The sequence below is a fragment of the Macaca nemestrina genome, assembly GCF_043159975.1.
Source record: "Macaca nemestrina isolate mMacNem1 chromosome 11 unlocalized genomic scaffold, mMacNem.hap1 SUPER_11_unloc_4, whole genome shotgun sequence".
NCBI classification, from domain to species: Eukaryota; Metazoa; Chordata; class Mammalia; order Primates; family Cercopithecidae; genus Macaca; species Macaca nemestrina.
Genome location: NW_027257575.1, coordinates 3725 through 75306, shown reverse-complemented (window position 1 = coordinate 75306; position 71582 = coordinate 3725). Strand labels below are relative to the sequence as shown.

General features: G+C 50.2%; 1 pseudogene; it reads left to right on the top strand.

The window, feature by feature from the left end:
• Positions 1-40249: 40249 nt before the first annotated feature.
• Positions 40250-66328, top strand: LOC139361160 (SH3 domain and tetratricopeptide repeat-containing protein 1-like; annotated as a pseudogene).
• The last annotated feature ends 5254 nt before the right edge of the window (positions 66329-71582 follow it).

The window sequence follows — 71582 nt, the reverse complement described above, 5'->3', positions numbered from 1 at the left end:
CTACAATTAGAGGTTTTCTTTTTTTTTTTTTTAAATCTTTGGCCTTAGCAATGAATCTTCTAATTCAACTGGAAGATATTGTCATGCTCGTCCCTGCGAAGAGACCACCAAAGAGGTTTTGTGTGAGCAACATGGCTGTTTATTTCACCTGGGTGCACGTGGGCTGAGTCCCAAAAGAGAGTCAGCAAAGGGAGATAAGGGTGGGACCGTTTTATAGGATTTGGGTAAGTAAAGGAAAATTACAGTCAAAGGGGAGTTGTTCTCTGGCGGGCAGGAGTGGGGGTCACAAGGTGCTCAGTGGGGGAGTTTTTGAGCCAGGATGAGCCAGGAAAGGGAATTTCACAAGATAATATCATCGCTTAAGGCAAGGACCGGCCATTTTCACCTCTTTTGTGGTGGAATGTCATCGGTTAAGGCGAGGCAGGCCATTTGCACTTCTTTTGTGATTCTTCAGTTACTTCAGGCCATCTGGGCGTATACCTGCAAGTCACAGGGGATGCGATGGCTTGGCTTGGGCTCAGAGGCCTGACAGATACTACATGCCCTGCTGACCGTACAGCTTCCACCCAGTAGGACCTGAGGTGTGTGTTTGTTCTTCATTGTCCCTTGACAGGTTACTCCAAACTGTGGCCCACACCAGCACACAGTTATACCCCAGGAATGATTACTCCTTGGGCCGGGAGTTCAGGCTTCACTGGGCCCTCTGCCCCAGGGGCTCTCCGTGGCTGCAGCAGGTGTCTGCCCAGGGCTGCTGTGTCTTCTGAAGGCTCAGGCTCATCAGGGGAGGAGCTGCTTCCACGCTCGCTTCTGTGTTGCTGGCAGGATTCTTTTGCTTGCAGGCTGTTGGACTGAAGGCCCCTGACTCTCCGTGGCATCAGCTTAAGGCCTCCCTCTGCCCTGGGCAGGTGACTGGCTATGCCAGAACTAGCACCTATGAAGACCCAGGGGGAGAGTACCAGTGGATGGAAGCTGCAGCCCTCCCAATCCAATCTCAGGAGAGACCGCCATCTCTTTTGCCTGCTTCTATTCATTAGAAGTGAGCCGCTGAGTCCAGCCCTCTTCGAGGGTCTGGCTGTGAACACTAGGGGCAGGGGCCAAGGTGAGCCACTTGGGAGGGGAGGTGCTGCCTGGGACCTGCCTAGGACCAAGTCCCGCTTCCCCTCTGTGGTGAGCGCAGGAGATGCCGATGTGCTCTGAAAGAGTTGTGGCATCCCAGGAGGGAAGCAGCTCCCAGCCATGAGGGCACCATGACCCAGTGCCCCAGCATGTCGGGCTGCACGTTCCAGGGCTACCTGAGCTGCAGCCTCTTCCCCTTCCCTGCCGTCTCTGCCTGTGCATGGAGTGGGCATCTCAAATCTGCAGGGGCCAAACTGAGCTCAGGCCTCTGCACCCCCGCACAACCCCCCACCGCTCAGTCTTCCTCACCTCAGCTCGTGGTGACTCCATCCTCCCAGGGGCTCAGGCTGAAGCCTTGCAGTGCTCCTCCGCCCCGGCATCTAAGTCCCTCAGGAAAGTCCCTCTTGGCTCTTCATTGAATCTGGAGCCACTGGGGCCAAGTCACTTCCACTGACCTGGACCGGAACAGGCTCCTTCCCCATCCCCTGCTCTGCCCCCACATCCACCCCACCTCCATGCCTCGGGTATGCTCAACTTCAAAGTCAGGGTGCACCTATCAGGAGGTAATTCAGGCATCTTCTCTGCTGACTTGGAGTCACAGGCCCCACACGTGGTACACTGGCCTGTCCTCTGGTCCCTTCAGATCCTGGTGTTGCCCAGAGGCCGATGCAGGCACCCGACAACCTCAGGCCCAGCCTGCTCTTTCCTCAGCCCAGGCCCTCCTCTCCCTACCCACTCTGCCCACCTTCCTCAAGTCTGTCCTGCAAGGTCTTCTGCAGTGGTGAGGTGTCCCCAGATCACCCTCTTAGAAATTCTGGGCTCCATGCACACTCCTGTTCCCTCCCTGCTTCTCTTTTTTTTTTTTTTTTTTTTTTTTTTTTTTTTTTGAGACGGAGTCTCGCTGTGTCGCCCAGGCTGGAGTGCAGTGGCCGGATCTCAGCTCACTGCAAGCTCTGCCTCCCGGGTTTTTACGCCATTCTCCTGCCTCAGCTTCCCGAGTAGCCGGGACTACAGGCGCCCGCCACCTCGCCCGGCTAGTTTTTTGTATTTTTTAGTAGAGACGGGGTTTCACCGTGTTAGCCAGGATGGTCTCGATCTCCTGACCTTGTGATCCGCCCGTCTCGGCCTCCCAAAGTGCTGGGATTACAGGCTTGAGCCACCGCGCCCGGCCTGCTTCTCTTAAAACATCCTCATCAGTGTCACACATGGGGCATTTCACCTATCTACTGGGCTTCTCCAGAGGTCCCCCTGCTGAACTCTGAATGCCATGGATTCAGAGATCTTTGACTATTCCCTGCTGCAGGCCCAGGGCAACAGCAGAGCCCACGACAGAGTGAACCTGTCATGGATGCTGCTGAATGAATGAATGAAGGAGTGAGTGAGTGAGTGAAGGAGTAAATGAGTGAGTACATGAGTGAATGGGTGAGTGAGTGATCCAGTCAGTGAAGGAGCGAGTGAGTGGATGAGGGAAGGAGTAAATGAGTGAGTGAGTGGGTAAATGAGTGAATGAGTGAACGTGAGTGAGTGAGTGAATTGCTAAGTGAGTGAATGAGTGAAAGAGTGAGTGAGTGAATGGGTGAGTGAATAAGTAAGTGAATGAATGAGCGACTTAGTGAATGAGTGAGTGAATGAGTGAGTGACTGAGGGAATGAGTGATGAGCGAGTGAGTGAGTGAATGAATGAGTGAGTGAGTGAATGAATGAGTGAGTGACTGGGTGAGTGGGCGAATGAGTGAGTGAACAAACGAGTGGGTGAGTGAGTGAATGGGTGAGGGAAAGAGTGAGTGAATGAGTCAGTGAGTGAACAAGTGAATGAGTGAGTGAAGAAGTGAGTGAGTGAATGAACGAATGAGTGAGTGAATGAGTCAATAAATGAGTGAGTCTGTGAGTAAAGGGTGAGTGAATGAGTGAGTGAGTGAGTGAATGAATGAAGAGGTGAATGAGTGAGTGAATGATTGAGTGAATGAATGAGGAAATGAGTGAGCAAGTGAATGAGTGAGCGAATGAGTGAATGGCTGAGTGAGTGGATGAGGGAATGAATGAGTGAGTGAATGGGTGAGTGAATGAGTGAGTGAATGGCTTAGTGAATGAGTGAATGAGTGAGTGAATGGGTTAGTAAATAAGTGAATGAGTGAGTGAATGGGTTAGTTAATGAGCGAGTGAATGGGTGAGTGAGTGAATGGGTGAGTGAGTGAATGGGTGAGTGAGTGAATGGGTGAGTGAGTGAATGGGTGAGTGAGTAAGTGAATGGGTGATTGAATGAGTAAATGAATGAGCGAGGAGTAAAACGGTGAGTGAATGAATAAAGGACTGAGTGAGTGAATGAGTGAGTGAGCGAGTGAAGCAGTGAATGAGTGAGTGAGTGAGTGAATGAGTTAACGAGTGAGTGAATGAGTGAGTGGGTCGCTCAGCGGAGATGAGGACCGGAGCTGCCCTCTGACTGCTACAGTAGACAGGAGCTGAGGGAGGAGTCTGAATGGTGGGATGTGCCCACTCAGTACATATACCCTGCTCCACACATCCCCAAGAAACCCAATCTCACCAGAGTGGTCTCTTGAGAATTATTAGTAATAACCTTTTTTCCCAATGTTTCATATATGCAGGATGACTTCTTACTGTCCTTTAAAATGCCAATCGCTTTTTGGACTTGGAATTCTCCACTGGTGGTCCATGCCACTGTATTCTCCCAGAGGGGCATCCCCCGAGTTGGAGAAAGCGTCATTCCCAGGAATGGATAAAAGCCAGAAGAGCATCATCAGATGGGGCACCTTCTCCTATCATCCTCTCCTTCCTGCTTGGGTAACCCTGAGTGACTTGGTTTGGAGGTCTACAAAATGCGGACATACCAAATTCGGATAAAAGCCTAAGCAGTTTAAGAGGTTGCAATGCTAGCAGGAAGGTCTTTGGCTCCCGGCACCCTCCTCCCGTCCAGTCTCTGCTGGACCCAGGACTCTGTCTCTACCTTCGGGCTTGGGAATTTCCTTCCTTCCTTCCCAGCCACTGAGCCGCCTTGGGCTAATCTGCAACCTCAGAGGCGCAGCCCTCCTCCTTTCCTCCCGCCTCTTCCACCCTTCTCAGTTGCCTTCTGCTTCTTTCGGGACTTTGGAAAGTCCAAGAATAAGCAAAACCGTAGACCAAAAAACGCTGCCTTCAGCCCATTCCCCTCCCACAAGCTTCCCTTCAGATTCCTTGATCTTTACACGTTATTTTGCTTTGTATCCAGATGCTAAACTTTATACAGAAAACAGGTGGAGCTGATTTCTTGGCCAGGTACAGTGGCTCACATCTATAATCCCACCGATTTGGAGGCCAAGGCGGAAGGATTGCTTGAGGTCACATGTTTGAGACTAGCCTGGGCAACACAGGGAGACCTCGTCTCTACAAAATTCAAAAAAAAAAAAAAAAAAAAAATTAGCCTGGAGCGATGGCACATCTGTAGTCCCAGCTTCTTGGGAGGCTGAGGCAGGAGGATCACTTTAACTCAGGAGTTTGAGATTACAGTGAGCTATGATTATATCACTGCACTCCAGCTTGAGTAAGAGAGTGAGACACTATCTCCTAAGAAAATAAAAATAAAAAGTGCTGGAGTTCATATCCAAGCCCACAGTCAATTGCGACATGTGGATCTTTTATTTTTATAATCCGCCTCTCTTGTCTAAGTGCCAAATGACACTCACATCGTGTGTAACTACTTCCACCTTTGTCTGGCTTCTATTTCCTTATGTATTAAGAATCAGGTCGCATAGTTCTGAGAAAATAAATAAATAAATCAGCTGTGTGCCGTGGCTCATGTCTATAGTCTCAGCGCATTAGGAGGCTGACATAAGTATTGTTTGAGACCAGGAGTTTGAGACCGGCTTTGGCCACATAACGAGATCCTGACTCTACACAAAATAAAACAATAACAATAAAACATTAGCAGGACATGGTGGCACACCTGCAGTCCCAGCTGCTCAGGTGGTGGAGGCCTGAGGATTGGCTTGAGCCTGGGAGGTTGAGACTGCAGTTAGCTGTGATCACACCACTACACTTTGGCCTGGGTGACACAGTGAGACTCTATTTCTAAATAAATAAATAAAATAAAATAAAATAAAATAAAATAAAATAAAACAAAAACAGGTGGAAGCTTCCCAAGACTTTGATGCAGAAACAGGTTGCCCTGAACCAATTAATATTAATATCTAAAAACTGGAAAGAAACGAAAGAAGAAAGTTGCATTATTTCTGTAAAGTATGAGGCCATTACAAGTTTTACTTTCTCTAGGACATTTTCTCAGTAGTGTTAACTGAAGTCCACTTCACGGAATGACTTCATCTCCTGAGCACCTTGGAGAACGATGGTTAAAGAGACTTCCTGGCACTCCTGATACTTTTAGTGTCACATGGAAGCAGCAAGAGTCATATGTGTGAAATGGGTGGTATTACAGCGGAAGACATTGGTTTGTTCTTTCACGAACATCATCGGAACATTTCCCTAATGACTAGCGTTATGTCAGAAAATGGGGGAGAGAGATGGTTCTTTATTGGCAAATCAGTTACATAAATTTCCCAGTTAGAAAAACAATCATGATTTTAGCCATGTCAGATGAGGTCAGATATGCCCTATGCTTCAGTTACGGAATGCTACCTCTGAATATTGATTGACAGGCATCTTCCACAGACCTGTGACCTGTCGCTGTGTACAAGCTTGAATTCGTAACTACCAGTCCTTGACGCTCCCTTGCTGCCCACGCTGAACTGAAGTGGCTCCCGACAGAGGCATTCAAGGGAGAACTCACTGAAATATTGGAAACCACCGCCATGAACAAGAATGCTCTTCCTGTGTGCCAGGATGTACACCCACAGTGTTATCTTGTTAGCTGTATATGCCAGCATCCCGCAGGAGCTTTTACCTTTTTTTGGGTGTCAGCATTGAGATTCTCAAGTAAGCCCCAGACCTCTTCCTCTGCCTGCAAGCACGCCCACCCACAACCACGTGTTGCCTGGGTTAGAGAACTCCTGAGCCTGTGGCCGCGGCCGCCTACAGGAGGAGGAGTGAAGCCCAGACCAGGGACAGCGTCAGAGCTGCGGTCACTCATCCAGGAATGGACAGCTCTGCATTCTTGGGAGGACCCAGATACCTCTTCTGTTGGAAGGCCAAGCCCAGAGCCTAGGTGATCTTTGAACCCAAATAGACTTTGTGGTCTAGGGAATGGGAGCCCCACTCACCAGATGAAGAAATTGGGGATCTTGGTCCTCAGTTTGTGGGGCAGACTTTTGCCATTTTCCACCCCCTTTCCCTGCCATGCCCTATTTGAAAAGAAGTCACTTCCATTTCAGTGAGCCAAGATCAAGCCGCTGCAGTCCAACCTGGGCAACAGAGTGAGACTCTGTCTCAAGAAAAAAAAAGAGGTCACTTCAAAACTTCCCTGTTCAAACAGTTGACCCTTGAACAACAGGGTTTAAACCGCGTGGGTCACTTACTTACACTTGGACTTTCTTTCACTTCTGTCACCCCTTAGACAGCAAGACCAATCCTTCCTCCTCTCCTCCCACCTCCTCCTCCTCAGCCTACTCAATGCAAAAATGAGGAGAAGAAACTCTATGATGAGCCACTTAATGAATAGTAAACACATTTTTCCTATGATTTCTTCTAGCTTACTTTACTCTAAGAATACACTATACAATACATACAACACACAAAATGTGCATTAACCGACTCTCTGCGTGATCACTGAGGCTTCCACCCACGAATAGGCTATTAGTAAATTCCTTTTGGTATAGTCAAAAGTTATTGTAGAAATTTCAACTGTGTGGCGGCTTGGTGCCCGAATCTCTGCATTGCTCACGGGTCAATTGTATTGCCTAAGAGGTGGTCATTGGAACACTCCTTAGGGGCTATTTTTTTTTTTTTTTTTTTGAGACAGAGTCTCGCTTTGTCGCCCAGGCTGGAGTGCAGTGGCCGGATCTCAGCTCACTGCAAGCTCCGCTCCTGGGTTTACACCATTCTCCTGCCTCAGCCTCCCGAGTAGCAGGGACTACAGGCGCCTGACACCTCGCCCGGCTAGTTTTTTGTATTTTTTTAGTAGAGACGGGGTTTCACCGTGTTAGCCAGGATGGTCTCGATCTCCTGACCTCGTGATCTGCCCGTCTCGGCCTCCCAAAGTGCTGGGATTACAGGCCTGAGCCACCGCGCATGGCCCAAGGGGCTATTTTTTTTGTTAAAAAAGTTTTTGCCACAATGAGCCACTCATTTAAGGCCCTAGGACTCCTCACTTCTGAGCTCCTGCTGCCATAGACCAAGTGCTGGTCATTTTTGTTGCTCAACATACTTGTCACTTCCATCCATCACAGGACCCACTCTGACCTTCCAGGAGCTGCTCCTTCCACTGCCTGTGATCCTGAGGGTCAGCACGTCCAGCCAGGCCAAGTAGCGAGATCAGTCCTCTCCTCTGCCCCAGGTCATGGATGGGTACAGGATGCGGGTGGTGGGGGTGGTCCACCCGGTTCCTGCTAATACTACTGGATCATCAGGTGGGGAAAGTCAGCTTGCATAGTGAAACCAAAGAGAGCTGCGAGATGGAGAGTGAGAGTGAGAAACCAAGAGAGTGAGACACACACACACGCAGAGAAAGAAAGAAAGAAAGAAAGAAAGAAAGAAAGAAAGAAAGAAAGAAAGAAAGAAAGAAAGAAAGAAAGAAAGAAAGAAAGAAAGAAGGAGAGTGAGAGAGACAGAGAGAGAGACAGAAAAAGTCAGAGAAGCAGAGACACAGAGAGACATGGAAAGATGGAGAAAGAAATGAGGGGAAGAGAGAGACAGAGACACACACAGAGTCTTGAAAAGAGACAAAGAGAGACAGAGCAACCAGGAAAGAGGCACAGAGAGGGAGAAACAGAGACAGACAAAGTGAGAGGCAGAGAGAGATGGAAAGAGAGATGGGGAGAGGGACAGAAAGAGGGAAGCAAAAGCACAACATTCCTTGAATTGCTTCTCCCTGAAGTCACCATTCTATTTCTGCACTTCCAGTTGCCACCAAGAATCTTTCTAAGTCACCTGTCCTCCTTCCTTCCCCATCTTCCTCACGCACTCTTACTAAAGCCTCCTGAAATCTGCCTTCCCAATCACAACTCCTCCTTGAAATGTCACCACTGACTTCCAAACAACCAACAAATAAAAAAGGTTTTTAAAACAATTACTTCCACCAGTTTCTCAGTTTAACTAAAGTTGTGGTGCTGTTTCTTAAATCCTCTCTCAAAAATCCTTCTCTTTGTTTTTTATTTCTTTGCATAAAGTAACATGAAGATAGAGCACAACATATTATAGTGAATATAGACTATAAATGATGTTTTGTGCATACCTTATTATTAGTGATAAACACTGTCTAAGTAATTTATTTTTGCCATTTCTTTCTTACTATGGCTTGAAAGTGTCCCCCAAATTTCAAGTGTTGGAAACTGCATCCCCCATGCAGTAGTGCTGAGCGGAGGGATCTTAAAGGGGTGATCAGGTCATGAGGGTTTCGCCCTGGTGAGTGGACTAATGTTGTTATTGGGGGAGCGGGTTCCTTATCACAAGAATTGGTCTGTTACAAAAGTGAGTTTGACCCCTCTTACTCCTTCATGCTCTCTTGCCCTTCCACCTACCTGTGGGATGACACAGCACAAAGGTCCTTGCCAGATGCCCATCACCCCTTAACCCTGTACTTCCCACTTCCAGGACTGTGAGAAGTGAATCTCTGTTTTTGTAAATTACCCAGTCTCAGGCAGTCTGCTAAGAGAAGCAGAAAACAGGCTAAGACAAAATGTTGTAGGATTCTCTTCCCTCACAGTTGCAGTGAGAAGTTTATAGCTTTGTTTTGCTTTGTGCAAGATAAAATGCTAAATAATAGGCATAATTTTGAAGGTTTCTCCTTCCATCCAAATATTTTATTCATTTTAAAATTTCTATTACACTGAGTTGTTGACCCTTGCTTCTGATGCCTCAGAGATGTCTGGAAGAAAACCGCGGAGGAAACCTTGAGTGCCATGTAATCCGTCTTAGCTAAGTGCCCTCTGGATTTCAAGAAGGCTCTTTCTGTGAAGCAGAGAGCTAACAATGTAGCCCAGCTCAAGACAGTTTCCTTGAAAAGCTTTCAGAACACAGCCATTCCTGGGGAGCATCACAGCTTTTAGACTTCACAACAGGCACCAGAGAGCAATCAGAAGACTATGGAATATTTTGCCTGAATTCCTTCCAGCATTTTGTTCCAGGAACCTTGAAACTCCCTCCCCCTGCACTTGGGTCTTAGGTTTCTCTTTCCCAACCCAAACAGACTAGTGTTTAAACAATCCCCAAGAAGACGACGTCTCAGCGTTACCTATAATTGAATTGTAAATCTTCTAAATTCAGAAAGAAAAAGTATGGAAATAATTCAGAAGCCCTTGAGTTTTTAGCAAGAAGAATCTGCAGCGAGGGGGAGACTCTTTTTATCCTCCGAATTCCCAGCGTGCTTCTTCCACACACGATCCTTGCTTGTGTCTCTCTCCAAGCCTGTCTGTGAATAACCCACTCATCCTTCCAAGCTCAACTAAAACGCCATGTGACAGAAACAGTTGGTTCAACATCCATTTCTTCCTCCTCTTCTGACCAAGGCTCTGCACTAAATGCTTCGTTTCCCAGCTGTCTTTGTGCACCCATGTGGCCATGTTGGTGCATTCTGGCCCATGTGATAGAAGTGGAATTGTTGAGTAGGACATCCAAAAGGACTTAAAAGAAGCCAAACTACTGAGTATGACGTTGTTTTATTTTTTCTTTTTCCTGCTGCTTTGAATGCAGCTGTGATTGCAGGAACAAAGCTGCTCTCTTGGGGCATGAGGTGATCTAGAAGATACAACCACCTTCAGTCAAAGTGCCTGAGGGAATGATAGGAGAAGCTGGGCTCTCTGATAAGATCACAGATCCAGTGCACAGGGAGGACTGCCTGCCTTCAGATTCCTTTCATGTGAAAAGACAGACCTTTCTATGTGTGAGCCTCTGTTAGCTTGTGTCTTCTGTTTTATGCAGCCAAACTTAACCCTAACTGCCACACACCGTCTACTTCTATTTTATGACGCTCTCTCTAATCTCTTAGGTAATTGTGTCCCCCCAGAAACCTATGGAGAGCTGAAGGGGTTTTAGGATCATGGAATTCACCCTCCTCCTTTGGTAAAAGAGGACAAAAGCCAGGGAGCTGTGTGATGGCTGAGGCATGCGATTGTAAACCAAAAGGTACCTGAGACCAATCTCAATCCATTTAAAAGGTAATTCTGCCAAGGTTAAGGACATGCTTGGAAGAAAAAAACACGGAATCACAGAAACAGTCTGTGATCTGTGCCTTCCTCCCAAGATGATTTTGAGGGCTTCAGTAGTTAAAGGGGAAGGGTGGGCTGGAGGGAAGGGTGGGCTGGAGGAAAAGGGTGGGCTGGAGGGAAGGGTGTGCTGGAGGGAAGGGTGGGCTGGAGGCAAAGGGTGGGCTGGAGGAAAGGGTGGGCTGGAGGGAAGGGTGGGCTGGAGGCAAAGGGTGGGCTGGAGGGAAGGGTGGGCTGGAGGCAAAGGGTGGGCTGGAGGCAAAGGGTGGGCTGGAGGGAAGGGTGGGCTGGAGGGGAAAGAGGGAGCCTGTGGTCGTCCTCAGGTTGCAAGAGAAAGAGAGCAGGTGGGGAATGGTCCGTTATGTCTTCATCTCACATGCGGTAAATCAGTCCTTTACATAAGATAAGGTGAACATAGACCAGCTTCCTGTGGAGATATGTAACCCTTTATCTGTAGCTATCCGCTTAGGAACAAAAGGAAAGGCAGTTTCTTGCATGATTCAGCTTCCAGCTTAATGTCTTTTTCTTTTTGGCTGTGAATTGGGGTCCTGAGGCTTCATTTTTCCCTGCATACTATATTGTATGTGAAAATTGTTGTTCAGGATCTCAAGTTGTTTACTTACTCCAGCTACATCCCTTAGCTCAATTTCCATTTGGAGTGGCTTCTGGAAGGCTGGAATTGAAATCCACCAGTGCCCATTTCAAGGTGTTCCCAACATCGCCTGGAAAAAAGGAGCCCAGATACGCTTCCCTGTGGATGCAGGTCAGTCATCATAATGCACAGAAACAGCGTTGACCTCAGCCTGGAGCCATTGTCCTGAAAGGGGATTCTTCCCAGCTCAGGCCTGAGACTGATCCCTGAGAAGCGGCCTCTCCATCCCTGAACCCTTCCTGCTTGTGTCTCCTCACTTCCTAGTGATCACGGCGTTCAGGTTCAGAATGCCACAAGCCTATCCCACTGGAAGCTGCCGAGGTGTGTCCTGCCACACAGGACGCCCGGGCACGGCAGCAGCATCAAGGGACGAGCAGGGAAGAGGCTGCACTGATTTGGGGGAACAGCCTGAAAATCACCTGGAGCCTGGTGGCAGGTGGCCCCACCTCCTCCCCAATATTGGTTCCCAGAGAAAATGACAATATGAGCACCTCATGTTGTCATTATTAGCAGAGTCTTTTTATTCTTTCTTTAAATTTTGCCATTCAATTGAGCTCTATAATAGGCCCATTTTCTTCTCTTTTCTTTCGTTTTTTTTTTTAGATAGAGTCTTGCTCTGTTGCCCAGGCTGGAGGGCAGTGAGGCGATCTCAGCTCACTGCAAGCTCCGCCTCCCCGGTTCACGCCATTCTCCTGCCTCAGCCTCCTGAGTAGCTGGAAGTACAGGCGTCCGCCACCATGCCTGGCTAATTTTTTGTATTTTCAGTAGAGACGGGGTTTCACCGTGTTAGCCAGGATGGTCTCAATCTCCTGACCCCGTGATCCTCCCGCTTTGGCCTCCCAAAGTGCTGGGATTACAGGCATGAGCCACTCCTCCACGCCTATAGGCCCACTTTCTGCTTTTAATGCCACCAATACATGAAATTCCAGAGCTGCTTCTGCAAAAAAAGTTTCATTTTCATTATTTTATTATTCATTACATTAATTCTAGTATTTTATTCTCTTTGTTTTTTTAAGAAGAACTTCAGCGAGAGAGGGGCTATCCCTGCTGCCTTGTGGCTGCAGAAGGAGAGAGAAGGAGCCTCTCCTAAAAAGGGTTTCATGAAAGCCCTGAGGCGAGATACCCACTTCAGAGGGTTGAGGACAAGGACACTCACTTTGTTCTGTGCGGTGTGGAGACACGGGGGAGCGTTCCTCAGTGACACCAACTGGTTCTCTCTCGTCCTCAGCTGCCAGTGCCCTGGGGCATGTCATTTGGACAGAACACTTTTCCATGTGCTGCCATCCATTCCACGGAGGCAGGAGAAAAGGATCTGCAGGCAGGAACATAAGGCCGATTCACCCTGACTTCGGAGAACGAAATCAAATGGAAACTCTTGGGCTATGACAGGAAATAGCCTCTCCATTTACACAGGGCATACACCGAGTACATGACATTGTAATTGTACTTCCTCCTTTTCATTTACATAGGGTGCACACCAAGTAACCAAAGGACACCTCTAGAGGGGATTCAAACTCCAGAAACTTCAGTAACGGGCTCCCTGTGCTCAGGCGCTCCCACCCTGTGGAGTGTGCTTTCATTTTCCGTCAATCTCTGCTTTGCTGCTTCCTTCTTTCCTTGCTCCATTTTTGCGTTGTGTCCGAGTCTTGCTTCAAGGCACCAAGAACCTGGAAACCTTCAACCAGTAACATTATCTTAATATCTTGCTTTAAAACTGAATTCTGTTTTTCATCTGTTCACCTAGTTTTTAGAAACTTACAGTGAAGGCCGGGCGCGGTGGCTCAAGCCTGTAATCCCAGCACTTTGGGAGGCCGAGACGGGCGGATCACGAGGTCAGGAGATCAAGACCATCCTGGTGAACATGGTGAAACCCCGTCTCTACTAAAAAATACAAAAAAACTAGTCGGGCGCGGTGGCGGGCGCCTGTAGTCCCAGCTACTCGGGAGGCTGAGGCAGGAGAATGGCGTAAACCCGGGAGGCGGAGCTTGCAGTGAGCTGAGATCCGGCCACTGCACTCCAGCCTGGGCGACAGAGCCAGACTCCATCTCAAAAAAAAAAAAAAGGAAACTTACAGTGAAATGCAACTTGGAGCTTACCACAGCTTAATACGAGGGTCACTATGAGCTATACGACAGGTTTGATGTTTAAAAGTTTGCAACATTTTTTATTGCTCTTTCATTTACAAACTACAGTAAATATTTTATTTTTTTATGTTTAATTTTGAAATATATCACACATAAGAGTCTATAAAATTTGGCTGGGCAAGGTGGCTCATGCCTGTAACCCCAACACTTTCGGAGGCTGAGGCAGGTGGATCATTTGAGGTCAAGTGTTCAAGACCAGCCTGGCCAACATGGTGAAACCTGTCTCTACTAAAAAAATACAAAAAGTTGGCTGAGGATCATGGCAGGCACCTGTGATCCCAGCTACTCAGGAGGCTGAGGTGGGAGAATTGTTTGAACCCAGGAGAGAGGAGTTGCAGTGAGCTGACATCATACCATTACACTCTAGCCTGGGCAACATGAGCAAAACTCTGCCTCAAAAACCAACCAACAAACAAAACTGAATGCATAATACCAAAGATTAATAATTGCACTGATGTCATCATCCATTAGCATCAACTGTCTTGAAAGGCTACAATATGCCCTTCCTTGATCACCTGGGTCTCCCTTCTTCACCCAGAGATAGGACTAATGTGTTAATGTTTGTCTCGCTTTTCATAAGGTTTATCATTTCTCTGTATATTATTAAGCAATGTCATATGTTATGGTTTGTGAACTGTATATGGAATAGCAGTGTATTTTTCAGTAATTTCCTTTGTTCACTGTAATTTTTCATTGTTGATGCTTCTAACTGCAGTTCATTTTCACAGCTCTATCATATTCCACAATGTGACTATGCCAGCTTTTTTCCTTGATAGGTGTGTGTTTGGATGGCTTTCAGGTGTTTTCTATTTCTGCAATCACTGCCTAAATTTTCTTGTCCCATACGTTTCTCTTGGAGAAGATAGTGCAAGGGCATTTCTGGGACAGACATGCCTGACAAGGCAAGTGTGAAGCTACAGAGGGGCGTGTCTAGCTTTTTATGAAATACAGTCTCTTAACAGGAGCAACAGCAGTGGATCCTTTGCCACCAGTTGATCTTTTCCACCTTTTGGATTTTTGTGGCTCTGCTGAATTTGTTTCTTGAATTATTGGAGGTATCCACAGTACTTTGTTGACTTATATTTTGTAACTTTTTGCACGCGGACTTATCTTCCTTGGAATTTTATGTGGGGAGATATTTTGAGGACAGGGTTGCATTGTTTCAGCAAAGATGTTCACTCACATGGGGTAGAGGTGAAGTGAGCAGCCGCCTGGTGCCACGTCGATTTGACCCATGCTCTCCAGGTCTTCCAGCATGAACTCCTGGAGGACTGTTTCTCGTCGGTTCTCAGGGTCAGGGTTTTCCCTCCACCCAGCACCAATGCAGGGACAGCTGCTCTCCTCGCTGCTCCTGCTCTGAGGTGGGCTTTCATTTTAAGTCTAAGATGTCAGATTTCTGACTTCATTTTGGAGAGACATACAGTTTTGTTTCTGATGCCCCATCCTCTGTGCAACTGTCTAAACAGGAAAAAAAATGCCACTTTGGTTCCTGCCAATTCTTTATTGACTGCTGTGGATTCCATCCTTCAATGCCAGCTCAGTAATGCACTTACAAAGATGCATTTTGGTAGGTTTTACCCAACATCTCAGTTGTTTTTGTTGGGAAAGCTATTTAGTGTCCCTTATGTTGAAAGTTGGAAGCACCTGGCAACACCATAGGTGAGAGAGCTGCTCTTACCCCTTTTCATCATCTTCGTGCTGGGTCCAGGCCTTCTTTTCCTCTGTGATTAAGCTGCCACAATGGGCCGGGTACTGTGGCTCGTGCCTGTAATCTTAGCACTTTAGGAGGGCAAGGTGGGTGAATCACCCGAGGCCAGGGGTTCAAGACCAACCTTGCCCACGTGGTGAAACTCCGTCTCTACTAAAAGTACACAAAATTAGCCCGGCATGGGGGTGCATGTCTGTAATCTCAGCTATTCGGGAGGCTGAGGAAGGACAATTGCTTGAACCAGGACCCGGCAGGTGGAGGTTGTAGTGAGCCGAGATCATGCCACTGCACTCCAACGTGAGATACAGAGTGAGACTCTGTCTAAAATATGTATATGTATATGTATATGTATATGTATATGTATATTTATGTATACATATATATTTGAAGGATTATCCAATGAGAGCAGGTGTTCTGGAAGACCTCATCTAAATACACAATCTGAATGGGGGCCCATGTCACACATGCCAATTTTTTATCTTTGCAACTGGGCTTTTCTCCTCTTCTCTGCTGGACTCTGCTGGTTTCTCACAAGATGTTCAGAGAGTCTGCCCTTACAACCAGGAGATGAGAAGCACAGAGTGACACCAGCAGAACATAAAGTTGTGGTGACAGTTATCCTCCTCCTGCAGAGTCCAGAGCAGTGCACTCCTACTGCTGGTGCCCTAGCTAAGCCTGGGGGCCAGCATGCCTGATGACTGTCTGGGAGAGCTGCAGTCAGGGTCCACAAAATGGGCACCCAGCCTGTGCCCTTGCACTCTGCATGAGTGTGACCATTGTCACCTCAGAGCCCCAGTGTACAGATCAATGCATCCTACCAGAGCTGCATGTGAGGAAGAACCACGTGAGTCCTGGGAGAGAGCTGAGGCCCTGCAGGGGGAGGTGGTCAGGACCGAGACCTGATGCCTGTCTGCAGAATCATCTGTGAGTGTGAGTGGTACTGTGGGGTCAGCGCCCGGGTTCTGCTGCTCCCCCTCCTCAAAGATCAGGACCCGAGCAGGGGCTGGCGTGTGTGTGGCACCTGGAACTGCAGGGCCACCACCCATGTATGAAGCCGTCACGGGGACCTGAACACGGTGTCGTGCGCAGACCCCACCCATCCGTTGGCCCCAATTCCTGGCCAGCTTCGGCCAAGGTGAGAGGGTGGAATTTGGAATGTGGATGCAAGCTGAAGCCTGTTCCCCGGTGGCTGACATACAGTGGTGACACTCTGTGTGGGGGAAAGAAAGAGAGATCAGACTGTTATTGTGTCTATAGAGAAAGACGAAGACATAAGAAAGTCCGTTTTGATCTGTACTGAGAAAAATTCTTCTGCCTTGAGATGCTGTTAATCTGTAACCCTAGACCCAACCCTGTGCTCACAGAAGCATGTGCTCTATTGACTCAAGGTTGAATGGATTTAGGGCTGTGCAGGACGTGCCTTAGTGAAAATGTGTTTGCACCGCCTGGGCTCCAGGCTGCCAGCTGTCTGCCCAGGGTCTGAATGTCCTACTGTGACCTGTTTCCTCACCTGGCCCAAAGGACAGATAGGGAAGGCTTGTTTTGAGGATTAGGCAGGGTAATCCCAGTCAGTCCTCATTGGCTTGCCTATCCTCCAGGTCTTTTTGATTTCTTTTTTCTCTTCTTTGTTAGGAAACTCTGGAGAACTGTCCGGCAGCCTTTCTTCAGCTGGGGAGGTGGAAAGACTGGACCATGCCCTTGACTTCAGGGCCCCTTCTAGTTGCCCCCTCCTCCTAGGGTTTTTAAAAGCATATACTTAGCAACATACGCTATACCTGAGAGAGTTACAGAGAACCTCCTTCGTGTCCAAACCAGAACACTTTGTTCCCTGACCCCAGGCCCTCATCACACCCCAAAGCCCAAATACTTTCAGGTGGCCAACTTCAGACAAGAGTCTGAATTCAATGCTTGTTTTCTGGGGTCTACACAGGCCTGTATGATGGGGCTACCTCCATTCTACTCCTGTGCTTCCCCCAATCCATTAGGGACCTCAACTCCAGTGATCCCTAACTGGGAGCTAGGTTCCCCAGGCAGGGAATGCAGCCCTCCCCAGGATGCTGGCCTGGCCATGTCCCAGTGGACATCAGTCCTGGAGCAAGAGGTCCAAGACAGGGAGTTTCACCGCCCATTTCACCAGGTGTGGTGACCTTTCTGGGTTCCTCGCCTTCAAGATGGGATTTTTACACTGTGCCACAGTGGGGGAAACCGAGACACAGGGCCGGTGAGCGGTAAAGAAAGAAAACCTCTGTGACTAGGAAACGTGTCCCTTGCGCAGCACAGCCGCTCCAGGATAGCACCCTCTGGGATGTACCGCTGAGCTCTTCCTGGCACGTGGCATGGCACTGTGGTGGAGGTCAGCAGCTTGTGGAGTTGGGGGTGGGGGTGCTGGCAGTAACAGGTAATTTTGGACCCGCCATGGGAAGGAAGGGGACATTGCCCCTTTCCCCACACCTTGGGCACAGCAGCAATTTTCTTCTGTGATGTGTGTGGGCACCAATGCCTATGTGGATGTGGGCGCGTCCTCCCCTTTTGTTGATGAAGAATCTTCCTGCAGCCGTTGGGGTGGATATGGACACCACACATGCCTGGCAGCAGGGTGGTGCCTGTGGAGGCTTGGCTACTCTATGTCTCACTGCCACCTTCCCAGGGGAAGCAGACCCTGTGCCCTAGTGCCCCTCATACCCAGTCCCTCACATTCTTCACTTGGCATCTCCCTGCCTGATTCTCCCAACTCAGGCCCTGTGGGCCCTGGGATGGGATCAAAGGAGGCAGCAACTGTGCTGTCTGCCTCTGCCTGACATCAGGGATCCCTGGCCGCTACTGGCATCTGGTGGGTAGGATAGGTGGGGAGGTCGGGGGTCAGCTTTTCCACTCCCCAACCTGCACTGGGTAAGTCACCAGGTATAACTGGTCTGGAGGCTGATCTGTGTCCCCCACAGTCCCTTGATGCATTATATTGAAGCCAATCCTTGTGTGAATGACTTGACCTGTTGTTACCGCCCAGATCAAACCAGAACCAGAAGACTGTTGCACTTGGGCCCAGAGTCTGGGGCTGAGGCTGCCGTGACCACTCTGTTCTCTTCCTTCTGTTGCGCTTGGGCGCAGAGCCTGGGGCTGAGGCTGCCATGGCCACCCTGTTCTCTTCCTTTTGGGGTCCCCAGGAGGCTCCCAGGACTGAATGATTCCCATAAAACACAGTGGCCAGGATGGGAGGGCTGGAGGTCAACACCCCCCCACCCCTGCCACCACAACCAGGAAAACCCCATGGAGGTTGGCCCCGAGATGTGGGTCCCTGTGGGATGCAGGCTCCACAGATACTTCAGGGGATGAGCACGGGTCCTCCTGGCTGACAGGAGCCTGGTGGGCACTGGGTGTGTGGGAACTGTGTAGGTGGGTTGGACAGCACTGGGTCTAACCAGGGAGCCAGGGACTGGTGTGGCCAAAGAGGGCAGCAATATGTCGCCAGAACCAAAACTACAGTGCCACCAGCCCAGCTGGTAGGGAGAAGGAGGCCTGCCTAGCAGGACCATCCAGCCCTATCCTGGCCCCAAGCCCAGACTGCCTGCCTGTACTGGACATTGCCTGGTCCAGGAGGCCTGGGCATAAGGGTCAGGTGGTGTGTCCCTGGGTTCCAGGCCTTCGTGGTCCCTTGGGAGCTGAGCATCCTCGGGGCAGGAGAAGGGCCCGCGGTCCACTGTTTGCATCGGCCCCTGGGGGTGTGCCCCCACCCCAGCTTCTTAGCCCGCATGGGGACTTTGCCAGGGCTCCTCCCCTGCTCTGTGGCTCCAGCTCTGAGCAGCTCACTTGGTGAATCTGACAGCTTCCTGCCCTACGCTCGAGTCCTCCTCTGTGGGAATGGGTTGTCCCAGGCCCCCTGCAGGCAGGAACCCACCCCCAGCGCCTCTGGTGGGCCCTCCTGGGATTTCTTACCTAGTGGCTTGTGAGACCCGGTTGTCCAAACTTGGTGTCCTATTTTTATTTTGGCCTTTTTCTTAGTGTGTGTTTTCTGTAACTACTGCTGTGTAGATCTTCTATTTGAGTTTTAGGTAGAAAATCTTGCCCACCCAGAGGGCCCCCACCCCAGAGAGCCTCCACTTCGGCCCCCCCGGGCTGGTCCTGCCTGTGCTCTGCTTGGTGTGAATGTTGAGTGTGATGGATCCACACAGTTGCTTGACCCTGCATCTCCTTCCTTCTTGTTGCTGAGGCCGATTCTGTTCTCTTTCTCCACCTGAACTGCACTTGAAGCCAAGAGGAAGGATGAGAAGTGGTTGCTACGAAGGACCCTCCTGCAGCCAATCCCCTGTGAGTAGGCTGCGCTGGCCCAGCCTGTCCGTTCCTTCTCTAAGCTCATTCCAGAGGTCGGCAAGGGGCAGCCTGTCCCTTCCTGTTCTTGTGGCCCGTGAATCAAGAACAGATTTTACATTTTCAAATGGTTGAACAAATAATAAATTAACACTTCATGACACTGAGAAATTTCCATGTCCATGAGTAAAGTTTGATGGGGGTGCAGTCATGCCCATCTCTTCACAGGCCACCTGCAGAAGGCTGCTGTCATGCAGCCATGGCAGAGTTGCATCCTTGAGGCAAAGATCAGTTGGCAAAGCTGAAAATACTGACTCCTGGCTCTTTAGGGAAATAGTTTCCAGTCCCTGGTATAAGGGCTGTGCGGCAGAACTCCAGGATCTTGGTCAGCTTGTTCCTCACTCAGGGCCTTCTGTGGCCTTCGCTAGTATGTCTGCAAAGTCTGCGTGCTATGGTGCCTCTCATGGGGGCGTTGAGCTCTGTCGTGCTAGATTTCAGGGTATCTGCCTCATGATCACCTGTCTCCCCAACAGAGACCCTGTGACCAGATTCAAACTAGCAGGAGCAGTTGGTCTTTGGCAGCAGGGATACCTTTGAGCTGAGCTACCACCCACCCTGAGGTAGTCCCATGACACCCACGGTCTGGGTCAAGTATGGGGCAGGGCTGGTGTCCTGAACTGCCGTGCGATGTGGATCGTAATAGCCAGTGGGGAGAGGGGGTTGCTATTATTCCCCATATCTTGGGGAGTGCCTCACCCCCTGCGATGTGGATTGTAATAGCCAATTACTCCCCCCTGCAATGTGTATACATTATTAGCAGTTTCTTTTGTTCAGGATATTAGGAAGAATTTCACAGGTTGTGTGTACACAGCCTGCGACAGGAGAACGAATACCATCCTCGGCACCTCCGGATATTAGCAGCCATATCACACAATGGGTGTACACTTTTTGGGAGATTTGGGGTAATGTCCTCCTGTGTGTCCCTGAATATTCGGAGACATATCACAGGTCGGCTGTACAGCCACTACTCTCCTGGCAGGAACATAGTACTTTATCTACTGGAAATCAGGAGCAGTATCACAGACTGGGTGTCAAGCCACTGTCATACTGGAAGAAATATCATGCTCTCCCCCACAACTTATGAGGAACAATATCACAGGGGGGTGTGTACCTTCTCCGGTAGTGGGAGTAGTATCATCATCTCTTCCTTTAGATGACAGGAACAATATCATAGGGTGAGCGTACACCTCATGTGTTTTTGGAAGCAATGTCATTCTCTCTTCCTCTAGGTTTTACGATTCATATCACAGGCGGGGTGTACACCCCTTGTTACATTGGATGGAGCCTCATCCTCCTTTAACCTGTATCTTTAGAACAATATCCCTTGGGGGCTGTCCATCCCTTCAATATTGGTAGTAATATCATCTTCTCCTTTCCAGGATATAAGAAACAATATCACAGGAGGGGTGTACACCCCTTGCAATGTTGGTAGTAATATCACCTCTCCCCTGTGGTTACTAAGGACAAAATCCCAGGGTGGCTGTACGGTTCCTACTTTATTGGGAGTAATATCATCCACACACCCCCTGGATAAGAGGAACCATATCACCGAAGAGGTGTCCACCCCCTTCGATATTGTCAGTCATGTCATCTTCTTCCCGCCTGGATATTAGGAACTATACCCCGGGGTTGGGGACGGTGTACACTCACTAGCACAAAAAAAAAAAAAAAAAAGGCAAGAAATGCCCGTTAAAATGATGAGTAACATAACCACATTTATTAAAGAGGGTATTCCAGTATCAAATAGCAAATTCCAAGAATGCAAAAACTGCCATTACTTTTGTACTCACCTTACAATAATTTGTGTGATTTCTTTTTTCTTTGTTAGCCTGGCTTGATAGTTACCAATTTTGTTGATCTTTATGAAGAAACAGCTATTGTTCTATTGAGTTCTTCTGTTGATTTTCTGTTTTCAGTGCCACTGACTTGTCATCTTGTTTTTATTTCATTTGAGTGAATTTGGGTTATATTGTTCTTTTTTTTTTGTTTTTTTGAGACTTAGTCTCGCTCTGTCACCCAGGCGACTTCGCTCTTTCGCACGAGGTCGGGAGATCGAGACCATCCTGGCTAACACGGTGAAACCCCGTCTCCACTAAAAATACAAAACATTAGCCGGGCGTGGTGGCAGGTGCCTGTACTCCCAGCTACTCGGAAGGCTGAGCCAGGAGAATAGCTTGAACCCAGGAGATGGAAACTACAGTGAGTCGAGATCGTGCCACTGCACTCCAGCATAGGTGACAGAGCATGAATCTGTCTCAAGAAAAAAAAAACATATTAGCAGGGTATGGTGATGCATGCCTGTAATCTCAGCTATTTGGGAGACTGAGGCAGGAGAATTGCTTGAACCAGGACCCGGGAGGTGGAGGTTGAAGTGAGCCGAGATCATGCCACTGCACTCCAGCGTGGGCTACAGAGCGAGACTCTGTCTCAAAAATAAATAAATAAATAAATAAATAAATAAATAAATAATAAAAATTTATTTATATAAATACACACACACACAAATATATTTATATTTGAAGCATTATCCAATGAGAGCAGGTGTTCCGGAAGACCTCATTTAAATACAGAATGGGAATTGGGTGCCCATGTCATACCTGCCAGTTTTTCGTCTTTGCAGCTGGGCTTTTCTCCTCTTCTCTACTGGACTCTACTGTTTCTCACAAGGTGGTCAGAGAGTCTGTCCTGAATCCTACAACAAGGAGATGAGCAGCACAGAGTGACACCAGCAGGAGAACATAAAGATGCGGTGACAGTTGTCCTCCTCCTGCAGAGTCCAGAGCAGTGCACTCCTACCGCTGGTGCCCTAGCTAAGCCTGGGGGCCAACATGTCCGATGATACTCTGGGGGTGCTGTAGTCAGGGTCCCCACAATGGGCACCCAGCCTGTGCCCTTGCACTCTGCATGAGTGTGACCATTGTCACCTCAGAGCCCCTGGGTACAGAGCAATGCATCCTACCAGAGCTGCATGTGAGGAAGGACCACGTGAGTCCTGGGAAAGAGCTGAGGCCCTGCGGGGGTAGGTGGCCAGGACCGAGACCTGATGCCTGTGTGGAGAAGCGTCTGTGAGTGTGAGTGGCACTGTGGGGTCAGTGCCCGGGTTCTATTGCTCCCCCTCCTCAAAGATCAGGGCCCGAGCAGGGGCTGGCGTGTGTGTGGCACCTGGAACTGCACGACCACCACCCATGTGTGAGGCCATCATGGGGACCTGAACACGGTGTCGTCTGCAGACCCCATCCATCCGTCAGCCCCAATTCCTGGCCAGCTTCTGCCAAGGTGAGAGGGTGGAATTTGGAAGGTGGGTGTAAGCTGAAGTCTGTTCCCCAGTGGCTGGAGCCACTTTTTTTTTTTTTTTTTTTGCCATGACTGATATTTGAAAGTACATGGGTTTCTACTGAAAACACAGCTACCACCTGCATGGCTATGACCAAAATAGTCACATTCATATACACAATTTTGTAGTACTATTTTCAGGTAAACTGTTTTCCAAACACTGACTGCTACACTGAAGTATGTTACATTTTGGGTGAAATTTTTCTAAAAAGAAATAAGTGTCAAGTGACTCTTATTTGTTTCGATCGCTTGTTTTTAAGTTTATGACATGTTAAGATTCCTTCAGAGGACTTAATTACCTCTTCTCAGTGCACATTATCTTATATCTTTCCCAGGTTTCTCGAAGTGATCTTCAATATTCTGGTCTTTCCATTTGTTTCCTAAAATGCAGACCCACAAAATTATCATGAATTATTACAAACTGTAGAAACATTACTAGATTTCATGTTCATTGTACACAGTGCCCATGCCTGATTTCTTCACCACATCATTCCCTTGCCCCATTCCAAATCACAAATAGCACTGATGATAGGGCAATACTCCTGTAATTAAGTGAAATGTGTTGTCATTCTTACCTACAGAAGCCAGTTTCCTGCAGGTTTCCTGCATCACTTCTCTGTAGAGATTCTTCGGAGAAGATTCTAGCAAAACCCATTCCTGCTGGGTAAAGTTCACAGCCACATCCTCAAAAGCCACAGAGTCCTGGAACATTCCACATATGTGGATAGAAGGATGGGTGAGACTGAGAGCACTGGGAATCTATATTCAATTCATAAGCTGTTTACATGATTCTCAAATTTCCAAGCATTTATTCTACGACTTGACTGTCACAACTCTAAACACTGTTCACACATGCTCCCTCCCACACAGCAGTACTAATGCTAGAAGTGAACTATTCAAAAAGGCAACAGCAAAGTAGAAACACCCATCTCATTAGAGAATCCAGGGAGTAAGATGTGCTGCTAGGAGTCACCTTTCAACTTCACTTTGTACATTTCTAGTATCTGTCAAAGTAAAATCCTACCTGATGTGCATAAGTGAGTTAATATTATCAGTCCTGAGTCTACTTATTCTTAAAAATGCCTGCTCGCAAACTTCCATCTTTGTTTGTATTTAGTAACTTACATTTTGAAAGGGATTCCACCAACCCAAGTTATAAGAATGACTCACTGCTTCTAAATGCCTTATGCAATATATTTGCCAAAACTTCTTCTGCTGAAGGTCTATTATTTTGTGTCACTGCAGTGGTGCTGAGGGAACCAGATACCAAATCACAGTCTGAACACAAAGTGTTCAATGAGTTTCCCTGGTACACAATATTTTAGATGTGCAGTCACTTGTTTACTGGGGAGTTGAGCCCATTGCATGTGATTACACCAAGAGACAATAGGCTGATTAAATTTAATTGAGTAGTAAATAAAACCAATAATTGATGTCTAACAATACTAATACAACAAATTTTAAAATTTCTAATTCACAATGTCAAGGCAGAAAGGAATAAGAGGAAATATGACACACGATTTTTAAAATGACATTAATGTCACCACTTCCAGATGCTATTCCTATGAAATCACATCAATTCCCAAATCAGGTGGTTTTAGGCAAGAAAAACTACTTTTTCATACGTAGTAAAAATGACAAATGTCTAATGATTTTTAGTCATCTAAAAAAGGAGTGATGGCTTGTCTAACATACTTCTAAGATTTTCAAGAGAAAATATTCAGGACAGCACAGTATTAGCAGAGAGATGAGCAAGCAGACCAAGGGGAAGAAAAGTCTTAATGACCCAGCATTTATATGGAAAGTTGATGAATGATAGAGTAGGCACTGTACAATAGAAAAAGAAATCACATGCACTTTAAGATATTAGGCAAACCGGCCGGGCGCGGTGGCTCAAGCCTGTAATCCCAGCATTTTGGGAGGCCGAGACGGGCGGATCACGAGGTCAGGAGATCGAGACCATCCTGGCTAACACGGTGAAACCCCGTCTCTACTAAAAATACAAAAAATTAGCCGGGAGAGGTGGCGGGAGCCTGTAGTCCCAACAACTCGGGAGGCTGAGGCAGGAGAATGGCGTGAACCCGGGAGGCGGAGCTTGCAGTGAGCTGAGATCCGGCCATTGCACTCCAGCCTGGGCGGCAGAGCGAGACTCCGTCTCAAAAAAAAAAAAAAAAAAAAAAGATATTAGGCAAACCAGGCTGGCATCTACTTGGGAAAATGCACTGCATTCTTCTCTATTCCATGAACCATAATCAACTTACTATATATCAAATATGAAAGATAAAACCAGAACAATTTTAGAAGTCACAGGAATTTTTTTTTTTTTTTTTACGAAGGATTAGGCAGAATTTTTTCATGTAAGAAAAAAGTGATAAAGGAACAGACAAAGTCAAACATATTAAAATTTAAGGAGTAAAAAGAAAATAGGCCGGGCGCAGTGGCTCACGACTGTAATCCCAGCAGTTTGGGAGGCTGAGGCGGGTGGATCACAAGGTCAGGAGATCGAGACCATCCTGGCTAAAACGGTGAAACCCCGTCTCTACTAAAAATACAAAAAATTAGCCGGGCGCAGAGGCGGGCGCCTGTGGTCCCAGCTACTCGGGAGGCTGAGGCAGGAGAATGGCGTCGGCCCGGGAGGCGGAGCTTGCAGTGAGCCGAGATCGCGCCACTGCACTCCAGCCTGGGCGACAGATCGAGACTCCGTCTCAAAAAAAAAAAAAAAAGAAAAGAAAAGAAAAGAAAAGAAAATAGAGTGGGCCGGGCATGATGTGTCATGCCTGTAATCCCAGCACCTTGGGAGGCTGAGGCGGGCGATCACCCCAGCTCAGGAGGTTGAGACCGGCCTGGCTAACGTGGCAAAACCCCATCTTTTTGTTGTTTGTTTCTTTGTTTTTTGAGACGGAGTCTCGCATTGTCGCTTGTTCTGCGGTGCAGTGGCAAGATCTTGGCCCACTGCAACCTCCACCTCCTGGCTTCAAGCAATTCTCTTGCCTCAGCCACCCAAGTAGCTGGGATTACAAGTGCCTGCCACCACGCTCAGCTAATTTTTTTCTATTTTTAGTAGAGACGGGGTTTCACCATGTTGGCCAGGCTGCTCTGGAACTCCTGATCTCGTGATCCACACACCTTAGCCTCCCAAAGTGCTGGGATTACAGGCATGAGCCACCGTGCCAGGCCTAAAATCCTGTGTTTACTAAAAACACAAAAATTAGCTGGGTGTGGTGGTGGCCGCCTATAATCCTAGTTACTTAAAAAAAACAAGCAACAACAACAACAACAAACCCTCAGATATCCATATAAGAGGATACACATGTTTCCACTGTCATAAATTCTTCACCATCCTACAAGAGGGGAACTGACATTTTGGTGAATCTTTGTAAATGATTAATTTATCTATCACACTTTTATTTCACCAGTAGCATTGACAAAGCTAAGTCCTACAATTCCATTTGAAATTACCCTTAAAAAGAACAGACCTTTAAAACTTACTACACTCATTCTGGGGAAGAAATAAATACAAATTTTTAGCAAGTAAAATATATCATTTTACCTTGCCTCTTTGAAATAGTATTTTTGTCTTTCAAGCTGTACTGACCAAATGTATCTTACAGTCAATTCAGAACTGAAACTCAAATAAGCAGACAAGCCTTTTCAAGGTAACAGACTCAGGGAGAGGCAGTGCTGACTCCAATACAGACCTTTCTAAGTGTCACGGCAGGCCATTCTATCCCTCGGGACACCCATCCTGCTCAGTCAAGTACTCAGTGACCACCTAGGAGGCACTGGCACTGCTCTTTGTCCTCCTGTGTGCCTTCAGTGCATTTTCCTATTCAGGTGCTTGCACATCCTCTCTGGGGTGGGTTTTCCTTGTCCTTTGGGACAGTTTTTCTCTCTTCACAAGTCTGAGACAAGCTAGAGAGCAGAAATCATTTCTGTCTTTTCCTCTCAATATCAGCATCCAATTGGCAGACCACCAATGTGTCTCTGAGGAATAAAACCTCGGGCTGGACGAACACTTTTAATGACCTAACTTTAACGACATTACATTGTATTGTCCATTCATTTTAATGTCCTAAAATTTAAATGACCCTCAGGGGTCACCATTTTAGATGAAACTATCCCAGGAGATTCTTCTAAGGCTAAGAGCATCCAGCTGCTCCCCTGAGAGACTCTACTCCCTACCTCAGGCTGTCCTTGGTGGTGAGATGACCCCGGGGCTGATACTCACTAGACCCTCCAATACGCATGGCCACTGTGGGTATCCTGGGTCATCCCCAGACGGTTCTAAAATGCCAGGACTAGGAAAAGACAGGAGGGTGGCTGAGGACACAATGCCCTGTAAACTTTTCACGGGGAGACCTCAACCTAAAGAGATTTTGGTAATATGTACACTTAGGAAAGATGAAAAGAAGAGACGCACGAACATTTTTTTTTTACAATAGAGTGTCGGGTGATTTATTCTCCACTTTCCTCTCATGTAAAATGTTTGGAAACAGAAAAATATTTTGGCCAAGGTGGCTCATGCCTATATTCCTAGCACCTTAGGAGGCCGAGGTGGGAGATCAATTAAGGTCAGGAGTTCAAAACCAACCTAGCCAACATGGCAAAACCCTGTCTCTACTGAAAATATAAAAATTAGCTGGACGTGGTAGTGTGCGCCTATAAGCCCAGCTACTTGGGAGGCTGAGGCAGGAGAATCGCTTAAACCCGTGAGTCAGAGATTGCAGTGATCTGAGACTGTGCCATTGCACTCCAGCCTGGCAACAAGGCGAGACTCTTTCTCAAAAAAAAAAAAATATATATATATATATGAAATATACATTTATAATTATTACATATAGATAGTGTTTTAAGTCAGGGAACTGACTGTAGGTAGAAACAAGAGAAGACAAGGAAAGTTTTTATATTTATATTTATATATAATTATATAAAATTAATATACATAATTATAACATATAAATATATCATATAGGCTGGGCACAGTGGCTTACACCTGTAATCGCAGCAATTCAGGAGGCCGAGGTGGGCAGATCACCTGAGGTCAGGAGTTCGAGACTAGCCTGACCAACATGGAGAAACCCCATCTCTACTAAAGATACAAAAATTAGCCAGCTGTGGGGGTGCGTGCCTGTAATCCCAGCTACTCAGGAGACTGAGGCAGGAAAATCACTTGAACCCCGGAGGTGGAGGTTGCGGTGAGCCCAGATTGCGTCATTGCACTCCAGCCTGGGCGACAAGGGTTAAACTCCGTCTCAAAATAAATAAATAAATAAATAAATAAATAAATAAATAAATAAAACAATAAATATATATATTTGTGTCTAAATATATAATTATAATACATAAATGTGTATATAAATATACATTTATTTATTAATTTATTATTTATTAATAAACTATTAATAAACTTATTAATATATGAAATATGTTTATTTCTGAGACAGGGTCTGGCTCTGTCACCCAGGCTGGAGTGCAGTGGCACTATCAGAGCTCATTGGAGCCTTGAACAGATGGCTCAAGCGATCCTCCCACCTCAGCCTCCTGAGTGGCTAGGATTGCATGCACACAACACCATGCCCAGCTAATTTTAAAATTTTTTGTGGAGACAGGGTCTTCCGTTTTTGCCTAAGCTGGTCTTGAACTCCTGGGCTCAAGTGATCTTCCTGCCTCAGGCTTCCAATGTGTTAGACGTGGGTCACCGCATGTGGTCTAATGCATTTGTTAATTTGCGAGTTTATATTATTTAATCTTTTGGAGGACTGAATGTGTTGAACAATCAACTTGCAGAATTCCCAAACAATGGACAGTCAGCTCTCATGTCCTGGTTCAAATCGACCCAGCACACCACGGCTAGAAACCTTTTAGCCAACTTCCACTTATGTCTCCTGGGGCAGGACAATGTCACTTGCCCAACCTCCACTAAGAGGGACTCTGGAAAGGCAAGAAACTATTCTTTTCTCTATAATGGAACCTGACCAGGGAGAAGGCAGCTGGGAGGGCCAGCTGGGCCCTCCAACCAGCAGCGTCCACCATCGACCAACTGCCCTAGGACTACACCGTGCTGGGCATTTGGGGCACTGTTATGAGCAAGAGTTTCTATTTTTCTTCTCATAGGACCTTCATGCTAGTGGCAAGAGACAATGTTTGTTTGTTTTTTTGTTTTTCTTGAGACAGAGTTTTGTTCTTGTCACTCAGGCTGGAGTGCAATGCTGTAATCTCGGCTCACTGCACCTTCTGCCTCCTGGATTTAAGCAATTCTCCTGCCTCAGCCTTCGGAGTAGCTGGGATTACAGGATTGCACCACCACGTCTAGCTAATTTTTGTATTTTTAGTAGAGATGGAGTTTAACCATGTTGGCCAGGCTGGTCTGGAACTCGTGAGCCACTGCACCCAGTCAAGAGAGAGATTTTAAGTCAATAAGTATAATTGTGATGAATGTCAGAAAGAAGAATGTGTGTGAAGGGGAGGGGACCTAAGTTATTGTCTCATATTTTAACACTTTCACAGGCAATAACTAAAAACTTAGAAGCTTAAAACACCACACACCTTTAAGCCAATTTTGGCAAGCTAGGAGTTGAGCACATTTTAGCGGGTCCTGTGCTTGGGATCTCACGCTAAGCAGCTGGGCTGCATCCTCATCTGAGGCTCCGCCAGGGCAGAATCCATTTCCACATCCGCTGAGGTTACTCACAGAATTCATTTCCTCGGACCCGCTTGGCGAGGGCCCAGGTTTTTGCTTCCTTGCCTACGGGGCCCCTCCAAAGGTCCTTTCTCAGCACAGCATCTCCCCACTGCAGCGTCTGCAGGCGGAACCTTTCTCTCTAATGTGCAAAAGTGATGCACCGTGACAGTGACATCCCATTGCTTTTGCCAGGCTCTGTGGGTTAGAGGCCAGTCACCGGTTTTGCTCGTACTCAAGGTCAGGAAGACTGCGCAAGGGCATAGGTCATTGGGGGGTCAGTCACTTTAGGGTGTGGCTGCCACCACTGAACTTGGTGAGAATTTAAGGGTTGGTAGGAGCTGGCCAGGTACAGGGGTGAGGGTGTGTCAGGCAGGGGTGAGGGCACGGAGGGGGATGCAGAGGCCTGCACCCTGGAATGTCCTTTCACTCCCTGAGGTTTTGTTCTCCTGATCCCTGAGTACATCCCAGAACACGGTGGGGCCCTAGCAGGGGAGAGGTAGGGAAGCATGTGTTGTTCATCTGGGGACCTTGTTAGGCAAATCAGATTAGGGGCCAGGCTTTCAGTGGTGCGTGTGAGCGTGGGAGTGAAGAGTGTGCAGGTGTGTGTGGGAAGAGCGATGGGGATGGGGTCAGCCCCAGCCACCATGAAGACCTTAACTGTGCATCCACCCATCCCAGCAGCCTCCCTGAGTGAGCGCCTTCAGGGTGCAGGTCCTGTTTTGCACATGGAAGTGAATCAGAGTGGGACACTGCCTTGCCTTAGAGAGGTCACACTTCTCCTTCTTTTTTTTTTTTTAAATTTGCGACAGAGTCTCAATCTGTTGCCCTGCCTGGAGTGCAGTGGTGTGACCTTGGCTCACTGCAACCACTGTCTCCCAGGTTCAAGCAATTTTCCTGCCTCAGCCTCCTGGGCAGGGTAGCTGGGATGATAGGCATGGATTACCATGCCTGGCTAATTGTTGTATTTTAGTTTCACCATATTGACCAGGCTGGTCCCAGTCTCCTGGCCCCAAGCGATCTGCCCGCCTCAGCCTCCCAAAGTGCTGTGACTACAGGCATAAGCCACCACACCTGGCGAGAGGTCACACTTCATGCCAAGTGGGAGACAGCCACTCAGACAGCACCCCAGCTGGTGCTGGGAGTGAGGGGTGCTCACCGTCCTAGGAAGGCAGAGGGCTGCATGAGAGGTTCGGGGAGGAAGGACTGGAGGAGGATTTGAGATTTTCACCTGAGCAGCTGGGTGGATGGAGGGGCTGTACACAGAGAATCACAAGAACGTGGATGAGCAGGTTAGGGCACTAATAAAGCACTCTGTTTTGGCCCGCGGAAAATTGGAGATGCTTCCCTGTGTCCAGCTGGGGCTTTGGGAAAGGTCAGGGCTGGGCATCTGACTGGGATAGATGTCTCTGGCAGACAGCAGAGCATGTGGATGGTTTGTGAAGCCCGGAAGGGCATGAGATTTCCTGTGGCAGTGCCCACTGCAAATGGAAGGGCATTTGGCCTGAGCCCAGACATATACAAGTTGGGCAGAGCAGCTATGGAGGTACAGGAAAACCGAGGGTGTGGGGGCACATGAAGCAGGAAGCTCAAATAAGATGAGGACAGAGGTTTTAAAGACGATCAGGGCTGCGGACAGTGGTTCATGCCTGTAATCCCAACACTTTGGGAGGCTGAGAGGAGAGGATAGCTTGAGACCAGGAGTTTGAGACCACCCTGGCCAACATAAGGAGACCCCATTTCTATAAATAAATAAATACCATTGGTACTTGCATTTCAGGCGGGGAACAGCAAGCACATGAAAGCTCTGAGGCAGGAAAGGGAAGTGATTAGTGCTCGCTCCTGGTTCCTTTATCAGACCTTAAAGAGATGCAGAGACATTTCAGGTACTCCTTGGCCGAGCTCCTTCAGGGAAAGCCTAAGTTCGCTTCTACTTCCCATCTATTAATTTTTTTTTTTTGAGACAGAGTCTCACTTTGTCGTCCAGGCTGGAGAGCATGCAGTGGCACCATCTCAGCTCACTGCAACCTCCACCTCCCGAGTTCAAACGATTCTCCTACCTCAGCCTTCCCAGTAGCTTGGACCACAGGTATGCACCACCACGATCGGCTAAGTTTTTGTATTTTAAGCAGAGATGGGGTTTCATCTTGTTGGTCAGGCTGGTTTCGAACTCCTGGCCTCAAGTAATCCACCTGCCGCGGCCCCACAAAGTGCTGGGATTACAAGCGCGAGCCACCGCGCCCGGCCCTACTTCACTCCTAACGCCCACCATACGTGCTTCCAAATGTTTGCTGAATGACAAGGGGAACGAGTGAATGGGACTACGTGACTTCGGGCAGCAGGCAATCCTATTCCTTGGACCTGAGTTTCACTTTTTGTAAAGCAAGCCTGTCTCTCGCTCTCTGTCCTAAAAGCCTGAGTTCTGGGCTTGAGATGAGCGCGTCCTGTAGACCAGACTGCAGGTGGACGTTGAGCCAGGTCTTCTAGGAGGCCAGGATCCAGCCAGCTCTTGGGTCCGGTCCTCCCGCGGGACCCGTTACGCCCAGTCCCAGCGCCGCCCCGCCCAACCTCCATTTGTTCCCCCAAGCCCCGCCCTCTCCGCGCGGCTCGCTCTCCATTGGCCGGGGGGCGGGCCCTGGGCGCCCGGCTCCGCTGGGGGCCGGGTGGCGGGCGGCGGGCGGGGCCGTGTGCACCTGCAGGGTGTGTGTCCCGGCCGCAGCCCTGCGCCAGCTGCAGCTCCTTGATCCCAGCCGGATCCTGAGCGGGAAACACTGGCTGAAGCGGCGTCGGCGGCCCCGCCCCGGGACTCCATTGTTGAGGCTGCCTCGGCTCTGTCGGCTGCTCAGCTGCGCTCCAGTCGGCCCAGGCGCCCCGGCGAGGAGCGAGCGCTGCGAGCCGGCGGCCTGAGGTGAGACCGGGCGACGGGTCTCCGGACCGGGCGGGGGTCTCTGCCTCGGGCGTGGCGGCTCCGAGCTGGGTTCCGCAGGGTCCGAGGTCGGGATCCGAGGTCCTTGCACCTGGGCTTTGTCTCGGCCTCGGGTGGCACCGGGGGCTTCGCGCCTGCTGCGATACCGCTTGGGCCCGCGCGGGGGTCCCGGTCGCCCTGCGGGTGGGGGCCGGTCCCCACTGCTCCCCGGCTCCCCGCGTCTGCCGCGGAGGGGACTGCATGGACCCGGGCGCTGGCTTCCGAGCCGAGATGGCGCCACTGCACTCCAGCGTGGGCGACCGAGTGAAACTCCCTCTCGAAAAAAAAAAAAAACTTGGCAAAGCGTTTTACCCAGTCTAGGTACGTGTGGTAGAGCCGAGTGAAAGCTTAGAAAAAGATGACTGGAGAACTAGCCCAGCAGAGGAATCAGGTGGGATGTGTTGTTACTGAGTAAGTGAAATTTGTACCTGCTTTCTCCCAGGCCTCGTTGAGTTGTGTACAACAGAGAGCTCAGGTGTTGGGGGCAGTTGACCGGTTGAAGAATGCATTGCTATTATGTGAGGAACATTGGGCTTTGAAAAAGCAGAACTGGATCCACGTTCTTGCCTGGTAACTCTAACTATCATCTAGTTTGTAAAGGGGAATGCAGTTCACTGAAAAATTCTTCGGACAGTGGGGAAAGGATTGGGGTGTCTGCATTGGTTTGTGTAATATAGGTCATATGAAAGAGCATTTAGGCTGGAGGGAGACTTTTCATCTCTATAACTTTATTTTCACAGGACAATTCCATCACGATTTGAAGATTTTTGAGTCAAAACTACATTATTCTGCTATGTGTTTCGGGGCACATTTATACACACAATTTGCTTAAATATTTCAGATGATACAAGAATATATGTGTGGGCCGGGCGCGGTGGCTCAAGCCTGTAATCTCAGCACTTTGGGAGGCCGAGAAGGGCGGATCACGAGGTCAGGAGATCGAGACCATCCTGGCTAACACGGTGAAACCGCGTCTCTGCTAAAAAATACAAAAAACTAGCCGGGCGCGGTGGCGGGCCCCTGTAGTCCCAACTACTCGGGAGGCTGAGGCAGGGGAATGGCGTGAACCCGGGAGGCGGAGCTTGCAGTGAGCTGAGATCCGGCACTGCACTCCAGCCTGGGCGGCAGAGCCAGACTCTGTCTCAAAAAAAAAAGAATATATGTGTGAGCTAAAAAGCTGAAATTTGCATTCCCCCTTCTCTAGAAGTAACCACAGTGAATAGTTAAGTCTGTATTCCAGCTATTTTGTATACTATAAATACACTGTGAACATTTGAGTGTGTATATATATGTATGTTACACACAGTTTTAGAGATGGAATATTGCTCTGTTGCCCATGCTAGTCTCAAACTCCTGGGCTCAAGTGAGCCTGTCGCCTCAGCCTCCCAAAGTTTTGGAATTACGGGCGTGAGCCACCACGCCTGGCCTGCATGAGTGTATTTAGTAATTGCTAAATTACTCTGTTCTATACGTGTTTATTGAACTCCCCCATGTGCAAGCATTGTTCTGAATACCTTATATGCACCAATTCACTTTATTTTTAGAGCAGCTCTATTATTGTGGCCCTTTTACAGTGAGGAAACTGAGCCACAGAGAGGCTGGGGATGTCGTCTAACATCACACAGCCAGTGCTGTTGGAATTGAGGTTTGAACCCAGACAGCTGGCTTCAGATCTCTTAGCTGTTATCATAGACGGCACACCCAAACCTTAGGGCCGCCTCCCAAGCCTTGCCTCTGATATGGGCTCGCCTGAGCTCTGCGAGAGCTGTGTATGTGAGGTTTCTTTCCTCTTTAAGAACACAAGTCTTGGAATTGTCCCAGACCCTAGTAGGACCTCTTGAGGTCCAAAAACAGGGATTCTTCAAGCCTGCCCGAAGGGCCACATCTCTGATTTAGGTACTTGGAAGGTAGATGTAGAAGAGAGTAATTTTGCCAGAACAAAATGTCAGGATGGCTGAGCTGACTCCGCCAGACGCAGTGGCTCATGCCTGTAATGCCAGCACTTTGGGAGGCCAAAGCAGGTGGATCACCTGAGGTCGGGATTTCGAGAGCAGCCTGGCCAACAAGTTGAAAGTCCGTCTCTACTAAAAATATAAAAATTAGCTGGGCCTGGTGGCAGGTGCCTGTAATCCCAGGTACTTGGGAGGCTGAGGCAGGAGAATTGCTTGAACCCGGTTGGTAGAGGTGGCAGTGAGCTACTATTACGCCACTGCACTCCAGCTTGGGTGACAGAGTGAGACTCCATCTCAAAAAAAAAAAAAAAAAAAAAAAAAAAGAAGAAGAATGGGGAAGAGGAATGGCTAGGCTGACTCATAGGGTAGAGGCCGAACAGCAGCTGTAGGAACTTGGCCACTTGGGTGGAAAAGAAGGAAGGAAGAGCTTCACTCATGGCGGTGACCTGCACTGCAGAAACCACACTAAACAGTCCACGTCCTGGAGCCTGGCCACCCCATTTGCTTCTCTTCTCCTTGGGTAGAGGGTATGGGGAGCTTTCTACCCCGGAGGCTGAGGAGCGCAGCTTCTAACCAGGGTAGGCGTTTGTCTGTCCCTGGGAATACAGACAGCATTCTCATAAGCAGCCCAAATACTCCTGAACAGCTTTTTGTAGGGTGGGGCGGGGCGGGGCAGAGGGTCATTTTGACTCCTAGGTGCCTTTTCCACTTTCACTGCTGATAACTGTGTTACAGATTAAAGTTTTGTTTTTGATACTGAAGAGGGCTTAAGAGAGTGAGCTATTATGGCACATCTAAGTCTGCTAAAATAGAACCACGGGGTAGTGTAGGAAAATCTCTTCTAAATAATGTATCATATATGGTGAACGTTAGAAGCCATGTGTACCTAAGTTGAAAAATCAAAACATGTCTTGCATTTGGGTGACCCCGGTAAGTCTGGATGCCACTGCGCCTTGTGTAAACACAGGATGCTGAGGTGTAGGGATCAACAGGCTTTTTCTGGACATCTTGCGCTTCTCCCTTGGGGTAAAGTGGGGCGGCAGTAGGAGCGCACAGCTGTTGGGCCCCTGATATTTGTCAGCTGGTTTACATGTGGGATTCCGTTTAATGCAATCTTGGAGGGAAAACTATTTTATTGAACATGAAGATAGAGGCTTAGAGAAGTTAAGAAAATTGTTCAAGGTCACGTCATTTGTTTTGCTTTGTTTTGTTTTGTTTTGTTTTGTTTTGAGACAGAGTTTTGCTCTTGTTGCCCAGGCTGGAGTGCAATGGCGCGATCTCGGCTCGCCACAACCTCTGCTTCCCGGGTTCAAGTGATTCTCCTGCCTCAGCCTCCTGAGTAGCTGGGATGACACACATGTGCCACCACACCAGGCTGATTTTCCTTCTTTCTTTTTTTTTTTTGTTTTGAGACAGAGTCTCGCTCTGTGGCCCAGGCTGGAGTGCAGTGGCCAGATCTCAGCTCACTGCAAGCTCTGCCTCCCGGGTTCACGCCATTCTTCTGCCTCAGCCTCTCGAGTAGCTGGGATTACAGGCGTCCGCCACCTCGCCCGGCTAGTTTTTTGTATTTTTTAGTAGAGACGGGGTTTCACCGTGTTCGCCAGGATGGTCTCGATCTGCTGACCTCGTGATCCACCCGTCTCGGCCTCCCAAAGTGCTGGGATTACAGGCTTGAGCCACCGCGCCCTGCCTGATTTTGTATTTTTAGTAGGGACGGGGTTTCTCCATGTTGGTTAGGCTGGCCTTGACTCCCATCCTTGGGTGATCCATCCAACTCGGCCTCCTCAAGTGTTGGGATTACAGGTGTGAGCCACCAGGCCTGGCCAAGGCCACGTAATTTCTTAAGTGGAAAGATGAAGTACTTGATGAACTCAGAAGTTTGACTCAAGGCCCTTGATCTTTCCATAACACGTGGTTCCTTCCCTGGTTGTTCGGAGTGACTAAGAACTCCAGGAAGCTGTGTTTTGTGGAAAGAGGACCTGAGGGGTGTATGGTCTTTCCAGGCTTGGAATCGGCCATGCTGGGCTTCTGAATTGTATAGCTTGGCCATATAGAGAGAAGCCCCTCATTGAAGACTTATTCTTTGGGGGAAATAAAGGAAGGCCGCCCACATGAGACAGGTAGAGGCGACTTTCTCAGAGCTGCTGTGGCAAGGGAGTCGGTACCATCACTTGCGTGTGGCAGAGACTGACATGCAGGTGAGTGGCGGATGAGGAGTGGGAAAACTTCAGGATGGAAAAGAACAGCTCTCAGTGGGGCTGTTGTGGGGGCTGGAGGCGACTGTGCAGAAGTGGGGTGTCCTATGTGATTGGTTAGGGGCATATTTGGCTTTCTCTAAATGATCCTAACTGGAAACAGGGGCCAAAATTAGGGTGGCTGTCAGTTTTGAGTCAAGTCCTGGCCACGTGGGACAGAGTCGTGGTTTAGTTTCTGGGTTGTGGAGAGAGAGCAGTCTGACTTCCTGTCTGATGTGCTAGCCTGGCTGGCCTCCTGGCTGTTGACTGTAGATAGGGGATTGGTTTCCTGGGTGGGCAGCTACAGGTTGTGGTCTGAGTTCTGTCTTTATACATATGATCAGGCATGGTCCGTTTGTATATTCAGTCCCGCATTCTTCTTGTCAGTAAACATATCAAATGACAAATTGGATACATTGGGAACATTTGAGATGTCTGTGTCCCCTGGAGGCAGTTTTCACGTTCACATTTAATCAGAATGAATATAAACAATTGGGCATTTATCTTGAAGATTTAAAATAGGAAATCTTCAACAATACTACCTCGGCGCCTTTGCCTCTCTGTCTGTCGTTAGGGAATGTGTTTTTATCCACCGCTGGCTCATCGTCCACCAGTTTCTGGTTGATCCACTTCTCTATATGTCTTGTCTTGTGTGCATCTCATTGTTTGCTAGTGTTAGCTTTCCCCTTCATCAGTGTAATTTATTTGTATAGCATCTGTTGGTAGGAAGTTATTTGTGGAATTTGTGAATGGGAGGGACCTTAGAGGTCTGCTAGGTCAGCCCAGTGATTTTCAAGATAAACGGAAATACAGGGAAATGTTCCAGCTTTTTTGGTGGCAAAATCAGGAATAGAAAGCAGTGTTCTTTGTGCCACAATGTCATTGAAAGGCAGCTCAATGTGGGTCTAAAATGCAGAGTAACTAACTTGCATTTATCTCTGCTGCTGACTCTTGTTATCAGACATTTTAAATTGACCTTAATGTGTTAGCAGAAATATGAAAAGTCCTGACTTGTTTACATATAAGGTACTTCTTTGCCTACTCATTTGGTTGTTTTTTTCAACAGGATTGAAAAGACATTGCTATACACTGAATGTTTATGTCTCCCCCAGATTCTTGTACTGGAGCCCTAACTGCCAGTGTGATGGTATTAGGGGGTAGGACCTTTGGGAAGTGATTAGGGTTAGATGAGGTCATGAGCGTGGGCCCTGGTCTGACAGGATTAGTGCCCTTAGAAGAAGAGAAACCAGGCCGGGTGTGGTGGCTCACACCTGTAATCCCAGCACTTTGGGAGGTCGTGATGGGCAGATCACAAACTCAGGAGATTGAGACCATCGTGAAACCCTGTTTCTACTAAAAATACCAAAATTAGTTGGCTGCGGTGGTACGTGCCTGTAATCCCAGCTACTCGGGAGGCTGAGGCAGGAGAGTTGCTTGAACCAGAGAGTCAGAGGTTGCAGTGAGCTGAGATTGTGCCACTCTACACTCCAGCCTGGTGACAGAGCGAGACTCTGTCTCAAAAAAAGAAAAAAGAGAAAGTAGAGAGCTCCCACTGCCCTGGTGTGAGGAAACAAGAAGAAAGGTGGCTGTCTGCAAGCCAGGAAGAGGTCCCTGTCCCGGCACTGAGTTGGCCAACACTTTGATCCTGGACTTCCAGCCTCCAGAGCTGTGAGAAATAAACTAATGTTTCAACCATACAGCCTATGGTGTTTTTGATGGTATTTGCCTATGGTATTATGGCCATCTGATTTGACTGATACAGAGATGGTTCCAGAATACTGTAGCCTGTTGGCATCTAAGTTGGTGATGCCATGAAAATAAATGTGGTAGTTCATTCCTTTATATAAAGATAGTGCTGTGAGCCCAGGGCCTTTGCTCATGTCTTAGTTGAGTCTTGTTTTCTTATAATAGCTTCCTAAATTCTCTTTTCCCCCTCTAATTTATATTATATATCTGGATTAAATCATATATGGTATGATTATATACTTTATGTCTATACAAACTTGTAGTGATTTCATTTCATTTGATTTGATTTTTGAGACATGCCCTTGCTCTGTTGCTCAGGCTGGAATGCAGGCGTGCCGTTACAGCTCACTGTAACCCTAAATTCCTGGGCTCAAGTGATCCTCCCGCCTCAGCCTCCTGAGTAGCTGGAACTACAGTTGTGCTATCCTGCCCAGCTAATTTTTAAATTTTTTGTAAGAACAGAGTCTTGCCGTGCTGTCCAGAGTGGTTTCAAACTCCTGGCCTCAAGCAGTCCTCTCGTCTCAGCCTCTCAAAGCACTGGATTACAGGGATGAGCCGCCACACCCGGCCCAGTGATTTTTCATTGTTAAGATCAAGGACGGGTTCCCTGGCTTGGCATTCAAGGCTCATGATCAGGGCGTGATACGCAAGTTTGGGCTTCAGTGTTTCCATTCCCGCCGTCAGCCTCGCGCTCCAGCTTGTTGCCTAAGCCCTGTTCTGAAGCCCAGCCTGAGAGCTGCACTTAGAATTTATACCTTCTCATCTCTTCATCGTCTTCGCCTATGTTCTTATCTCCATCTGGGGCATCATCTCCACACTTCTGCCTCTTTAAATCTTCTCCATCCTTCAAGACTTGAAATCCTCACTTCCTTTACATGATCCCCGCTCTGACATCCAAGCTAGAATTAATCTTTCTTCCTTTGAACTCTGATAGTGCTTAATGTTTTTCGTCCTTTAATTATACAGCAGTCCTGTGTGTTAGATATTATTATTCTCCCAGTTTTTCATAGTTACTTTGAAAATATTTACTGTAGTCATATTTTGAAGATGTAATATGAGTGACGTTCAAAAGGTCCTGGAGAGTGAAAGGCAGTCCTACTCCCATCACTGCCCTGTGACCACTGTTGCCAGTTTTTGTTTGTTTTTCCAAGGCAGAGTCTTGCTCTGTCACTATGGTGGCGTGATCTCAGCTCACTGCAACCTTCGACTCCCAGGTTCAAGCGGTTCTCCTGCCTCAACCTCCTGAGTAGCTGGGACTACAGGTGTGCACCACCACGCCCAGATAAGTTTTGTATTTTTAGTAGAGACGGGGTTTCACCATGTGGGCCAGGATGGTCTGGATATCTTGGCCTCGTGATCCACCTGCCTCAGCCTCTCAGACTGCTGGGATTACATACGTGAGCCACTGCGCCAAGCCTATGTGTCTTGTTTTTAAAAACACAGATGTTGGCATAAGATAAACACGGTTGTCCACCGGTAAGTATTTAGGTTGTTCCCAACCGTTTCGATTAATCAATGCTGAGTTCTAATTCTTGCATATTTGCGTGAATATGTTCATAGGATGCATTGCTAGAAATGGAATTGTGGGATCCAGGGTTCTGTGCATTTTAAATGTTGATGGGTGTTGCTGGATTCCCTTCCATTAGGGCCATACTGTTATCTCACTGTCAATGTGTAAGGGCGCCTATTTCTATTTCCTTGCCAACAGTTTCTTCTCAGCTGTTTTCTTTGACATCACACACCCACAAATAGCACCCTTGTTCCAAAAACATGGACATTCTACATTTCTCCTTAAAGTGTGCGCACACTGACTGAAGCTCTGTGTTGCAGTGATGTGTGCTGCTAGGATTGTGGCTCTGTTTCGAATTTGCTAGCCAGACTATGACTTTCCAGTCAGGTATTTTTTGTTTTGTTCATGCTGTTGCTGAGGTTGCGCTGTGTGAATTTCCCTCCACTGCCCAGCCAGATTTCCTTTCCGGTGGGTGGGCTTAGTGTCTCATCCGGCAGCCCTGTTTCCTAGTGACCTGGGTCGAGTGTCTCATCCAGCAGCCCTGTGTTCTGGTGATCTGGGCTGAGTGTCTCATCTGGCAGCCCTGTTTCCTGGTGATCTGGGCTGAGTGTCTCATCCGGCAGCCCTGTTTCCTGGTGATCTGGGCCGAGTGTCTCATCCGGCAGCCCTGTTTCCTGGTGATCTGGACTGAGTGCCTCCATGGGAAGTTGCACCCATCTTCTCCAGTAGTGCATCTTTTCACAGCAAGCAAAACATTTTCACCACGTTTCTAGCGGGACAGGCACTAGCTCTTTTCTGGGCATCAGGAGACCTGGCTTTGTTCTGGTTCAAGCAACAGCTGGTGAGTTACCAAAGACAAGTCGCATCTGGCCCCTGGTCCTTTGCTTTATAAGTAGAATCACAGTCCGAGTGGGCATCACTGCCCTGGTCTCTATACGGGGCTGAGTGTTGTGGGGATGATGGCTAAATGTCAGGGTGCATTTGCGCCACTAGGGGATTACAGGCCAGCCAAAGACACAGGAGGAAAGCTAACAGCCCCGGGCAGATATACAGAACCAGAGGAGTGTGGAAGGGTGGTTCCAAGCTCCTTGGTGTGATTGATGTGATCACAATAAACATTTTATCTCTAAGTCTTGGGCCATTGGACCAAGAGAAGAGAGAGCTGGTGTTGAGTTGTAGTGAGAGGTGTGTGGTTCGTGTGCCTGCCGAGCCTTGCTTGGACTCAATTCCATTGAGTCCCATTCCATTTTACCTTCTGTTTCCACCTTTTTCCTGCTCCTGCTTGTTTCTCCAGAAAAAAATGCAATAAATTCCTTTCAAAAACTTTACAAAAGTCATAGATGCTTATTGAAAATAGTTCAAATGCTATGGAAGACAGAAAGATAGTGAGTGTTTTTCTGTTGTGTGTTTGGATGAATGTGTCTTTGGGGTAGTCACGATTAACACTGGGTGTATTTCCTTCCAGATCCTTTCCAGTGTACCTACAAATATATATGTACACATTCTAAAAAACAAAATAGTACCTGATAAACATTGAGTCCCCCCACTCCCACTCAGCAGTCTACATGGACATCCTTTCATGGTGATACGATGAGACCTGATCGACTCCTTTTGTTCGCTGGAGTCGCAGGTAATAATAGCTACAGATAACTCACCTTCAGTGGGCATTTACCATGTGACAGGGTCTGTGCTCCAGGCAGGCTACATGAAGTGGGTCTTAAGGCTGTTTACAACAATGCTATGGGTGAACACAGTAATTGTTAACATTTTGCAAGTGATAGAATTGCAGTAGAGAGAAGCAAAGCTGCTTGCTCCAACTCATGGCACGATTCCCGAGAGAGAGAGAGAGAGAGAGAGAGAGAACACTTTTAAAACAATTCTTGTTATAGTAGGTGATTTATGATCATTTCAAGAAATAGTGCATTCAGTGAATACATTTCAGGGTCTGGTACAGTCTGGGAGCTGTTCCTGAAAATGCACTGGGCTAGAGGTAAAAGAGTGGTCCATTGTCCCTGGGCCCCTAGTGCAAGGAGGGAGGTCCCGCGGAGAGGGGACATGGAGAGGAGGTCTCTCTGAACAAACTGTGCAACATCCATTTCTGCTGAGTCTGGTCCGAGGTCTGGTTCTTTTTTTTTTTTTTTTTTGAGACGGAGTCTCGCGCTGTGTCACCCAGGCTGGAGTGCAGTGGCGCGATCTCGGCTCACTGCAAGCTCCGCCTCCCAGGTTCACGCCATTCTCCTGCCTCAGCCTCCGAGTAGCTGGGACTACAGGCGCCCGCCACCACGCCCGGCTAGTTTTTTGTATTTTTAGTAGAGACGGGGTTTCACCATGTTAGCCAGGATGGTCTTGATCTCCTGACCTCGTGATCCACCCGCCTCGGCCTCCCAAAGTGCTGGGATTACAGGCTTGAGCCACCGCGCCCGGCCTGGTTCTTGACATGAACACTTTTCAGAAATACTTGGTTTTGATTTTTATCACGGCTTACCTGAGCAGCCATGGTTTCAAACTGCCTGGAGATGTGGTCTGGCAGGCCAGTGCTCTGCCCATCCTTCCGGCTCCTGCAGGAGGGGAGTCATCCTGGACTAGAGGGCTTCACCTGTAATCAGCTATCTCATAATAAGTGGATTTGATGCTGGTTTCGCTAGGTCAGGAAATTTCCCATTTGGAAGGAAAACTGATACTTGTTTTTGGGTTTTGCTGAGGAGCCACAGGGTTTAGAACAGAGACTGGAAGTTTGTTGAGACGCACGTGAGTGCACTCAAACATCTTCCATGAAACATGGAAATAAACAGTGTTCCAGAGAGGTCCCTGGCTTTGGGATAAAAATATTTCTGTAACAGAATGGCACTGGATGTCTGCTGTATCTTTTTCTCTGCTATTTTGGCAAGTTTTATTTGGGTGTGTGTCTACTGTACAGAAGGTATGACATCAGTTTTTGCCACCAAGTATTTAACAGCTGTTGGTACCTCCTATGTGGGTCACTTTTGTGCCGTGGTTTCTTTGGGGAAATTGTAGGTCTCCTACCCAAAGCACATTGCCCATTTCAAGGTACTCCTGGTTTCTGAACACCTGTGGCAGTGCCTTCCATGTGGGTGAAGCCAGCCGAGAAAGTACCCCTCCCCAGGAGTTGGGGACTCGTGATTGCCAGAGTGAGGAGGCTGGGGATGGACCCTGGACTAGATGCTACCCACCCTTTTTTTCCATTTGTAAGGGACAAGGATCCAGGAAGGAAAGTATCAGCTTACAAAGGCTTTTGTTACAATTAATCGTTCATGTTCTTTTTTTTTTTTTTTTTTTTTTTGAGACGGAGTCTCACGCTGTTGCCCAGGCTGGAGTGCAGTGGCGCGATCTCGGCTCACTGCAAGCTCCGCCTCCCGGGTTCCCGCCATTCTCCTGCCTAAGCCTCCTGAGTAGCTGGGACTACAGGCGCACGCCACCGCGCCCGGCTAATTTTTTGTATTTTTAGTAGAGACGGGGTTTCACTGTGGTCTCGATCTCCTGACCTTGTGATCCGCCCGCGTCGGCCTCCCAAAGTGCTGGGATTACAGGCTTGAGCCACCGCGCCCGGCCCGTTCATGTTCTTTCTTTTGGTATCTTATTCTCTGTTTACATTTTTTTAATTTAATTTTTTTTTTGAGACAGAGTCTTGCTCTGTCACCCAGGCTGGAGTGCAGTGGCGTGATCTCGGCTCACTCCAACCTCTGCCTCCCAGGTTCAAGTGATTCTTGTGCCTCAGCTTCCTGAGTAACTGCGATTACAGGCATGTGCCACCACATCCAGCTAATTTTTATGTTTTTAGTAGAGACAGGGTTTAGCCGTGTCGTTCAGGCTGATCTTGAACTCCTGAACTCAAGTGATCTGCCTGCCTCAGTCTCCCAAAGAGCTGAGAGTACAGGTGTGAGCCACCGCGCCCGGCCGCTGTTTCCATTTTGTAATGCTAGCATCACCCCAGTGTAGGGTGGCTAGGGGTATTTTTCTTTCCTGTTTCTTGGTGTATTTTCCTCTACAGCATTGATCACTCTTTAACATACTTTTTGGTTGTCTGTCTCTACCTACAAAAATATATGTTCCCTGTTATATCACCAGTGCCTGGCACATAGATAGTCAGTCAATATTTGTTAATGGATGAATGAATGAATGGGCTGAAAGAACCTTATTCTTCTTTCTTCTGTCACTTCACACCAAATGCTTTTGGAAAATGCTATGTGAACAGGGATCGTAAGCAGGAGAGGTTACACACATGGCTGTGGGATAGCCCATCATCCTCAGATACTTGTCTGGAAGGACGTGGAGTACTTGAGTGGAAATGATACAAGATAACTTCTTCAGGAAATCAGCCAAGTGTCACAGCTTTTCACATAGGCGTGTGATGTTAGTGTATGTGTGTATGAAGAGCTGTCGTGGCCTAGAATCACGGGCTTTTAGATCCCTTGTACAGATAGAAAAGTAAAGGCAGAGGCCCAGGAATGCTGTAGGCCACCGAGGTAGAGTCCCTGTCTGTCCTTCTCAGTGTCCGGTCACTTCTCACTGCACTCCCCTCTTTACTGCTAAAGCCACCTTCCCTGACTCTGAATGTGTAACCACGAGGGAGAAAATGTACTCCAGGCTCACAGTTTGTGGAGAAAAAGCCCAGCAGCTGAAAATAATGTTCACGAGTTTGTACCTAGAAAAAGTGGCCATTTCTATCATGTCTTTGAATATCCCTGTTTCTCATACATTTTATAAACAAGACAGTAGAAGGAGATTCGGGAACAGCCACTTTCGAACAAGGGGGAAAAAATCAAACCTAGAGCATTCCAGTTCCTGTTTTCTTCTCAGTTTAGTGCTGAGGCACTTTAGCTTCCTGTCTAAGGGACTACTCAAATCTGATTAGAAGCCATTGTGGGCTGGTAATTATCTGTCATTTTAGGAAGACAGATGCAGCACCAACTCTGTTCCCTAATAGCAGGCGTATTAATTTCAAATTTGGATGGCAGGAGAAGCAGATGGCGAGGTGGGATAAGCGTTCAGATGCTTGGTCATTGATAGCTTTTTTCTTCCAGTATCACATGGGGATTTGGGACCCGGGAAGCCCGCTGAGAACTGATGGTTATCTGTCCCCTAACCAGCTGGGTTCTTTTTCCTCCTGAGCTCAGAAAGATTGCTCCTACTGCAGCCAGGGAAGACAGGTTGTTGACTGGTTAGAAATCATGGCAGGTTATTTTCTCCACCCACAGTTCGCAGTTGGAAAGCAGAGCTATCAAAAAGTTGTCTTCTCTGTTGTATTTCAAATCTGGGTGTTAAAAAAATTATGTAAGCAAATTAAGCATTTCTTGAATGGTAGTTGTGTGTGTTCTTGATGCGAATGAGAGGTGCATTCCCCCGTAAAATCCCTGGGACTTTATAGGAGGATGTGAGCCTTAGAACAGAAGTTGGTTTTCTAGATGATCACGTAGACATGATGCTGAGCACTAGACAAAAATGTTGATTGAAGTGATTTAAAAAAATTTTGTCTGAGTTCAGATTCTACACCAATATTTAGAAAATCAGCAAAAGAACTTGTAGGAATTTCTCAGGCATCCAGTTCAGCCCCCTGCGCACATTGTCATAAAATCCGAGTGTGTGTACAGGGAGACGCATTCCTTTCCGTTCTCATCACAAGTCCTTCCCTGGCTCTGCACCTGCCTGTCATGCGTGTCCGTGTGAAGAGACCACCAAACAGGCTTTGTGTGAGCAATAAAGCTTTTGAATCACCTGGGTGCAGGCGGGCTGAGTCCGAAAAGAGAGTCAGGGAAAGGAGATGAGGGTGGGACTGTTTTATAGGGTTTGGGTAGGTAAAGGAAAATTGCAGTCAAAGGTGGGTTGTTCTCTGGCAGGCAGGAGTGGGGGTCACAAGGTGCTCAGTGGGGAAGCTTTTTGAGCCAGAATAAGCCAGGAAAAGGAATTATCATCCCTTAAGATAATATCATCCCTTAAGGCAAGGACCAGCCATTTTCACTTCTTTTGTGGTAGAATGTCATCAGTTAAGGCGGGACAGGGCATTTGCACTTTTTTTTTTTTTTTTTTTTTTTTTTTTTTTGAGACGGAGTCTTGCTCTGTCACCCAGGCTGGAGTGCAGTGGCCGGATCTCAGCTCACTGCAAGCTTGTGATTCTACAGTTACTTCAGGCCATCTGGGTGTATACCTGCAAGTCACAGGGGATGCGGTGGCTTGGATTGGGCTCAGAAGCCTGACATTGGCCTCTTCCCTACCTTCCCTACCTTTTCCCTCCTGTGTGGTTCTCTCACAAAGTGAATGGCCTCAGCCACAGCTTCTCTACAGCTGCATCAGACTGTGGCGACAGGAGTGGTGGCTGCTGCAGGGCCTGCTGTCCCCACGGAGCCCAGTCTTGCTTGCCGCTGCAGCCTGGTGATCATTTTGCACCAAAAGTATGTAATTCTACAGAATGAGAGCCCACATGCTGGGGTTGGAGGCCTCTTTATCACGGTGCTCTGCATATTTTAATCTTGGGTAGAAAGTATGGGAAAGTATGGGATACATGTGGTTTGATGTCAGAAGGACGTTGTGAACTTGACGTGGACTGAGGATGCTCAGGTGCAACGGGCACCCCGGCTTCATTAAATGAGACTTCCCCATCTACCTGCCAGGCATGCACAGGTGTATGGCCACATCTTTTGTGTTATCCTTATCTAGAGTGCGCCTTGTCGACATGCTTAAAGTTCCATGATGATATTCTGCCTCATAGAGTAGGTCCCAAACCGCATTCAACACAGAAATGTACTCCTGCTATTCTACATAGAAAGTGCTTTCATATACCAAGTGAGAGAGCAGTCCTAAAATCTAGGCTGGAATCACAGAAGGAAGGCTTTGGGAAGCAACAGATTCCCTAATCCAAAGCGGGTTTTTGATGAACCTAGAAACAGGACCAAGAGAAGTGAATTTGCCTAAGGCCCTGACAGTGTCTCACGGTAGCATTTGAACCTAGCAGTTTCTTGACCTATTTCTTTAAATGGTTAGTCATGCTTCCTCTGATTCCTATAGAAACGTATTCCTCATTCATTCTTTTGTTTCAGTGAATTCTTGCGGTGCTACCACGTAACAGTATTTGAGTCAAAATGTGGCAGTGTTGATCCCTTTCCAAGGTTTTTAGTTGCACAGTTTTTCAAAGTTGTGCTCACAGTTTCTTGTTGGTTGCGAGGTGTCCTTTCAGAAGCCAATTGTGTGGTGTATTTACGTTGATTGTTGGAGGTAGTTTGGTTAGAACCTACTTCGAGTGGCTGGCGTGGGCCTGGGGACAATGACAGCTGTCTGCTTCGTGGGCAGAGATGGAGTAATTGCTTCCTGGGAAGTACCATCCTCCTGGCCACACTCTCCAGCCCATTTCGTTTGTGTGGGTTTCCTCGCATCTGCACGTTTCTGGCTTCATGTGAGTCTCATTTATTTTAGCATATGACTTCAGGCTGTGGGGAAGAATGGCCATTTTAGCACAGAGATGCACACAAAGGAACAACTGGCTAAATGTGACTGAAGACATTCTTAGGGCGGTTTCATTTCTTTCATTCTGTAACAGGCAATCTGGGAAGCAATCTGAACATGTGGCCTGCACTGTCACAGCTCCTCCCTGCAGGATTGCAGATGTTTGGAGATTGTAGTGATAACCGTTATCATTGAGAAGGGCATTCTCACAGGCTCTAATCAGTCCGGATTTATTCCGTGTTAATTTGTTAAAGACAACTGTATTTCTAGCCAAATCCATGGGAGACGTTTCTCCTGGCAGTGTTGCTGGGGGTATTCCCGTGGCTTAGTCTTAGGGCAGCGCACGCCTTTGAATACTGCTGAAGCTGTGAGTACCCAAAGCGCACGGGAGTACTTTTGTCATACGGGGTGTTAGTCACTGATACACGTCTCAGTCAGACCTGATGGATTCTTGACCCCTTCCTTTTCTAATTTTTTAATTTTTATTTTTTATTTTTGTGTTTTAAGAGCACAACCCCTCAGGTGGCCACCATGAATCTCTGGTGTTTTCGGTTGGCTGCAGCCTATTTGCCACCTCTGGTTCAAACCTACTCGAAGCCTGATGATGCTTGCCTCGGTTGTTCTGCTGTGTGACCTCCGCGCCCGCAGGGTTCAAGACTGTCAGAGCTCGGAGCCACCTTCACAACTACCAGGGTTTCCGGAACCTCCTTTCTCTAGCCCTGGGGATGGAAGAGATGTCATCAGAGGTGAAGGCTTATTAGGTTTACGTGCCATTGATAACGAATGAGGAGGTTTTCTTTTATATAAGGGGAGCTTCTTAGAACGTGCTCTAGTAGGGTAAAGAAGCTTTTGAGGTTTGCTTTCTCTGGAAAGATAATTTGTGATCCTGCTGTTGCTTTCAACAAAAATAGAATTTGCATACCAGTGCATGTTGTATTACTGAGCACTGGCTGACAAATGGTTCTTAACTCGTCATTCACTCCACCACTGTTTCTTGAATGGCATATGTGTGCCAGCTGTAGTAGGAACTTGCTAGACTCTAGGACTAACCCTTATGAAATAGGGGTCCTGGGGGAAGCAAATGCATATAACTATAAAGGTTGGAGGGGATATCAGAGGGGGTGCCTGTAGGTGCAAAACTTTGTTCATTCATTGCCCCATCTAGGAGGTTTTGTGTCTTAGCAGCGTGTTCCATAGCAACACATCCCTCTATCAAAATGTTGATCATATTATTTTGAAATTCTCTGCTTAGGTATGTGTTTTTCCGACTAAGTTTAAAACTGGTTAAGGACAGGCTATGGCGTATGTATTATATATATCTACACACACACACATATATTTATATACATACACATTACCATATAAATAAACAATATATATTTATATATATATGTTCATATATATATATTTCCCTCTCTATATATACATACACATCACACACATATATATACACACACATATATATGAAATACACACACAGACACACACATACTTCTACTGCCAAGCACAGAAAGTCAAAACTAGGCAAGAGTTCTTTTAGTGTTCATGAAAAAATAGATGTGCTTAGTTGAGAGCGTCCTTAAGTTGCCAGGGGAAAGACAGGATGGATTCACAAAGGGAGATAGTGTTTTTTTGTTTTGTTTTTTTTCTCTTTGTTTAACTCTTGAATTCGAAATAATTCATACTTATTGAAAAGTTGCAAAAGTAGTACAGACAATTCCCATATACTCTTCCCTCAGATTCCCCAAACCTTTCACCCCATTTGTACTTTCTCTCTCTGTGGATATAATTCTTTTTTTTTTCTGAAATATTTGAGAGTGGAAGGTAGAATGCAGGACAGGGTGAAAGGCGGAAGGAGACAGGTGAGTTGGGAGGCTTTTTTTTTTTTTTTTTTTTTTTTTTTTACCTTCTGAGATGGAGTTTCGCTCTTGTCACCCAGGCTGGAGTGCAATGGCAGGATCTCGGCTCACTGTAACCTCTGCCTTCTGAGTTCAAGTGATTCTCCTGCTTCAGTCTCCCGGATAGCTGGGATTACAGGCGCCCACCACCATGCTCGGCTAATGTGTTATGTTTTTTGTGGAGGGGTTTCACCATGTTGGTCAGGCTGGTCTTGAGCTCCTGACCTCTGATGATCCACCTGCCTTGGCCTACCAAAGGGCTGGGATTATAGGCGTGAGCCACTGTGCCTGGCGATTGGGAGGCTTTTGCAGTAACCCAGAGCGCTATGATGAGAGCTGGACCTGGTTGGAAATGATAAGAAAGGTGAGAAGTGGTTAGGTCTGGCACATATTTTGAAAGGAGAGTTTAAATGGGTTGGATGACAAGAGAGAGAAAAAGAAGTTTTAAGAATGATGTCAAGGACTTTGGCCTGAGTAACTGGAAGACTAGAGATGCTGTTATTGGGATCGGGAAGACTATGGGAGGAGTGGGTTATAGCAGGGGGAATCTAAAGTGTGTTTTCGGCATGCTAAATTTGAGGTCCAAAAAGGGATGTCAAGAAGTGTTGGCCGGGCGCGGTGGCTCACGCCTGTAATTCCAGCACTTTGGGAGGCTGAGGCGGCAGATCACCTGAGGTCAAGACTTCGAGACCAGCCTGATAATTATTAAAATCGATCATTGATGTTTACTAATTAATCATATTATTGCTTCTAATACTGCCGGGGGTGAACACCTACCTGTGATGTTGTTCCTAATATCCAGGGACAGAGAGCATGATTTTCGTTTCAATACCACAGTAGGGGTACAATCACCCTGTGACACTGATCCTAATATTGAGAGGGGTAGAATATGACATGACTCCCACCATAGCAATGAATGGACAGCCACCCGGTGATATTACTCCTAATATTCACAGAAGCAGCATACGATATTACTCCCAATATCGCAGGGAGGGTACAGCTCTTCTGTGATATGGTTCCTAGTATCTGGAGGGGGAGAGGATGATCATAATTCCAGTATCGCAGGCTGTGTTCACCCACCCTGTGATATTGTTATTAATATCCTGGAAGGGAGAAGATGATATGACTTCCCATAGAGCAGGAGGCGTACACCCAGCCTGGGATATTGTTCCTAATATCCATGGAGAGGAGAGGCTGATATTACTCCCAATATGGCAGGGGGTGTACATCCACCCTGTGATATTCTTCGTAATATTCCAAGGCTGAGAGGTTGATATTACTCCTAGTATCGGAGACACCGTACACCCCCGTGTGATAGTCTTCCTGATATCCAGAAGGGGAGAAGATGGTGCTAATCCCCATATCGCAGCAGGTGAACACCCACTCTGTGATATCTTTCAGAATTTGCAGGGGGAGAGAGGATAATTTCATTCCCAATACTGCAGAAGATGTACAAGCCCCACCCCGTGATATTGTCCTGAATATTCCAAGGCACAGAAGACGATGTTACTCCCAATATCGCAGAAAGTGTCCACCCCCCAGTGATGTTGTTCCCATGATCCAGGAGGGAGGAGGATGATATGACTTTCCACCCTTGAACCCTGCGATGCTCTCACCCTGCAACACCGACACCAGCTCAACCTGACATGGGCCCAGAGGTGCTGGCTGGGGGTGTTGATTGCTTCTCTTTTCTCCCTTGCCAGACTCAGTAGAGGAAGCGGAGACCGAGCAGCCTCGGGAACAAAATAGGTTTTGCCCGTGGCTCAGGCTTCCTCTGGTTATGAGCTGGGCCTTGGAGTAACGCCGGGGGAGGGGACAGAGCTGAGTACGGTGGGCATTGGATGCGGCTGTCACCCCTCTGTGGTGTGGGCCGGGGACTTGAGGGACATCGCCTGAGGTGGGCCTGAACCTCCCGTCTACTCTGGCACTGGAGGCCGTGGGGTCCCACACTTCTTCCAATGAACATGCTGACCCCCGCCTGGTCCCCGACCGAGGTGGGGCATCCTTTCCACTGCTGGGGCCCACATGTAGCTGTGGGTTCCTTTTTCATGACCTGGAGAAGCTACAGTTCACCCTGTGCTCCGCCTCAGAGATGGGAGGCCACACTGTCCTCAGCGGGTAGCAGAATTCAGAGCCTTAGGTTGCAGGGGCCTCAACTGAGGTCCTTGAAGGGTCTGCTCCTTCCTGAGGGGAGCCAGAGAGGAAGGGAAGGCTGTTGTAGGTTTGCCTCGGGGAGGGGGTGGTTCCACCCTCTGCCAAAGTCTCTGGAGCCAAGGCACGTGGCTCTCCAGCTGCCCCGGAGGCCAGAGTAGTGGCTGGGAGGGGCTGTGTGCCTCTGCCGGGTGGGGGAGATTTCTTAGCTCATCTAGTGTAGTCAAGTCAGACATTTGCCTCGAAATCGTATTTATTTACTTTTTTAATTCCAAGGCTTTACAGATGAATAAGGAGGCAGTTTGTATTGAAAATATTTTTTACGTGTGAGCTTGAAACAGAGAGTCTGTTTCAATCTAGGTTTTTCCTTCCCAGTAATGCCTCCTTTCATCCCAGGTTTTCCGACAGGAAATGCGCTTGTTTGCTCACCTCTGGGAGGGGGATTTGGCTAGGAATCCACCAAAGCCAGCAGGCACCAGTGGGTTGCTTGAGCAGGCTGGCCTTTGTTAACCCTTTAGGAACTGAGGGCTTCAGGTTTTCAGACCATCCAAGGTGAAGGTGGCCACAGGGGCCTGGAAGCTTTCCCATCCTTCCTGCAGGGATGGTCCGTTTCCCTGCACGGAGCTGGGTACATGGGTACAACACCCCTGTCCTGTGCCGTCGGTGGCTTTACCAATTTTGCATAGCAGCTTTTGAGCTGATCCATAGCTCTGATTGGCTGTTGAGGGTTTCATGGATTCCTGTACCGCACCGGGGGGCCCAATATGCTGACAAAAGTTGCATTTGTAGTTGTAGTGCTGCATATACATGGGTCCAGTTAGAAGGCTTTGATTCTTTCTAAAGGGAAAGGCATCTCTGAGGGATCACTGAGCTGACATAGTCTCCTCAAACCATGCTGTGAGGTGGCGACAAAGCAGGACAGAAGGGTGATTTTGTAGGAGAGTCGGGCCACGGGCCTGCGTGTTCTCTGTGTCCCCATAGTGCCGGAGTTCCTCCGTGCTCCAGGCCCCGGGTTTGCATTGCACATAATTCTCAAGGGCTCATGGCAAGCTGCGCCAGGGACACAGAGGGCGGGGATGCGGGGACCCTGCCCCCAGTGGACCAAGGACTCACTGCTGGACTCTAATCTGTCTAGGTGTTCTTGTGACTTGCAGAAATACCTCCGCCTTGCCTGGGCCCGGAGCCACAGGAGACCCTGCTGAAGGTGAAGAATGTTCTGGAACAATGCAAGACCTGCCCAGGCTGCCCCCAGGAGCCAGCGTCCTGGGGTCTCTGTGCGGCATCCAGCAACGTGAGCTTGCAGGACCCCGAGGAGCCCTCCTTCTGCTTGGAAGCTGAGGACGACTGGGAGGACCCGGAGGCCCTGAGCTCACTGCTGCTGTTCCTGAACGCCCCCGGGTACAAGGCCAGCTTCCGTGGCCTGTATGACGTGGTGCTGCCATGGCTGAGTGGCATGTTCTGCAGCTTTAGCAACGAAGAGGAGCTGACTGGGTGCCTGGCACAGGCCCAAGGGGCAGCCAAGAAAGCTGGCCTCCTCATGGCCCTGGCCAGACTCTGTTTCCTTCTGGGGTGGCTGTGCAGCAGGAGACTCAAGCTGTCCCAGGCCCGGGTGTACTTTGAGGAAGCACTGGGGGCCCTGGAGGGCAGCTTTGGGGACCTGCTCCTGGTGGTGGCTGTGTACGCCAACCTGGCCAGCGTTTAAGAGAAGCAGAACCGGGAGAAGTGTACACAGGCGGTTCCCAAAGTTATGGCCCTGCTCCTGGGGACGCCCGGCAACATCTGCAGCACCGAGGTGGAGGGAGAGCTCCTACAGCTGGCGCTGCAGCAGGCGGTGGGTGGCCAGAGCCTGCCGGCCGAGGCCCGGGCCTGCTTCCTGCTGGCCAGACACCATGTGCGCCTCAAGCAGCCCGAGGAGGCCCTGCCCTTCCTAGAGCGGCTGCTGCTTTTGCACAGGGACTCGGGAGCCCCAGAGGCTGCGTGGCTCTCAGACTGCTCCCCACTCCTGGCTGACATCTACTCCCGGCTCCTACTCCTGGCCGCAAGTGCCTGTCCCACCTGGTGCTGAGCTGTGTCAAGGTGGCCTCATTGAGGACACAGAACTCGCCGGCCGGATCGCTGAGAAGCATGAACCTGGTGCTCCAGAACGCCCTCCAGCCCCACAGCCTCCTCACCCAGACTTCCCACTACCTCAGGCGAGCGCTGGCCTCCCTAACCCCGGGCACAGGCCAGGCGCTGCGCGGCCTTCTCCACGCCAGCCTGGCCCAACTGTACAGCCACCGTGGCTACCACGGCCCAGCCATCACCTTCATGACGCAGGCGGTGGAAGCCAGTGCTGTTGCCGGAGTCCGTGCCATCGTGGACTGCCTGGTGGGCCTGGCCTGGCTGCACGTGCTTCATGGACAGAGCCCTGTGGCCCTGAACTTCCTGCAGTCTGTCCAGGACGCAGTGGTGGCCAGCGAGGACCAGGAGGGTGTGATTGCCAACATGGTGGCCGTGGCTCTGAAGAGGACGGGCCGGACGAGGCAGGCAGCCGAGGGCTACTACTGTGCCTCACGGGTGGCTCGGGACCTGGGCCAGTGGAGGAACCAGGCAGTAGTGCTGGCCAACTGCAGGACCCTGTGCCTGCCCTGCAGGGAGTGTGGCCGGGACTTCACCCACGTGCTCCTGTAGCTGGGCCACCTCTGCACCCGCCAGGGCCTGGCCCAGCAGGGCAAGGGCTCCTATGAGTGAGCCCTTCTGGTCGCCGTGGAGATGGGCCATGTGGAGAGTGAGTGCCCCAGTTTCTCCTGTGCACCTTCTGGGGCCACTCGGGTCAGGGCACACTTGGGGTTTGTGATTCAGAAACAAGTGGTGGTTTTTCCACCATCGAAAGTGCTGAGTCATGGCCAGCAGCAGATGTTGGCAAGCGCCCTGGAGACAGGCGGTTCCCATGCAGGGCCAGGTCCTCTGTGCCCTTCTGAGGCAGCCAGCTCCTCCTGGTTTGCCCAGGGACCATCTTGCCTTGAGCACTGAAAGTCCTGCATGCTGGGAATTCCTAGCCATAACCCTGGGATCAAGGCAGGATCTGCTGCGCTGGGACTTGGGGCCCCTCCATGAGCCAGGCCCTGAACGCCAGTTCTTGTGCCCGTGTTATCTGCTTGGTATGTCGGCAGCCTGCGCACCTGTCATCCCACTTCACAGAGGACACGGGCGGGTGATTGCCCAAAGCCGCAGAGTAGTTCATGCAAAAGCAGCTCGTTGTGCAGAGTGTGCCAGGCCCCACCCACAAATGGGGCTTGTGGGGTCCGCGGGTGACAGAGACTGAGCGTGGGAATGTGAGCTTCAGGCCACAGAAGCCGCAAAAGGGTGAGTGGCGTGATGGTGGGGCAGCACTTGGCCCCGGGTTAGGGAAGCCTCTTTTGTCTAGGACCAGAGGGTTGAGAGGATTTAGTCTAGTAATAGGTGGTGGATGAGGGGCTGGTGGTGGGGGAGGGGCTGGTGGTGTAGCCTGTGTGAATGCCCAGGGGTGAGCGAGTGGGGGTGAGTGAGTGGGGTTGAGTGGGTTGTGAGCGGGGTTGAGTGGGGTGTGAGCGGGGGTGAGTGGGGTGTGAGCGGGGGTGAGTGGGGTGTGAGCGGGGGTGAGTGGGGTGTGAGTGGGGGTGAGTGAGTGGGGTTGAGTGGGTTGTGAGCGGGGTTGAGTGGGGTGTGAGCGGGGGTGAGTGGGGTGTGAGCGGAGGTGAGTGGGGTGTGAGTGGGGGTGAGTGAGTGGGGTTGAGTGGGTTGTGAGCGGGGTTGAGTGGGGTGAGCGGGGGTGAGTGGGGTGTGAGTGGGGGTGAGTGAGCGGGAGTGTGAGCGGGGATGAGTGGGGTGTGAGCGGGGGTGAGTGAGCAGGGCTTATGCAGGGAGGTGCAGAGTTGGGAGTGGGTGGGTTGGGTGCTGGATGGTGAGCTCTTCTGGAGAGCTAAGCAGGGCCTGAGGCCTCAGACTGTGGCTTGGCCTTTTCCCCAAGAGCACTGGGGAGCCATGGAGTGCTATGGAACAGTCACTGCAGACTGAGCAGTGAACGGACAGTAGGTGGGCAGGGCTGTCCGAAATCTAGGCCACAGAGGATAGATGAGGAAGTTGAGTCCAGGGAAATGGCTGAGACAAGGGATACTGTTGTGGGTCCCCTCTGCCTTGCAGCACTTTGGCCATCCTCCCAGGATGGACGTCATGGCACAGTGAAACCACTCAGAGGTGCCTCCTGTTGCCTGGACCAGAGCCCTAGGGGCTGTGGTCAAATCTGCCCATTTCCCAGCACAGGCCTGGCACCCACTCCTGGCCCTAGGAGGGATGAGATTTTGGAAAGGACCGTGTGAAGGGGCCCCGGTCCCACACATCTGCCCAAGGAGGGTTGGGGGGTTCAGACCCAGGCTTCTTCCCCAGGGGCATTCTCTGACTGGAAGGAGACCCTGCAGGAACCCAGTGCCCCAGCCCCCACTGCAGCCTCCGGTGGCTCCTGGCACAATAGCCTGTGGCACCTCCTCGTACGAGGCCCTCCCCCGGGTGCTGGGGGATTCAGACTTGGAAATGCAGGCCAGGGAACGGGGATCATGCTTCCCTGTCTCCCCACCCTGGGCTGATCGGTCGAGGAGACCGAGGGCGGGGCTGATACCCCACGTGCTTACCTGGGGTCATTTTTGAGTCACTTTCCGTAGTTTGTGTCCTTCTAGGAGTTTGGCTGTTGTGTCTAGATGGTCAGATTTGTTGGTGTACGATTGTTCATAGTGTTTTCATGGAATCCTTTTATTTCTGTCAGGTTGGCAATAATGTTTCCTCTCTCATTTCTGATTTGAGAAACTTGGGTTCTTATTTATTTATTTATTTATTTATTTATTTATTTATTTATTTATATTAGAGATGGGGTCTCATCATGTTCCCCCAGGCTGGTCTTGAATGCTGGCCTCAGCGATCCTTCCCCCTAGGCCTCACAAAGCGCTGGGATGACAGGCGTGAGCCATGGTGCTCAGTCTGATTTTAGTCATTTGTGTCCTATCTTTCTTTTCTTGGTCAGTCTGGTGAAAGATTTGTCAATTTTGTTATTATTTTCAAAAAACCCACTTTTGGTTCTGTTGACTATCTCTTTTGTTTTTCCATTCTCTGTATTTTTACTTCCCGTTTCCACTCTTATGTTTATTATTTTCTCCCTTTTATTCGCTTTGGGTTTAGTTCATTCTTTTTTTAGTTTCTCAAGGTGGAAGGTTAGGTTTTTGATTTCAGATTTTTCTTCTTTCTTTGAATGTAGACATTTACAGTAATAAATTTCCCTTTCAGCACTGCCTTAACTGCATCTTGGAATTTTTGATGGGCTGTGCTATTTTTTTTTTTTTTTTTTTTTTTTAAAGACAGAGTTTTGCTCTATTGCCCAGGCTGGGGTGCAGTGGTGCAATATTGGCTCACTGCAACTTCTACCCAGGTTCAAGCCATTCTCATGCCTCAGCCTCCCGAGTAGCTGGGATTACAGACGTGCACCACCCCACCCGGCTAATTTTTGTATTTTTTTTTTTTTTTTTTTTTTGTAGAGACGAGGTTTCACCGTGTTTCCCAGGCTGATCTCAAACTCCTGGACTCAAGCGATCCTCCCACCTCGGCCTCCCACAGTGCTGGGATGACAGGCGTGAGCCACTGCGCTGGCCCGGGCTGTGCATTTGTTTGCATTCTTCTCAAATTAGTTTTCGGTTTCCCTGATGGTCTCTTTGACTCACTGGTTGTGTAGGAGTGTGTAGTTTCCACATATTTTTGAATTTCCCACATTTCCTTCACTGTCGATTTCCAGTTTCATGCCAGTACAGCTGAAGAACACCTCTGCTTTGGTCTCAGTCCTTCTCCATTCACTGAGGCTCGTTTTGTGGCCTGGCACATGGTCCGTCATGGGGAATGTCCCGTGGGTGCTCGAGAGGACTGTGTATTCAGCTGTTGTTGGGTGGCGTGTGTGACAGATGTCCATTCGGCGTACCTGGTTTCCTGTGTGAATCTCCGGAATGTTTCTGACACTAGAAAATCAGAAGCTTTCCACCGTTCCCAGCACACTGGCTTTGGGAGAGGCCAGTGAGCCTGTGGGTTTGGAGACTGGTTGCATCAGAGAAGCATGTGTGGGAACGCCAGGGGCTGGCTTTGAATCCCATTCCCCCAACATGATGCCGTGTGTGGCAGACATGACGCTTGGCTTTGCTCTCTCAGGGTTCCATCTGCGACAGCGGCTACTTGTGCCCCTGGCCTCATCAGCTCAGGCTGAAGGCGGCCCTGGTCCTAGCCAGAGGGGCTTTGTGAAGCAGAAATAGATGGCCTGGTGCGGGGGCTGAGACTGGCCAGGACCTCGGCCCTGGGAGTTGTAAAGAAGGCCGGCCTGTACCATGAGCATCTGCACCAAGCTGTGCCCATTTCACGGTGTGCTTGGCATCTATCCTGGCACAGGTGCATGGCCTGTCTGCGCTCAGGCTCCCCGCCTATGGGGCCCAGGCTCACAGAGGTGTGAAGGAGGCAAGCACGGCGCAGGGGCCTCCGAGCCCAGCCAGCCTCGCTTCGATGCTGGGAGACTAACTAACATCTTGCATTTTTGTCTTCTGCCCAGGCCAGCTGCGGACCGTCCAGCGGCTGTGCTACTTCTACAGCGTCGTCATGCCCAGGAAGGCCCAGTGTGTCATCTACCATGAGCTCCAGCTCTCCCTGGCCCGCAAGGTGGCCGACAAGGTGCTGGAGAGGGCAGCTCCTGGAGACCATCAGTCAGCTCTACCTGTCCCTGGACACCGAGCGGTGAGGGCTGGCTTTGCAGTGGTGGGGGTGGGGGACAGGGCAGGGAGGGGGGCACAAGGAAGCTGGCCCAGGGCCCCAGCAGCCCCTCTCCTTTTGATCATTTGGTTCCTTGGCATCAGATGCTTTGAGCTGGCGGCTCTGGGGTCGTCCCAGGGCTGCTGCTAGCCCATGAGTCCCAGCTTGAGCCTCCCTTGTTGGGTCAAAGGTCATCTCCACCCCAGCAGAGGCAGTAGGTGCACTCTGGACTGTTCTTCCTACTATGGTGGCTTTTGTCATCTGACCTGTGCCTGCCCCGAGTCCCCGAGTCTTCACTCCTGGCCTTCATCTGTCCCCTTAAAAGTGACCACAGCAGCCACCTGTGGCTTCTCTCCCACAGAAGACAGAGCCAATTGTGTCACCTGCTTCCCTGGGGCAGGGTTTCAAGGTCTCACATCCCATATGTGGCCCACTCGACTTCCCCTGAGCATCCTGACCTGGTGGGGTAACCGTGGCCCTGGCCACCCGACCCACAGGGCCTAGTGACATTGCTGCAGTCACACCCCCTGGAATGTTGGACTTACTGAGAGAGCAGGGAAGGAGCCAGATTCCATGGGGACCTGGGAGACTGGCTCCAGTCTTGGCCTCAGGTTCACAGAGGGAAAATGGGCCAGTGTGCTAGAGCAATGTTTCTCAAAGTGTAGTCCCTGGACCAGTAGAGCAGCATCCATGTCACCTAGGAGCTTGTGGCAAGTGGGAGTTCTAGGGCCTGCCCCAGGCCTGTGGAGCCGGAAGGTCTGGGGGGCAAAGCCAGCAAGCTATAAGGGCAGGCCTCCGGGTGACTGTGATGCCTGCACACCTTGAGAACCATCGGCCTAGATAGCCTCTGAACACTAACGGCTCCTGGTGCGTCTGGAGAAGACACCGGCCATGTCTGGGAGGCAGGGGAGATGGACTAGCACACTCCTCCTGCCACAGGGCAGCATGATGCTCGACTCCCTCAGAAGGATGTCCTTCATCTTTTCCACGCCGTGTGTGTTCACCCTGGCCCTCCCAGCAGCCTGGGAAGGGCAGAACACTGCACACACAAGAGGGCCGTTCCCAGTCTGCACATGCCAGATTCATCTGTCACCAGACCCACGGGAGGAGGCAGACTGGTTCCAGGAGGATGAGAGCCCTTGTTCTGACACCTGTGTCTGATTCCAGGCCCTACAGATCCGCTCTGGACCACACCAAACGAAGTCTGGGGATTTTCATTGACCTCCAGAAGAAAGAGAAGGAGGCGCATGCCTGGCTGCAAGCAGGGAAGATCTATTACATCCTGCAGCAGAGCGAGCTGGTGGACCTGTACATCCAGGTGAGCGGCAAGGGATGCAGGAGGGCCCCTGTGCTATTCACTCTCTGTCCATCCATCCATCCGTTCATCCTTCCATCATCTATTTACCTGTTCATCCTTCCATCCATCCATCCATCCATCCATCCATCCATCTGTCCCTTCATCCATCCATCATTCTTCCATCCATTTATCATCCATCTATTCACCCGTCTGTCCATCCATTCACCTGTCCTTCCGCCCATCCATTCATCCTTCCATCATCTATCTGTTTACCTGTTCATCCTTCCATCCATCCGTCCATTATCCATTCATCCATCCATCCATTCTTCCATCATCTTCCCATATACCTGTGGGTCCTTCCTTCCATCCATCCATCCATCCATCCATCCATCCATCCATCCATCCATCATCCATCATCCATCCATTCACCTGTTCATTTTCCCACCCATCCATCCATCCATCCATCCATCATCCATCCACATATCTATTGATCCATTCATCCATCCATCATCTATCCATGCTTCCATTATCCATTCATGCTTCCATCATCCATCCATCCACCTGTTCATCCTTCCATCCATCCATCGTCCATCCACCCATCCATTCATCCATCCTTCCATCATCCATCCATCCTTCCATCATCCATCCTTTCTCCCATCCATCCATTCACCATTCGTCCATCCATCAATCATTCATCCATCCACCCACCAGTCTACCTATTAATCCATCCCTCCATTCATTTTTCTGTCCATTTGTTTATCTATACATTCGTCTGTCCACCATCTATGCATCCACATGTACATACATCATCTACCCTCCACCCATCCATACATTATCTACCCACCCATACATACATACAGACATACACACATCATTCCACCCACCCACCCGCCTATCCATCCATCCATCCATCCATTCATCCATTCATCCATCCAAGCATTAATCTATCCACATACCCATCCATCCATCCATGTGTCTACGTCTCCTCATCCATTCATCCATCCATCCACTCATTCCTAAGCCACTGCAGAGCACCTGTGGTGTGCCTTTTCCCTCCCTCCAACTGGTTCCTTCACATCCTCCCCCAGTGGCCAGCATCTTCTCCCTGAGGGCAGAGGCGTGGCCCCTCACAGTGCACAGCACCTACTGGTATACAGCACATGCTCAAATAATGTGACCACTCAGTTAACACACAGAAGAACTTGCTCCAAGCGACATGTGGCACATCTCCTTACAAAATGAATCTATCATGGTGGCTGTTTTCAGAGGCTTTCCCAAACACAGTGTGATCTGGAACAAATTGTGAAGCCCACGAGCCTGGTGAAGCTTTCATTATTGAGCACCTGCTGTATACTTCCTTGAGCTGAGGAGAGGGATCAAGAGCTCATGGTCAAGAGGGGACCAGGCCCACCCACAAACACTGCTGCTGTGGCAGGGATGTAGCAACGCAGAAAGGAGCCAGTGGCTGGGCTCCCAGCAATCTGGGGGCCACGGAGACTGGTTTGAGTGCAGGGGGAGTGGGCTAGGGCTAGCCCTAGTGGTAGGATTCATAGGTGTCGGGCTCCTGGGCTGCAGCTGCTCAGTCACCTCCTGGCACTCAGGTGCATCAGTTCATTGTCCTCATGCCAGTGGTGGGGGCAGCCCTGATGCACAGGGTCTGAAAAATGCTCAGGTGTACCTGGAGTGTGTGAGAGGAAGGAGGCTGGCAAAGGTGCGCGTAGCCACCTCGCCAGGTGTGGGTCTTGAGGAAACTGCTGTCTCCTTTCAGGTGGCACAGAATGTGGCCCTGTACACAGGCGACCCCAGCCTGGGGCTGCAGCTGTTTGAGGCAGCCGGAGACATCTTCTTCAATGGGGCCTGGGAGCGGGAGGAAGGCATGTCCTTCTACCGGGTGAGCTGGCCTGTGGGCTGATGTGGGTGGGCCTCAGGGGGGCACCTGGAGGGCTGAGGCCTCCCACCTGGAGGCAGGGCCACCCATGCACATGATTAGTTTCCAAGTGGTCTTACCGGGAATGATATTGACCGTGCCCCTGCCCGGGACAAATGCTCAGGGCCTGGACGTGACAATGGCTCTACCCTTGTACCTGATGACCTCCAGCAACTATGAGTGGGAAATCCTGTCCCCATCTTCCAGATGAGGAAACTGAGGCTTAGAGAGGCACAGGGACATGTCAAAGGACACACAGCATGTCAGTGGGAGGCCCAGGTCTGCGTGCACCCCGAAGTGGCACGGCTTCTCCCTTCCTCTGAGCTCACGGTGTGGCTCGGCCCTGGGCACAGATAAATGTGGTGTTTTTAGAGCAGAGAGGAGTGCTGGCTCCCCCCAGTCAGACCCCCGGTGCCCAGGTGGGAGAGGCTGGTCTGAGGCTGTCGGGTGTAGCTGGATGGGCCTCGGGTGACTCTTCAGCCCCCAACTTGGGTGTCTGAACTGTGTGTTAACCCAGAGCACAGAGCTGTGTCGAGGTGCAGGGGTAGCTGAGGCGTGGGAAGCTCCAAGCACATGTTTGAGCTCTGAGGAGGGCGCTGGGCAAGGTGGGTGCTTCGGGAAACCTGGCCCCACCTGCCTGTGTGGTAGGACCTGGCCCTGCCCCTGCAGTGACTACGGGCAACCATAAGGCGGAGCTGCAGCTACAGCTGTGCAAGAAGCTGGTGGCACTCCTGGCCACACTGGAGAAGCCCCAGGAGGGCTTGGAGTTTGCCCACATGGCCCTAGCACTCAGCATCACTCTGGGTAAGTCCCCTGAGCCCCCACCCTGCCAGGACCCACACTTTGCCAGAGCCTAGCCTCCAGGTCTGCAGGCCAGGAGCTGAAACAGCTGCTGGATTTTCCTGGTCTCCTGTCCAGGCAGGCAGATCTGCCCAACTGGCTTCCTCGTCCGGCCGTGGGGCACAGCCCGGGGTCTCTCACACAGTGCAGAGCTCCCTGCCTGACTGAGCTCTGCTTCCTCTACCTGTTCCCGCTGCTGACCACAAGGGCCGCCCAGTGTGCCCTCTGCCTTCCAGACATGCCAGGCATCTCGTTGGTCCCTGTATGTGCCAGGCTGAGTGGCACATTCCCTTTCTCTTGTGCCCTTCCCACCCTTATCAACCACATGGCTCTCTGGCTGATAAAATCCAAGTTCCCCTTCCAGCAGCCTGCCCCTTAAGGCCGGGCATCCCCTGGTGCTGTGCCAGGGTTGTCTGTCCCCCTCCAGAGACAGGGAACCCTATGCAGGCCACATGTCCCAGCCCCTTGTGCCCCGTGGCCCAGTACACAGTAGGTGCGCAGCTGACTCCCCAAGGTAGGGGTCTCTGATCGTGACACACCCCAGAGGAGTTGGATGTCACGTCTGTGGGTTGCCTGGAGCCAGGGTGCCCGGGAGCACCTGGACTGCATGGCTTTTGGGCTCCCCTGGTGAAAACCAGTGAGCAAAGGCAGGTGGCTATGTGTAGGCACAGAGCTGGGCCATCCAAGTCCAACTTTACCAAAGCCTCACAGTAGACAGGGGCAGGCCTTATTAGTTCTGCTTTGCAGATGGGAAAGTGAGTCTGGGAACCTGGAAGGGAATGGCCAGAGCTGCCCAGGTGACCACAGGTGCCTGGCGGCAAGCCAGGTGTGCTGCCTGGAGTCTGCATACCTGCTCCGGAGGGGCCTGTGCCCTCCCTGCCCCAGGGAGCCACATCCTCACACCTGCCCCTTTGGCCTGTACCCCAGGGGACCGGCTGAACGAGCGCGTGGCCTACCAACGGCTGGCCACCCTGCACCACCGGCTGAGCCAAGGCAAGCTGGCGGAGCACTTCTACCTCAAGGCCCTGTAGCTCTGCCACTCGCCGCTGGAGTTCAAAAAGGAGACCCTCTACTACGTGAAGGTGTACCTGGTGCTCGGTGACATCATCTTCTATGACCTGAAGGTGGGTGGGAGGGGCAGGACTCGGGGTGTTCCCGGCCCCCTTGCAGTGGGATCTCCACCCAGAACCCAGAGGCCTGGGTTCCAGCCTTCCTTAGGAATGGCCCAGTGGCCTCCCTGGAGCTCTGCACCCAGCAGAGGAGAGGAGGAGCCGGCAAGGTTAGCAGACACAACCCAGCTCCCAAGATGGCCAGGCCCCACCCTCAGGAACTCAGTCTCAGCCAGGGAGGCTGACACATGAGTGGGCAATGGTGGCCTCTGGGTAAAGAAGGGGGATTGTAGTCAAGGTGGCCCTCCTGGAGGAGGTGACACCAAAGCTGAGTCTTGACAGTCAAGTGTCAAGTTGCATTTAAGAAAGAAGACAGGGTCGGGAGAAGGATATTTCGGAGGACGGCATCATCCTCACATTGAATCCACGTTGCAAGATCCAACCCAAATACTGGCGCCTCCTCTAGGAAGCCTGTGCAGGGTGTCAGGCTGCACTGAGCAACTCCTTCCTGGAGTCCTGAGACACCTTGAATCTTCACATGACCCAGGAAGGGTGGGGTAGGACCAGTGTCTTACCATTGGGTTCACAGACAGGGAAACCCCAGCTCAGGGCAGGTGCAGTGGGGCGGGGCCCCAGCCAGCCAGGCCGAGGACTTGCTGGGTCGGGTGTGTCTCGAGGGGAGGTGCTGTGCTCCCTCTGCCCCCAGCCCTGCAGGGGTGGAGAGCTGGGACTGGCAGACTCAGACCTGGGGTGTCTCCACCCCTCTGCCCAGCAGGCACCGCCCCTCCTCAGCATCGCACCGGCACCGTGTCAGTGCTCCTTATGGGCTGAGGGGCCAGGACGCTCCAGTCCAGGGTCCGAGATCTTGGGGGCCTTAGAACAACATGAGGAGCTGGGGCAGCCCTAAGACCCCGCCCCGTATCCCCCACCGCAGGCCTGGGGCTGCCCGGGAGGCCCCCGCCCAGTGCTGGTGACACCTGCTGGTCAGAAGTGGTCCCTGTGGCCTCCCAAGTCCCAGCCAGACAGGGAGGTGTCAGGTGTCAGGCCCAGAGGGACGCTGCTCACCGCTCAGGGGCTCGCCTGGGACCCAGGGGGACGGGCCTGCCAGAAGAGGCCTTTATCTCTCTTGGTCAAGCCTGCCGCCCACTCCGCCTGTCCAGGAGAAAGGAAAGGGCCAAGTAATACCTGAGAGGCCAAAGTCCACGGTTGGGGTCGAGGGACAGAGGGCCTCCTTCACCTCCTTCCCACGCACAGCCCTCTGGGCCTCATCGTGACTATGCTGTCAGCGCAGGCCAGCTTCCCACAGGGAGGCCCCCTTGGAATTCCGCAAGGGCAGCTGTCTTTCCAAGGCTATACCCTCCTCCTTGTATAGGAGGCTCTGGACCCAGGGCCCAGAGGAGTGGGAGAAAAAGCCGGGCTGGATGGAGCCTGGAAGGCTGGCAGAGAGGCAGGGGTAAGTGGGCATCTTTGCCAATTGCCTCTAAAATGGGGTCCCCTTTAGTCTACACGTGAGAGTGAGCCCTGGAATAGAGTGGATTAGGTGTGTCCTGGCTCAGCCCGCCACTCACTAGCTGCTGCACACACTACAGGCACATGGAAATGTACACGCAAATGCACACGGGCACAGGCACACACACACACAGGCGCACACACAAGGACATACACAGGCACACAAACACGCACAGGTACATGCCCAGGCACACGCAGAGACTTATGCATTGGCTGGCTCCTTCCTGTTTCGTTGGGAAGCCCCCACCCCTTCAGGAAGCCTTTGCCTTCCACCCCCGGCTGAGTCTGGGGCCTCCTGGGCCCCCCACAGGCTCCTGGGCTTCCCTCTGCCACAGCCCGGGCCACCCTGTGTGGTCAGTGTTCACTCCCAGGTCCCTCAGACTGGGAGCAAGGACGTTAGGCTCAGTCACGCACCCAGCACAGAGTCCAGTGTTCGGCTGGGCCGGGGGCATTGGATGAGCGGTGGCGGTGACTCGGGGCCTTCTCACGCTCCTGCTCCGTGTGTGGGGCGGGGCAGTGAGGGAATGGACTGCTGCATCTTGGACTTGGTCATTGGCCCTGGGAGCCATCTTGAGGTGGTAAAGAGGGACAGGCCAGGCATGGGTCTTAGAGAGGTTCCTTGGGTGACCCCCATGTGGAGGAGGCGCCTGGGGAGAAGCCGGGTGGGGGATGGGAGGGTGAAGGAGGAGGTCTGGGAGGCGGCATCCCAACCCAGGGATGGTGAGTCTGAGCCAAAGACGCATTGAAAATGGGAGTGGATGTCTGGGGAGTCACACTCCGTCAATATTTCAGGGAACATTGCCAGAGAGGACCCCTGTGAGATGGTTTTGTACCTGGCCTGGCCCGTGGAGGGCCTGGAAATGGTCAGCATGGACAGGGGCCAGAGGGGAGCCTGGGTCACTCAACACCGTGGCCCTGCTGTGGCTTGGAGCCACGGGTCCTGCATGGAACTCTCAGAGCAGGCAGGATCTGCCCTGACCTCAGCCCATGGGGAAAGGCCACTGCCTGCAGAGAGGGTGGGACTGGGGCAGGAGGCTTGGGGTGAGTGGGGCGTAGGGACAGTCAGGAAGGCTTCCAGGGGTGTCAGGGTCGTCCCCACCTCCTGCAGCTGAGACCACAGCAGTGTCACCGGCTTCGGGGCTCATGGGGTGAGCCAATGGCTGGACATGTGGAATGACCTGGAGACAGGAACGGCCTCTGGGAAGACGGGCTCCGAGTCCCCTTTTTGCTGAGCATGGCCTGTCCCCTTCAGGACCCGTTTGATGCAGCCGGGTACTACCAGCTGGCACTGGCATCCACCGTGGACGTGGGCAACAAGAAGGCACAGCTGAAGATCTACACGCGGCTGGCCACCATCTCCCACAACTTCCTCCTGGACCGCAAGAATTCGCTCTTCTTCTACCAGAAGGCCAGGACCTTCGCCACACAGCTCAACGTCCGCAGGGTCAACCTACCTCCTCTGCCACTCTGCGGGTGGGCTCCCTTATTGGCCCCCAGCCACCCTTGCTGAGGACAGCATCCGAGGGAGTGGGTTTTGTGCAAGGAGGATGGTCTCCTGCCTCTCCTGGTGTCTCCCGTGGCTCATTTTCTGGGTAATGGAAACATGAAAGCAGGGTTCAAATAGCAATAAATTTTTTTTGGCAATAACATACCCAAGTCCCCAGGGCATCCTTCCCTGTGTGTTTCCTGGGCTGTGTCTAGGGGCCAGCTCCTTCCCTGGTGGCAGCCCTCTGATCTTGGGGATGAGAAGGACCGTGAGCCTGGGCCAGGTCACCATGAGCCTCGGTTTCCTCGGTGGCCAGAGGGGAGACGGTGGTGGAACTCCCTGGGCAGCTCCCTGTTCTCCCTGCTCAGAGCTTTTGCTGTGGGTCTCGTGCCACCGTTGCCTTTAACGTTCAGGGCACTGTGCCCAGATGTGGGGGCTGCTAGTGTCCCTGTTCGCCATTGAAGAAACAGAGGCACAGAGAGGTTAGCTGACTGGCCCACCGTCACACAGCAGGTAGGGGCGGAGACGCAGAGCCCAGTACACTGACCACCACACCACCCTGCCAGCCTGCAGCCAGGAAGGTGTCCCCCATTAGGACCCAAGGTCAGCTCGTGGACTTCTCTTGTGGTGTCAGGAGAGCCACAGGCCAGTGAGGGTAGCCCTGGGGATCCCTCGACTCAGTGTCCTCTGCTCCCAGACTTGGTTGAGCCAAGCCTGGCCAGTTCCACCTCTGGCCACTGGTCAGCCCTGCTGGAAGTGAGATGCAGGGATCCCCGCCTGTGTAGACGCTGCTACCCAGTATTGAAAGCCTTATCTGGGCTGCCCCCCAGCGGTCCCCACATACCCCTCCCTTTCCGGCCCCCGGCCCTCATCCCAGTCCCAGGAATCCCAGGTTTTCCTTCTTGGAATCTCTTGGCCCCAGGGAACCCGGCTCACACGGTCTCTTTGCCAGTTTACACAAGGAGACCGAGGTCCAGAGACTGTGGGTGTCCCACGTGATTCTCACATACACTGCACTCTCCCAGGCCCCTCTTTTAAACACTTTAAAGGAGGTGACTTTCACATCGCATGCAATTAACTATTTCAACGCGAATAATGTGGTGGCATTTGTGCATCCACAGTCCTGTGCAACCACTCACGCCATCTAGTCTCAAAATGAATTCATCTCCCCAGAAGAAACCTCCCATCCTCACTAAGCAGTTACCCCTCCTTGGTATCCCCCAAGCCCCTCGTTGAATGGAAGGGGAAACTGAGGCCCGGAGAGAGACTTGCCAGTGGGTGGAGCTCTGATAATAAGGAATCAGGCACCCATCTGCTGGTTCAATCCTGGCTTGGTTTTCCACCCAGCAGAGGTGACAGAGCCGGGAGGTTCTGGGAGCGCCACAGGAGAGCCCCATGCTTGCAGCCAGAGCCCTGCCCCGAGCCTGCCCACCAGGGGGCAGCAGAGAGCTTTCCAGAACCGGCCGCGGGGCTGGCGGGAAGCAGCGGGTCAGAGCTGCTGACAAACCTCAGGTGGACGCCAGATCGCTGTCTCTGTGGGTTGGGTTTGGGAATTGGAGGGGAGGCCGCATGATTGGAAACGTGAAGACAGCACGGCCTGGCTGGAGCAGCCGGAAGCGCCGTCACGTTGACTGAGGACACAGACTTCCTGCCCGCTGGGCCGGGCCTGCAGCCATTCTTCTCGGGGTGGGGTCCGCACGTCCGGCTTGCTCTCGGCCCCCGACCTGCCTCAGAGTCCGGGGGGCTTTGGAACTCTGCCTCGCCATCTCCACCCACCCTGGCTGGTGCCATGAGGGGCCTGGATCCTGGGATCCTGTTCCTCTTGGGCAGCAGAGACTGGGGGACCAGAGGAGATGATGGGTCTTCAAGCCCCACATTCAAACCCCAGCCCACCACTGACAGTCTGGGGTTTCGGGATGAGGGAGTTGATGTCTCTGAGCCCCAGTTTTGTCACCACTAAAATGAGGCCGACATACTGGGGCAGAGTGCCAGCCCCCGGGCTAACAGAGGCCTCTTTCCTACTGACAATACTTCTTACTCCTAGGAACAGCTCCAACCACCACACACTAGGGAACACTCAACCCAGGCCAACTTGTCAGAGGCACGAGAACCAGAGCGACTCCATCTTGAATGGGGGCTGGGTAAAGGGAGGCTGAGACCTGCTGGGCCGCATTCCCAGGAGGCTAGGCATTCCTAGTCACAGGATGAGATAGGAGGTCGGCACAAGATACAGGTCATAAAGACCTTGCTGATAAAGCAGGTTGCAGTAAAGAAGCCGGGCAAAGCCCACCAAACACAAGATGGCCACGAGAGTGACCTCTGATTGTCCTCACGGCTCATTATGTGCTAATTCTAATGCATTGGCTGCTACAAGACACTCCCACCAGCGCCATGGCAGTTTACAGATGCCATGGCAACATCTGGAGGTTACCCTACATGGTCTCAGAAGGGAGGGCAGAAACTCAGTTCTGGGAATTGCCCACCCCTTTCCTGGAACATTCATGAATAGTCCAACCCTTGTTTGGCGTATGATCAAGAAATAACCATGAAAATGGGCAACCAGCGGCCTTTGGGGCCACTCTGCCTATGGAGCAGCCATTCTTTCTTTTCTTTTCTTTTTCTTTTGAGATGGAGTCTTGCTCTGTTGGCCGAACTAGAATGCAGTGGCATGATCTTGGCTCACTACAACCTCCACCTCCTGGGTTCAAGCGATTCTCCTGCCTCAGCCTTCCTAGTAGCTGGGATTACAGGCACCTGCCACCACTCCCAGTTAATTTTTTGTATTTTAGTGGCGACAGTGTTTTGCTGTGTTGGACCAGGCTGGTCTCGAACTTCTCACCTCAGGTGATCCACCTGCCTCGGCATCCCAAAGTTATAGGATTCCAGGAGTGAGCCACTGCGCCCGGCCAGAGTAGCCACTCTTTTATTCCTTTTCTTTCCTAATAAACTTGCTTTCACTTTATGGACTCGCCCCAAATTCTTTCTTCTGTGAGATCCAAGAAACCTCTCTTGGGATCTGGATCGGAACCACTTTCCAGTAACAAACTTGCTTAACCTCTCAGACCCTTCGTCTCTTCATCTGTAACCAAAGACAAAGCCTCCCCCGAGGTTCCAAAAGTGTGGAGAGAACGCATGGGAAACGAGGGGCACAGAGTTGGTGTGCAGAGCCAATATCACAGACTGGGTGTCAAGCCACTGTCATACTGGAAGGAATATCATGCTCTCCCCCACAAGTTATGAGGATCAATATCACAGGGGGGCGTGTACCTTCTCCAGTAGTGGGAGTAGTATCATCATCTCTTCCTTTAGATGACAGGAACGATGTCACAGGGTGGGTGGACACCCCGTGTGTTTCTGGAAGCAATGTCATTCTCTCTTCTTCTAGGTTTTATGATTCACATCACAGGTGGGGTGTACACCCCTTGTTATACTGGATGGAGTCTCATCCTCCTTCAACCTATAACGTTAGAACAATATCCCTTGGGGGTTGTGTATCTCTTCAATACTGGTAGTAATACCATCTTCTCCTTTCCTGGATATAAGAATATCACAGGAGGGGTGTACACCCCTTGCAATGTTGGTAGTAATATCACCTCTCCCCTGTGGTTATTAAGGACAAAATCCCAGGGTGGCTGTACGGTTTCTACTTTATTGGGAGTAATATCATCCATTCACCCCCTGGATAAGAGGAACCATATCACGGAAGAGGTGTCCACCCCTTCGATATTGTCAGCCATGTCATCTTCTTCCCGCCTGGATGTTAGGAACGATACCCCAGGGTTGGGGGCGGTGTACACCCACTGCGATATCGAAAGTAAAACCAGCCTCTTTCCCGCTGGATAGTAGGAACTCTATCACAGGTGTGTGTGCACCTTCTGGGATATTGGCAGTACTATCAGCCTCCACCCCGCTGCATATCAGGAACAACATACAGGGGGCAGGGTGGTTACACCGCCTGCGATATTAAGAGCAGTACTCTTTTCTTTCCCCTGTACAGTAGGAACTACATCACAGGGGTCTGTACACCTTCAGCGATATTGGGATTCATGTTACCCTCTCCCCCATTGAATGTCAAAAACGATATCACAGAAGGGTGTACACCCCCTACGATATGGCCAGTAACATCATCGTCTCTACCTTTGGATACTAGGAACAACATCACAGAGGGTGTGACACTCCCCTGCAATATTGGGCATAATGTTATCCTCTCTTCCCCTGGATATTAGAAACGATATCCCTGGTGGAGGGAGGTGGAGTACATGAAGAACAACATCACTAGGTGGGTGTACTCCCCCTTCGATATTGGGTGTAGTATCATCCTCTCTTGCCTAGGATATTACGAAGAATATCACAGGAGGGGTGTACAGCCACAGCCCCTGCGTTATTGGGAGTAATAGCGTCTTCTCCCACTCTAGATATAAGGAACAATATCCCAGGGTTTGTGTACATCCCTTGCGATATTGGGCATATTGTCATCGTCACACGACGTGAATATTGGGTGCAGTGTCTCAGGGGGGTGTACACCTTCTTCAATACTGGGAGTAATATCATCCTCTCCCCTCAGGATCGTAGGCTAAATATCGAAGGGGTTTTACAACTCGTGCGATATGGGCAGTAATATCATCCTATCCCCACCCGGATGTTGGGAACTATATCACAGGCGGCTGTACACTTCTTGGCATATTGGGAGTCTTATTATCCTCTCCCATCATGGATATTATGAAAAATATTAGAAACGAGGTGTACACCCGCTGAGATATTGAGAGTAATATTATGCTCTCCTCCTCGCGATATTACGAACAATATCGCAGGAGGTGTGTACAACCGCTGCGATATTGGGAGTAATATCATTCTCTCCCCTTAAATATAAGAAACAATATCACAGGAGGATGTACCCCCCTGTGATACCGGGAGTCATATCTTGTTATTCGGAAAAATAGCACAGTGGGTGTGTAAAATCCCTGCGATATTGTCACTAGTATTACCTTCTCCATCCCAGGATATAGGGAACAATATCACAATGGGATGTACACCCCTGTGATATTGGGGATAATAACTTCCTCTTCCCGGCTGGCTATTAGTAATATCTTCCTCTCCCCGGCTGGATGTGAGGGAAAATATCACAGTGGAGGTCCAGGCCCCTTGCGATATTGGGAGTAATATCATCCTCTCGCACACTGGATAGAAAGAACAAGATGACCGAAAGGATGAAGACACACTGCGGTAGTTTTCATAATGTCATCCTCTACCCCCTGGTTATTAGGAAAACCATCATAGAGGAGTGTACACTTTCTGCGATATTGGGAGTACTATCATGTTCACCCCGCCGGATATCAGGAACAAGTCTATTAATTATTAATATTAATAAATATAATAATAATTAATAATAATCATTCACAATGATAATGACAATAAATAT